Here is a 72,089-nt window from a genome sequence, read left to right as displayed (position 1 = left end):
ATTTGACTTAAGGAAACTCCACATTGTACATTCTACTTCTTCTGCATAAGAAATGGACACCTCTACTGCACTATTTAAGTCATGGGGGACTAACAATTGTGATTAATGGCTGATATTAGAAAATCTTCAACTTTGAAAAGTATTAAGGCAATAGCTTGCCCTCACAGTAAACTGCCTTGGCGTAAGAAGTATCCTGACTTGTTAATATTTACACACTGACAGGAAAATTTGAAATGCTAATAGGTGGTCAGAACCTGAAGAAATGCAAACATTTTAATTAATATATGCTGTAATTCCAGAAAAAAAATTGTGAAGTGCCTTTTGCTAAAACCATTTCCTGTTTTGAGTACGAATCACAGAATATGCTGATTTGGAAGGCACCCACAGGGTCATTAAACTCCTGGCCCTGCATGGGACCCCCCCCACAAGTCACACCTGTGCCTGACAGTGCTAACACCTCTGCCAGGCTGCTGCTGTGACCACTTCCCTGGGGAGCCTGTTCCAGTGCCCAAACACCCTCTGGGTGAAGAACCTTTTCCTGATATCCAACCTAAACCTCCCAAGACACAACTTCAGTCCATTTCCTCAGGTCCTGTCACTACAGAGGAGATGAGTGTCTGCCCCTCCTCTTCCCCTCACAGGGAAGCTGTAACTGGAGTGAGGTCTCCCCTCAGTCTCCTTTTCTCCAGGCTGAACAGACCAAGTGACCTCAGCCACTCCTCATACAGTTTCCTTTCTGGAGCCTTCACCATCTTTGCTACCTTCCTTTGGACCCTCTCTAACAGCTTAATGTCTTTTTTCTATTGTGGCACCCAGAACTGCCCCCAGCCCTTGAGGTGAGGCCACCCCAGCTCCGAGCAGAGCGGGACAATCCCCTCCCTTGGCTGGCTGGCCATGCTGTCCCTGATGTCCCCAGGACAGGGGTGTCCCTCCTGCCAGGCCACTGCTGGCTCCTGTTCAACTTTCCCTTGACCAGGTCCCCCAGGCGCCTTCCTTGGCCCCTTTCTGCTGCCCAGCCTCTCATTCCCCAGTCTGTCTGTACGCCCAGGGCTGCCCCATCCCAGGTGCTGAGCCAGCACTTTCCCTTGTAGAACTTCCTATGGCTGGTGATTGCCCAGCCCTCTCTCTTGCAGGGCCTCCCTTCCTCCAAAGGAGTCAACAGGAACCAATCTTGGGCATAAGGAAAGACTGAACAATTTCTTCCTTTTACACTGACACCAGCTGTAAATATCTTAAAGCAAGAAAATTACCAAAGGAAAGCATCAGGCACTTGGAACTTGTGTTTCTCTTGTGCTTGCACAATGATCATCTTAGTCTCTGTGAATTTTCTGCTGTTTCTTGCTCTGGGTTTTTGTTTAATTTCGAACAATTCTTTCTGGGAACCCCAGATCTATACCACTCCAGTTGATTATTCTTTTCAGATGGTTTCCTTCACTAACATCCTGAGACTTAATTCTTGTTACAGTCCTCTCCCTACCCTGAGGAGCAAATTTCCTATTGACCAATATTCAGCTCAGTTCTGATTATAATTGTAAAGGCACTGCACTGAGATTAAACCTCCTATTTCCACATCTCATGCACAGCAATCTGAGACGGTTATTAAAACAGACTCCCTTCTGATCATCTCTGTAGACGTTTTAATCTTACATTTAGTGTTTTTATATCCAAACCTTGTTCCTTACACACAGGGGGAAGGGAATTAATTGAATTGGGTGGGAGGTTGATTTGGTGGAGTCCATTGGAACTGAGCTAAAGTATCTCTCATCTATTGAAAAGCATTTACCCTGAATTCTAACAAAATAAGCCCATTTTTAAACTGCTCACTTCAAGGGGAAGAGTGGGAATTGTTTGTGCTCTGTCTTTCCCCTCTATTGTTTCTATTATTTTTCTTAAAAGCAACACGGGCACCTGGGAAAAGATGATACAGCTGCAGTATATGAAGTGGAGTGTGGTTGGGGTTTTTTCCCTGCTAATGTTATTTCTAGTACAGAAATGTGAGAGGCTTTTCAGTGGACTCATGGGATGAGAATGGGCTGAAGGAGGCAGTGAGGTAGGCAGTTAACACTACTTCATTTTCTCTCTCTGCCCACTGCATGAAAGCAAACGGCCTGGTGCCTGGGCTCACTTGCTGATTTTTTCACGTCTTCTCATTTATATGTAAAGGGCAGAATAAGTAGCAACAGTAGGAAAAAGCATCTGCCTAAAGCCTCTACTCAAGATGTTAGTGCACAATGCAAACTGGAGCTTACCTGCTAGGACTGTGAAGCTTTCCATAAACCCCAGCACCTCCCAGAACACAAGGTGCTGAAAAGAACAGACTACAAGGTTTGCTTTGGAAGAGATGAGGATCATGAATTCTGAGCACATGGGGTGTGCTGCTAGGTTTACTCTCATGACCTGTCAGCATCTGTGGAAAGATGTGCTTATCAGGAATGAATCAGGATTTGCATGAATCAAGGAAATGAGGATGTGCAGGTGTCCCATATCCTGCACTGACACTGCACATCTTTAGCAAGAAGGCAGAATATTTTGCCATGAAGGTCAGAGACAAGGACCAACATTAATACTAAACACAGGGATACTCATGTGTCTGACCCCTAAGTCTGCAGCCAAGAAACAGATCTGTTAAATCTCAACATCCTTCTACCTCTTTCAGTAACATAAACGTGTCACAAGACACACATGTACTTTAACGTAACATTGACAGCGAGCTCAAAATCTCCTCTTCTTTCCTGGGCCATGTTAGGACTAATTAAATACAAGCCTCTAAAGAAAGTCTGTGTGCTTGCAATCCAACTAGAAATCCTGGGAGACAAGACCTTATTTTCTGCTGTGCTTCAGTGGTTGGTTCAGTGTGAGCAGCATCAAATGCTGAAGCACAAGAGGCCACTGGAATCAAAGTTCTCTCTAGCAAGTAACAAGGAGTCACAAGTTCTCACGTAACTTCAGGAACATCAGCAGTTCTGTAGCCTCTTGTTCTTCCAAATGTTAAAGCTCCCCTTACTTTTATTCAACCTCCTCACTATTTTCAATTAATTGCTTTTATTTACCAGATTTTACATTTGTTAATCTGATCAATATCAAATTAACCTCACCTTCAAGGTCATTAGAGAACATGCTGAAAGAAACTGTTTTAAGAAAACCCTGAGAGCAGCATGTACGTTTTCCCTCCTCAACACTAGCAATCACCCTTTCTCTTGTCAATTGATCCTTTCTCATTACTAGCCCTTCTTTTAGTACAGCAGTAGATTTTGTGATCTAAAAAACCCAAACTATATAACAATTCTGCCACATCCTGTATCTTTCCTGAGAAACAGGCCCATACAGATGGAAAGAGATTGGGTCAGAACCTTAAAAAAACCCTCTCATTTTGCTTTGTGCATCAATAAAATGGAAAGCTCTGGCATGTGTTTAGAAGTGCTGCTACCACCATTATAACTATCCAGCAAGATTTAAAGTCTGATTTCAACCTGTACACACATCCATAGAAAACACATCCTCAACATTCCCACCCCTCATTTCAGCATTAAGACCATCACTGTTACCTGGACATCTTGCTGGTAAATCTTGAGATGTTCTGAACAGTCTTGCTCAAGTTCCCCATTGCACAGTCTCTGATGCACTTGTAGGTGAGGTCTCCTGGGCCAGCGCTCCGTACACAGGATGTGAAGGATGAAGATGGCACGTCACAAGGCAGCGCTCTCTGTGCTCAGGTTTACAACCATCAAGTCCTCCCAAGGTCAGTTGTGGCTGGAGAAGACAAGGAGTTCCTGAAACTGCTCCCAAAGCCAAGAGTTCCCAGCATGCTCACACCTGCAGAGGGCCAACAAGAGCATTTGGGTGCTGGGCTTGCCACAGCACCATTGCACCTCCAACAAGCAAAGGGAGCCCACAGCAAGAGCATGGGGATCATTCACAGGGGAAGGGTGGTGCACAGACAACAAGGAGGCAGCAACATCAGGGGAATAAGGTACAACACGCAATGCTGGATGGAGAACAGATCAGGAGAGCAGATTTCAAAACCAACCATATAAACAATGCAAATGCTCCAAACTTGGGGCAGGTGGTGTGTTGAAAGGCAGGTGTTAAGGCAGAGAAAAGAAAAACATTCCTTTCATTTAAGGTTTGGTGTATCTAGGCTGAGATAAATTGAAAATGGAAAAGGAGACATGATAGAGCAAGGTGGAAGAGACATGCAAAGTTTTAGAAAAGAGTAAACCAAGTCAGAACTTTTTCTAATTCAATTTTCTATCTGCTTTGACTCTGAAGAACAGAGCTATTAATACACATCAGAAATTTAGTACAAGATCTACTGCCACCTTTGCAGCATGTAATCAGCTGTAAGAATGACACTGCTTATCACCTTTATATTGTCATTACATATAAACAGAAATATATCAGTTTATTTCTCAAGAACCTCCCTTATTACAGCTTCTTAAAATAATCCCATAGTACTGAACCAATTTGGTAAAACCTTTATTTTTGGCTCACTTTCTATGACATCCAGATCTGCGTTAATATACATGGCAATTATGTTCTAAGTAGGAATGCCACAATATTTTACTGTATTCATTACTACATAAATATGTATATTTATGTGCATGGCTCGTAAGTAGTAAATATTACCATTATCTGTCACCATAAAGCAGTAAAACCCTGGCTCATGAAGCAGCATTTTTTTGTCTTTCTCTTATACTACAGTGATGAGGCAAAAATCAGAAGTGTTTGTTTGAGAATTCCTATGGCCTTTACAACATATCTGACACCTCAAAGTCAAAGAGAAGCTTTGCTTTAAGAAACTTATGACATCCATCATTTAAAAGCAAACATAATTCTAAGTATGATTAACAAGGAACTAACACATTGTTTCAAAAGAGCATGTCTGGAAACAGAACAGGAAAATCCCACCCAGATAATAACCAGAGACTTCAAAAGAGCTGTGCCTGGTGAATCCTGCTTGGACCTAAAGCAGTAATGATAGAAACACAACAAAAGAGGCATAATAGGTAAAAGGTAGGGGAAAAAAGCACAACCCACCCCACCCCCCCAAAAAAAAAAAAAAAAGCTATGCAAAATAAACAGCATCCAGAGATCATTAATGCATAATTACAAGTATTTTTTCATTTTTCACTGAAGGAAAGTGAAAAAAGAAGTTAAGAAGTTAAATAACGTTACTTGAGCAAAACATTTCACATAGCCCATGAAGCTGATGTAATCCACTTATTTGGCAGTGTGTGTCAGACCATTTCATAAGCGGCTGTTATAAAGTGATGTGTTTATTATGTTAATTGATGTTGCAACTCTGTGTAATATACAGTATTTTAGTAATTATTAATGTCTAGAAATTAAAGAGATTCATATGGGCACTTAGGCCAATAAATATCAAGGTGTTTATTATCTGAAGTCCTAGAGTAACTCAGTATTTCCACCTCTATCTAAAATCTATGACAGTTCCATCCTTTAGGGCTGAACAACTATCTCAGCTGAAACGTTCAAAACACGAGATTTTGTTACATTTTAGGTGATATCTGACTTCTGTTGAAACAGGCAGAGTTGTTTTCCCCCCTCCTCCCAGGAGTATGCTTCATCTCCTTTAGTATTTCTATAACCATTCAGTGACCAGGTTCAGTCCATCAACGGGCAAAAACTAATACCAAAAAGAGGAGAGGGAGAAGACAAGGCAGAAGTTTGACTTTTTTGTTAGGGATGCTGTCAGTTTAGCAGGTTGAATCATGCAGATGAAGGGCAAGAAGACAGGCATCAGAGCTGGCAGAAGACCCCAAGCAAGCATGGCAGGAGCAGAACTAATCCCTTGAACAGCAGCAAGCCTTAATAACAGCCCAGCTGTAAAGTGAAAGCACCTCCTGAACGATTCCTGGCTACTTCTTGCAGCACAAGAGGAGCATTTGGCACCTCCCATCCTTGACAGCCATGTTAACCAAGGGATAGGAGAGAGAAATAGGTTACATTATTAGTACCAATATATTTAAAGTTATGTGTCTGTTGTGTGTAGCTAAATCTTTCATCACATTTTGTACAAGGAATCAGGCAGCTGTACATTAGACTTTAAAGATCCAGTTGCAATTTTACAGGCATTAAGTATCTTAAATCCAAATTTGGAACAAAGCTGACATCCAAAGTATTTGAAACTTGTAACTGTTCCATCTTCCTTACTGCTTGAAATGGTTGCAAAAGAAGGTGCTTAAATGCTAACAAGTGTAAGATATTTTGACACTTTAACACTTCTAAAATTGCCACACACAGAAGAATAAGGAAGTCTGTAACAAACCTGATAACTAATATAAATCAACCAGTTTAAAACATCAGCCCTTTATCAATAGAAAGAGTTGTTAATGTCTCTGAACAATGGAGTGGTGGGAAACAGGTATTATGTTTCCTGATAGAGAAAGGCAACTTGATGTATACATACTTACTCAACGGGAGATTTTGTACTATAGATTAAGGCAGCCCAAAGATCAGAGCAGTATTTGTGACAACTATTAATCTGTAAAAATGAAGTCTCAGCTATGTTCAGTGTCTTATATTATTTCCAGTTTTAAGTGAATCACACCTGGCCTCAGCAACACACAGCTCTTCTGCATAGTGCTGCTTGACAGATTAAAAAAAATCTTAACACTGCAACTGAAAAACTTGCAGATCCATTTGTGAAATTGGAAAAGGAAGAAAAAGCAGTCTTATAAAAAGGAGTGCAAGGATATAGGCTGAAACCAGCTGAGAGAGGGTACAACTTCAGGACACGTGCCCTGTAGTAACCAATTTTCACACGGTGTGTGCAGAGGAAGCTTTCGGCTACTTGTCTTGGCTCTAGGGAGTTGAATTGTGTAGCAATTCAGTATTTACAGGATTTGTCCTCAGTTTCATTTTCTTTGCATACTCAGTCACTACATCTGGATGAACTCTCTCTTCTCCCTGGGAACATGGTTTTGGCAGAGCATATGTCTGCACCAGAGAGGATCTTGGCCTTTGGTGGCAGTTGCCTAGATACCACCTCCTAAGTGCCAGAAGCCTGGACTTGTATTTTCCAGCACAGAAAACTAATGCTTATTGTTCCAAGTGGTAATCCTCCTTTAAATTCCCCAACTTCTACATTGACTACTATTAAATTCTGCTAAAATAAATGTAAGTAACATTTATTACAAAAATACACAATAGGGGACTGAAAAATATAACATTTTAATTACAAAAGCATTACTCAGAGCATAACATTAGGTTCCAAATATAATTTTTAAAAAATTATGCATTTTAAGAGCTTGTCTTGGAGTGTTACAAGGATGTTGGTTACTCAGGATTCAAGCAGGTTGCTAAATCCTAAATGAAGCTGAAATGAATATAACTTTCAATATCTAATGACATCTTATGAGGGAACTTTCTCCAAACAGACTGAAGGGTTCCCAGATTTTTCCAGGGCTACTCAGTCTTAAACCAAGAGCCTGAAGCACAGAGAGCCCTAATCTCACTCTACAGAACTGACCCCGGAAGTTCTGAGATCATGGATGCAACCTGCTGTTGTTACCTAAGGATCTCAGAAGTGCTGATCTGCAAGGCCTGAATTCCTAGGAACCCAACAGCTGCAACAGATAACCCGGCTTTGCTTCAAGTGTGAAGGCTCGCCGAGGCAAGTTTAGGGTTTGTACTGCTGTCCAGGTACACCAAAGCACAATATATTTTCCTTTCCAGTACATCTGTCTGGAAGCTTACCAAGCAGTTATAAGCTCAAAAGGCAGCTGGATAACTGCTCCCAGCATAGAAGAATCTTTGTACCTTTCTTTAGCTATGCAGGAGTATAGAATGTATGTTGTTTGAAATCACCCTGGAAAAAAGCTATGTTTTACAGAATTCCCATCTTCAGAAATTGAGGAAGCTGCTGTGGACTGAAAAATTATGTGTATGTTTCAGATCAGCAAAACTCCTAGTTTTTAACTGGCTCAAAACATGTAAAAGCTGAAATTAGAAATTAAATGAAATGTGGAATCCCTTTCCTTAGGTCAACTTATTCAGAAGATCTGTGTAAAAATGTATAGATCATAGCTTATACAAACCAACAGTCTACATTCCTATGAAAAAAGTTTAGATACTTTACCTGTTTTCTTTGAAAAGCAAACTACTTTTAAAGATTTACAGGTATCCTTAAGAAAATCACAAATAAATGTTAATACTGATCACTTGCACTTTACAGACTTCAGTTTTGCTGAGCAACTCCAGTCACTTGCCAACAATAATGGGTGGTGATGTGGCAATTCTTCCATTGCCACAAATGACAGCACAAGTCTTGGTGGACCAAGACTTGCTGTACATGTGCTCAAGCAAGGTGTAGCACCTGCAGGAAAAAACCTATTTAGAGTTCATCCACAGCAATGCAGAACTGCTTGGTGTTACCACTCTCTAATTAAAAGTAGAATTTTTTCAATTGTAACAGGATGGTGCCACAAACACTTCTGATATTTTGAGTGAAGAGCCACCAACAGGAAAAGGTTATCTACTACTAACCAGGTATTTTAATGTAACTACTCTTGAAAGAAGATGAGGTTGGGCTCCATCTTCCATCTAAGAGGAACTTGAAAATGACTGCTTTCTACAAACAAAAGCAGACTTTTCAATTGCAGCAAAAGATTTAGGTCAAGATTATTTTTTTCTTGAAGTCTAGGAGCAGTGATACAGACTGAGGAGGTTAAGTGACTTCTGCCATCAGAGTTTAAACATGTTAGACACGTTTCTGCACAAAATGGTTGAGGTAAACCAAAATTTGCTTAAGAACTGGGAAATGGCAACCTCTAGTTTATTTTCTGTAATCAATAGGACAATCCCCCTCTCTCTAAAAAGAGGAAAAAGGAGAAAGCTCCCTCATTTTGAAAGATAAACATTCACAAAAAGCTCACTCAAGTTATCTAAGTCAATAGTCGAAGGTTAATGTTTAGACAACAAAGCACAGCATGATGAAAGGAGTACTTTGTTGACAGAGCACCAGGACTCTTTACTAGCAAAGGATTGCCATTGTTTTAGCACAGAAAGTCTGGTACCCACCATATACAATAAATCACTGGTGCTTGTCAGATGTAGCTGCCAAGAAAACTTTCTTGCTTCAGAGAAGAACAACTAGTCCAGCACGATTTCAGCTGAGATCTTCAAAGAGTGTTGATGCTGTCAGAGATAAGCCCCGGGCATTAAGAAACTAGGGGGAATAGGGTTAGCCCAGAGGACTCTGGTGTAACCTGCCATGGAATACAGACAGTCAGAAATTTTACCGTTTCTATTTTTCATCAAAAAATGCCAGTCCTCATGTGTCACTTGATGACTCCTCTAAAAAATCTCTTCCTGGATCCCACTAGCTCACTTTTTCTAGCTCTTTGGCCAGCCATCAATGTCAATCATCCTAAACTACCCTGACATGTAGCCTAACTTAGAGCTAGAGGCTTCAGGCTTTCAGTCTTGCTGGCTTCCAGGGATGGTAAGTACTCATCCTAGGAAAACCAGCTTCCACAGTAGTCTGCAGGCAAGTGCTAAGCTCTGACACTCCTGTACCTGTTGAGCTGAAGTGAAAATACATCACATTCAGTTCATAAGTTGGGCTACTTTTTTTTCAGACTAGTTTGTAAAATACCCCTAGAATTATTCAGCTAACATGTCTCACCTTGTCAATAATTTTTCACATACATTTATGCATGAAACAACTGAAAAATACTCCATGCTCCTCTGTCCAACACTCAGCTTCTCCTGCAAAATATCCCTTCCCTTTCATTGCTCATGTCCTGCACCCAGCTCCCCCATGCTGGCAACCTCACCAGCTCCTGCCCATTAAGAGGGAGAGGCAGCTCGGTGCCTGTTTGAGAAGTCCCAGCAAACGATAAGGCACCTGATCCTCCCCTCGCCTGTAGGACTGAAAGCAAGGACTTGGACCTAGCAAGCCAAATACTCCCAAGGACAGAAACGCCTTACTGCTGGAGACCTTCATCCCCTCTGCCTGCCAGGAAGGTAACCAAAGGGTACAGGCATGACAAGGAAGAGACAGGCTTATCTCAGGAACAGCACATTCACAGAGATAGCACAATTACACACACTGCATTTCCCAATGAAACCAGGCTAAAACTCATAGAACATGCAGAACTCTCCTGTAATAGCAGTGCTAGCTTCAGCTACGTTTTTTGAGACATTTAAGTCAATCTACATTTAATTAACATTTTTCCCAAGGAAAAAAAAGTCCTTCACTTTTCCTTTGCTGTCTGCAAATAGAATAGATTTTAAACATCACATGCTGTGAACTTTGAAAGCGAAAAAACAAAGGAATGTAACCCTCTTCCAAATTTAGTTTGTTGATCAGAGGGAAACTCAATTCAGAAAACAGATATAGCAAGCTGTAAAATTTTAAGGTGAAGCAGAAACTCACCAATCTCATTTTGTTAACAATCCTCAAAGACCAAACACATGCACTGGAGAGAACTTCAAACCTCAAAATACTCGGATTATGTGATACTAAATAAATTATTAAAGGAAAAAATAAGGTAAAGAAATTCTTTAAAGCTGCATTATTGTGGCCTATAATTCCACAAGAAGGCAGGAACTTTGTCACTGTCTGTATCAAGCCAATGCACTAACAGAATAATTATTGGTTTATCATTCCCTATAGTTAAGATTACTGTAGTCTACTGACTAATTTTCCCAAGGCCCATTAAGTAGAAAGCACCATGCCAAATCCTACATATTCTTTCTTCTTATCCTCTGTGTGGCTGGAATCACAGCACCAGATTGCAGCTGCTCAGCTACCCAAGAAACCAGGAAGGTAAGAAATATTGCAGATGTCCACATCTACTTGTGCATGAATGTATGAAGAAATATACAAAAGTATTTACTTATCATTTTTATAAATATATTAATATATAAATTTATGCACATATATATATCCCTTTCTACACACACCAGGACTACAAGACATTGAGTATTCTGCGTAATTATTTAAAATAAAATTTGTTCACCTCAGCAAAACTGAATTTCAGGTTGTCTCAGAGTCTGGAACAGAACAAGGACTTCACCTTCATCCCTACCTAACGTAGTCGAACCTTTTGAGCAGCCTTGCTCACTGTAACACATTTGATATTAGGAAAACCATTTCTTGAGATGGGACTTGAGTGGATTTACATTCCTGTTGGTAAAAAAATCCCACAATTCATTTTCTAATATTTTGACAGAAGTAGATGTTATCTAAGCACAGAATTAGACAAATTATCTGGAGTAAACTAGAGTTTGAAATCACAGTGCCTTAAATCCTGCAGACAGCAGGATCTTATTAATCTTGTCATGCTGCAAGATACTAGAAAACATAAGGAAACTTTCAAAAAATCAAAGAAACTGTTTTTGTAAAATGGCTTATAAAACTAATTCTTAATATAAAACATTAAAAATGGCAAGCTACAAATAGTTGTGTGAACTGTTATTCCTGCAGGGCAAAGGTGCCTTTCATAACACGTTAAATCACAATATACAGAAATACTTCTAAGTGTATTCACTTAGCTTTGAGGTTTTTCCCCAGTGTCTAGCTAGAATGCTATAAGGTTTTGGTTTCTTTCACTTACATACTGTATTTGCCACTCAACATTACCTGATCAAAGATATTTTTTGGACTTCTCCAACCAATTTCATTGCTCCACCAGAGAAAAATGTAACGATTCACGAAGAAATAAAAATCAGCAACTGTTCTCTGATAAAATACCAGAATTATTTTAAAACTATGAAACTAACTTTGAAGAATCACCATGCCTAGGGTAAAGTTTTACTAACAATCTGAGAACTCACATTCCATTGAGTGTAAGAAGTTGTTCATGAATCTTATTTTTAGTAAAATTTTAATAAAAGTGATGCTTTTCACATTCTGAATAGCTAAAAATACAGAAACTTATTTACATTTTATAACAACAAAAATGTACAAATTGCTATACAAAATGCATTACCATCTCATGAAAAACAAGTTTTTGAAAGTTCTAGGAGTTAGGACATTACTAAGCCTGTATTTTCTGAAGAGATACCACTTTAAAGATTAAGTATCCATAACTGAACAGTGATTTTCTTCAGATTAATAAAAAATGCTTTCATGACAATTATGACTGTCATTACTTTTAATTTTAGCTGATACAAATATAGCCTCATAATAAAAGCTGCTGAATTTATAACAAGTCAAAGCCAATATATACTCTTTCCCTTGAGATTTTTGCTACAGAAATTTTCAAAATGAGAAAAGTATAGAAACTTCTTTCTAAGGAAATAAGCCTAGCAAGAAGAATGTAAGCTACCCTTTTATAAACCCCAACTTTTGTACATAATCAGACAGTGCAGATGCTTACAGTTGTTTCAGAATTACACATATAGCAATCATTGTATGCTATCTGATACATGTTTTAGAGTGGAAACCATTCAGCACAAGCTGAACACACAGAATGGCAAATTTCAAGCCACATTTCTAGTTGAAACACACAAGCACATTCTGATACACAAAAGGAAATCTGACACACTTTAATTTTATAAAAATATGGGACATCATATTGTACAGATGAAAAACATAACAGATCAGCTTAGTCAGACCTTTAACTACTGCTCAAATCACTGGAAATAGTCACATCTGTGCATTTGGGTGCTCAAGCTGTAAAAAGATGCTGATTTACAAATTTGAGTATGATGAATAGGAGTCTATCAGCACTTCAGACTGGGTGATCACTGCAGTACCTGGAGTATAACTTAAATAATGTATTGGGTGTAATTCTGATTAAATGCACTTATTTAACATATTAAGATTAATGCAAGCCCCTACATTATACAACGACCTTCAAAAGCTGATAGCTATATACTGATTTGAAAGCCACCCAAAGGAACACATCAGTTCACAAAGTATTCTGGCATCAATGTACCTACAATGGTTGTACTGGAAAGTGACTGAAAAATGCTTTGATTTGAATGCTGACAGCATTTACCAAATGCTTCAGGACCATCCAGCTACTCTTAAAAGGCAACTGTGTAAAATTCTATTTCTAACTGAAAGGGAAAAAAACCCCACAACAATCAAAGTAATAAGTAATAAGCAGAAAAACTGCTGAAGTGCCCAAACTGTTCTAATATTCATTTGAATCCATGACTCTGAAAAGGTGAAGTATCCTGTTCTCAGACATGTATGGTCCACAGATCTCAAGTGAAATCCTTTGTTACTTTCACCCATGAGTGCACTGTATGATTAGTAGAAAATCTTTAGCACACACAAAAAAAATGAAAGATGAAACTTGCAGCAAGAGAGCATGGCAAACCTGAGAGATCTATTAGTGCATAAATCTGCTTAAAAACTAAAAAGATAGAAAGAGAGCTAACAAACTACAATAAAAGTTATGTCTTTAAAGCAGTAAGTTATAACAGGGTGGGAAATTTTTGATTTGCACATATGCCTGCAAAGGGGTCACTAACTGAAAATAAAGAGTTGTTATTTTACACAGCATCAGATTTACGGTAAAAAGCCGTAATAATAATATTATGCTTTTCCCACCCTGGCAGAGAATAACATGAATTTAGAAGCACAGTAGAAGTGAAAAACAAAGAAGAGAAGAGATAGAAAGCAGCAGAGAAAGACAGAAAAGGTGAATACAGAGCTACAGAAGTGTTTATTGAGCATGCTACAGAGGTAAGCAGAGTACACACAAAATGAAATTAAACAACCATCAAACCTCCCAACTTTGTTAGAAAATTAATTTTTAATTGTGCCACTTCCAAACTATACTGAATTTTACAATTCTAAAGATGTAAAAACTCAACTAATAGAAAATATACATGACCTTTTTTTTCTACATAGATAACAGAATCTATGAATCTTGAAACTAAGTACATCAATTTCAAAAAGTATTGGTCATTTAAACAGAATCAAGGTAACAGTTCAGACTGTCAGTGAACTGCTTTCAAATTAACTGGATCTGCAGATTCTGAGCCATGTTTATAGTAAAGTCAGATCAATTTCTAAATACAAAATATTTTGAAGAGATTTATTAAAACTGAATATTACAATGCAAGGTAAATTAAGACTAAAGGCACATAAACTTTGGTCCCACCTGGTTGTCAGTTTTAGAAAACTGCCACAAAATTTCCTGCAAGCATTTGCAGCAAACTTTCTTCATCATTGAAAAATACATGCACCATTTCCTGAACTAGCTTGACCAGTCTGTACATGCTCAGAAATCCACAACCATATTCCATATCTTAATTACAAACTAAAGATGGCAATATATATTGAAATGCACGTAAGTCATGTCAACTTCAAAAACATCTACGAAAAATATTCAGCCACAAACAAGACATTACTTAGTGCTGACATTTATATGATACATCCCACAAGAGTGTGTACAAAAAGGTTAAGATTCCACAATGCTTTTCACATAGGGCTCAAAGTCACAGAAGTCACTTTTTGTCCTTTAAGAAATTAATATTCTGCACCTTGTTAATTTTAACTAATGCCTACATTCATAACTGAATCTAGACCAGAACAATGAAATACAAAAGGCTTTTTTTTTTTAAAAAGAACACATAGCAAAAAGTAGCAAAAATCAAATAAAATAATTTTACTCTTTCAGCATAATGCATCTTGTCCAATTAAAAAGAAAAATAAGAGACAAGCCAGCAGATAAAGAAATCTATCAAGCAGGAGAAAATAAAAACTTAACCTTTTTACACACCCCTGCCTAAACATATTTAAATTATCATGTAACAATGTGCCCCAGACAACCAAATTTGTTTTTTACTAGTTATGCAATTCCAGCAGTACTAATTTTCCTTTTTAAGGCACGTACGTCAACTAAGTTGAAAAAATGTAGTATTAACTTGAAATCTTTTAAACAAAACAATGGTTTATCTAAACAACAGTTGAACAGTTGAAAAGCAGTTAACATCACTGCCTTTTTTTCAATTACTTTTTTTAAAACAAGGAATGGTAACAGCATGAAAAAAAATAAAAAAACAGAAGACAAACTCTGGTCCCCACTTTCCTGAACAGTCAAAAGGTGACAACACCAAACAATGCAATACACCTTCCTTCTCTATCTGCCTTTTTAAATCGTTGACTTAGAGAAAGAAACTCTCAGATGGTGACTTTCTCCCAGATTGTAATTGTGAAGATCAATCAAAGCCTGAATAGCTTCTTCTACTGTTGACATCTGAAGAAGTGCCATCTTGTGATCTCTTCTGAAACAAAATAATGGAATTAGGAACTTGAACACTACAGGGGTTGCTCCTAATGTTTGTTATTTGATATATAATTTTTCTTAAGATGTGCTGCAGAACTCTTTTTTTCGAGCTATGTGCAGAAAAGTTACTTACTGAAAAAATTTAAATGCTTTCACAGTGCCTCCAGTGTTAGCAAACAATGTGCGTAGATCCTCCTCTGCTACTGATGGTCTACAGAGAGGAAGAAAATAAGCATAAGCAGGAAATCATTAGTCAGTTCAGTATGCTGTGATTCACACACCTATTATCAAATTACTGACAGTGAACACTTACGGAATATTGGACAGATGAAGTGTTGCAGAAGGAGGGAATATATTTTGAAAGTTTTTTGAACCAGGTTTCTTGAAGCGGTGCAAAGGTGAATTACCAAAATCTTTAGTCAGCCCTTGGTCATCAAGTCCCTCTCGAGGTAGTTGTACTGACTGATGTTTAGAAAGGGTTACCCGAATAATCTTTCCATACATTTTTTGTCCATTAAGATGGCTCATGGCTGAAAAAGACAGGTTTACTCAGTTGAGTGCTACTTTTCAACAGCTTGTGGTACATCACACATGAAAAGAAGAAAAACACTCAAGCAAATCAAAGGGTCAGTGTGCTAAAGGACTAGAATCAAGAACTAGGCCTGCAGACACTCTTTGTCAATATTTAATTTTATTCAGGGATCATCATATTTGATTCAGCTGTTGAATTCATTTAGGGTATTCATTTAAGTGCAGACCTTCTGGAACACAAGTACATGCAAAAAGATTTTGGATCTGGTGGATAACCAAGATAAGAAACAGACTGACAAATATAAACAAATTTAGTTCACCTGATCTTACACAGCCTAATTTCCAAGTACTTAGATAAATGGGAATATAAACAGAAAACTAATCTTACCCAGCTGTGACTGGTTTCCATCAGCCATCTGTATAAGAGCACTATCTTTCTTATTGTATAAAATCTTCACACGCTGCACATCACCATAAACACCTTTCCAAAGTCAAAAGTAACCCAAAAGAAAAAGTTCATTTTAAAGCCAGCCACCTAAGTAATATATATTGACATATCAATGGAACATTCAGACAGCAACAAGATCACTCGCTCAAACTCAACACACTCACAAATGAATAAAGGAGATAAAGATTTTGAACAGTGAATTTTGAAAAGAATAATTTCTGATAAACCCTCAAAGCTATGTGAATGATACAAAATTAAAGACCATGCAAAATATATTAGCATGCATTAAAAGAAAATCTGTGTCTATGGAGAAACTTAAACAGCAAAAGAAAAATAGCAAAAGATTTACTACTCAATTTTAAGCCAAAGTGCTAGCTACAAATAAGAATTAAGGTGAAACAAAAAAAACCAACCAAACAAAAACCATAAAAACAAAACCAAATCAATAATAAAAGTATAGTGCTAACAATAACATACCGAAGAGGGTAAACAGACTTTGGGGCGTAACCATCTTTAGAAGGAGAGAAGAGCAAGCAGCGTAAGACAAGAAGAGAGAAGAGTCGAGGAAGAGCGGAGATGAACAGATCATCCATAACGAAGGGTGGATCCCGCAGAATGGTGAGGTGGTCATGGATCATGGTTTCAAGGCGGTTAATTGGGGCAAGTTGGTCCGAGGAACATTTTGTTCAAGCACAGAAGCATGAACATAGGGAATGAAGACAGGGAACGTGGACAAAGACGAGGAGAAGGGTAAGACAGGGAAGGGGATGGGAATTTGGGTAAAGACAAGGAAAGGGAGGTTGAACACATAGGGAAAAGGATGAAATGGGGGAGGGAATACAGCAATGCAGAAGAAAAAAAAATAAGGAAATGGGGAACAAAAAAAAATAAAATATAGGTCAGTACATAGGAAATGTAGGAATTTGGTCAGAAAATGGTTGGTTTATGTACTGTACAAGAAAAACTGAGCAAAATGTAGTCACCCAAGACAAATATGGGTAAAGTACATTCATATCAAGAGTAAACTACAGCATTTCATCTCAACATGAAAATAAATTAAAAAAGCATGCAATAGAAATTTTAAAATTTAAAATTTAACTGCGTAAGCATGGCTGGTTATGAAATGCAGGCAAAATAGCTTTCAAAATGGCACTCTGATCTGAAACATTTTAACATGCAAGACTGTGGATGACAAAATAGTACTAGATGATAAAAAAAGCTTAATGATTTACAGTGACAGAGGCCAGTTAAAAATGGACCAGCTAGACTGATACAAACTTCCCACATTTCATACCAGCTTTCACAGCCATCAAAATAAATGTAAAGGACAGTAAAAATGCAAAACTAAATTAATCCCTTTAGCTTTCAGAGTTAGCAAGAAAGATACAGTTAAGGTGAAAATGCTTTGCCACCACTTTTTTTTTTAGACAAATGAGTAACTGCAAAGAAAAAAAATTACTAAGGGAGACTGGAAGAGTGCCTCGTCAAGATCTTTGGGAGAACCTTCAAAGAAAAATGTGTTAGAGTAGTTCACATAAATTAAGACTCAAAAATGTGAGATACAAGCATGAAATGAAACAGCAAACAATTAGAAACAAAACAGAAATTCTAATTTACATGACTACAGCTACAAAGGAAAGAATAGTTGGTATTCAAACATGAAGAAGTTACCAAATTATTCTTAGAAAAAGTAGGTAGCTAACTGTCAAAGGATATTTTAAGTTGTTAGCTACCTAGGAACAAAAATGTATTTAACAATGGCTTTAAAATAAACTTTGGGGATTATTAAAAAAACAGCAAAAATACTTTGAGCTTAAAATCCAAATGTAAGAGGCCAAATGCAAAGAAATTATAAAATACTGACAAATGAAGTGTGACTAAAGAGTGGGGGGAAAAAAACGTAAAATTGTTTCTCACTTACCTCTTCATTTAAATTGCTAACCAGGAGGACTGTATTGCCACCAGCTGAAACTCCAGGCATTCCCACACGACCAGCAGCAGCAGCAGCAGCTGCAGCAGCAGCATTTGGAATAGCCAAGGGACTCAGAGCTCCTGGAACAGCTGCAACAGGAAGCCCTAATTTTAAAATAAAGCATATTTTACGAAACACACACAAGTCATTTTAGATACAAACTTCCTATATCAGTACTAGGGATGTATACACCACTCTACAAAGGAGACAATGCCACTGTAAAGTCACCCAAAGGGTTGTGAAATGGGCTGGTAAATTAATGTAAGAGAAATGTAGAAAATTTTTTTAGATCAAGTTTGCAAAGTTATGAGGTATAAAAAGTATTTTCTATTCAAATAACCATTATTGTGCAGCAAAACTGTTTCCACTGCACTCCAAAATGCTTGAAGTGTCTAGTTTATCAAGATGGTCTGAAGTAAATGTTGATTAAATCAGTAAGAATAAACACTAATTGTGCTCTCTGCATCATTACATCCTTATTTCCCATCATTATTCGAGAGATATTCCTCACTTCAATTTGGTGCTTGACTAAATCCCCAAAAGTGCAGCTGGCCACGTGAAGAGGTTTGCACATCTCTCACAGCCTTAGCATGAGGTGGGGAGGCAACCCTCTAAATTCAACATTCAACATGCTCTGTGGCTTTAGTAATCCAGTTCTCTGAGGAAGCCTCAGCTAAAATTTCTTTGTGCCTTTAATTTTTCTTCTTCAAGGAAACTCGGCCCCCGCAGAGAAAGGCTGGTTTTGTCTGCTCAGGTCACTGGGGTATGAGTTGAATGTGCTGCTCCCAAGATTTAGGAAAGGTTCTTGTGAAACATTTGAACTATACATAGTTTATATAGGAACAGCTTTATTGTATTTAATCAACACTGCCATTTGCACATCATGCAGGATTCAGTAAAAGAGCACTGTTGTATCAAAATATTTTTCCAGGACAGTAAACCCTGACAGATCCCCACCTGGAAGAAATACATTTTATACTAGGTCAATAGCAATCACTTAAGTTTAGAAAATGTCAAGCTACCAGGTCTTACTAGAGCGTATACAGTCTTCTAGTATGTCTAGGTATCTCTCCCTAACTTTAGAAACTTTAAGCCAGTTCAGCATTTTTAGGAGTAAAGGAATCTAAAGAAGACTAGTGAAGTTTTTATGTCTCTTTCCATAGCTGGGCACAGCACAGCCAAGTAATTCATACTTTAAAAGGCAAAATTCTTGACAGCATCAGACTCTCCCAAGGACATTCTTTGGTCCCACAGAAGTTAAAAATCAATGATTAATTAAACACCATTCCTGAAAGTATTTTCAATTATTATCTTTAGAAATTGTCAGCAAGAATCTCAAAAAGGGGCACTAGTGGAAAGTGCTAAAAAAGAATGCCAGCAATGATAGCAAGGGATAAAGCTGTGTGACCCCTAAGCACAATAGTGTATTTGCAACTGTAATATTAAACAAGTATCTAAATTGCAAGTACCGTATATCAGTATTTGCTGTTTTAAGTAGTTCTTAGATAAAATATTTTGTTTGTTGTGGTTCAGTATAATACAGCTGCTGTTTATCCAAAGCTTTTTTCCGTGACATCTGTAACTTTTTTTTTTGGGACGGTGAAGAGGAGGGAGACTATATCTATTGTTTCATTATGTGAGGTAAAAAACAGAAGAAAAAATATTGCCTCTGATCATTCATTTGAAAACAACTAATTTTGTCCACTAGTAGATCTCCTTCTTTCAAAAAAACATTAACACACATTGAATATTGCCCAGTTTACAGAATCGAAGACTTCTGAAACCTTATTTTATCACAGGTGAGGATATAGCAGATGAATGAGTGATAATACATGCAGTCTAGACCATCTATTTGATCAATATGTTTTTAACTGATTACTTAGCACACATGGGTCTCATTTTTTGAAAAGGTCAGACAAATTATAAAGACACAGCAAATAGCTGTGGAACACAATTATTGGTCTGCAGTCTCCATTGCACTTTGATTTGCCATTCTGATTTAAGCAATTAAAAGCTTTTAAAAAAACAAAAATAAGAAGAATTTATATTATGAATAAACTACCAAGTAACACTGTTTAGGATTTATACTAAACTATTTAGAAATGTTACCTACGTTGTCAATATGATCAACTTGTATTAAAAATCTTTGTCACTAGCTTTATTTTAGCTTCCAACAACTACAGATAACAGGTGTTTGTTTTCTTGAAGATATTAATGAAAACATACAAATATTATATACCTTCATTCTAGCCTTTTGAGGCCTTTTCCTCAATGAAGTTAAAATACAACATATCACATTATTTATTCCCTCTCAGCTTATCCTTTTGTGTGACTTCCGAAATGCAAATTGCTAATGCTATTTTCATAGTAGGCAAATTGAAGCTATACTAAAAATATAACATCAAGTTCTGTGAAAACCACAGGCATTAGTAATCATCTCAATGCAGGTAAGCAAAACCAACCAAGAACTGGGCTTATGGACCTGTTATGAACCCTTTTCGTGCCTCTATCAAGTAATCACCATCTACTTGTACTGAATGTTCCTGTCCTGCTTCCTCTGGCTTTGGGGAGACAGCAGAAAACATCTCTGCTTAACAGCTTATGAAGCTACAAGAGTTACATCATAAAGTTACATTTATTGAAGTGGAGCATTGACTTCACCCAGGAGGAAACCAAAATATGTTTGGTTTAGAGTTAGTGCAGATTTAAGCACCAAACTAACAAGATTTACATCCTGACAATAAAACTCAAGCCAAAAATTGTGTTGAACCTAAATCTACTTTTGACATATGGATTTGATATATGGATTATGGTTCTTAGAAAGCCAACAACAAAAAGTCGCACACAAGTTTTGTGCAAATTTGCAATATATAAAAGTGTAACATAGGCAAAAGGAAGAAGTGAGTTTTTACTGCATTTTCTGTTGGCAATCTCATGTTATACATATAAAAGATGGGCTACAGTAAGAATTTTTACAGCAATGCCACAAGTCCATCTCATAGTATTCTTTTTGAGCATGCAAAAGAACCTGAAGAACAGCACACTAAACTCAAAATGGAGCTCCACTGTTTCATGGGGAAATATGCCCTCTGAGAATCACATGTGAATAATGCACAGCAGAAACTCAGCATATGCTGAAGACATCTTTATCAACATTACAGAAAATTACTGAATCAAACAGAAAGAAATAAACATTAAGATTAAAAAATCAGGAGAAAGGTTCCTATTATCATTCTACCACACTTAACACATCAGAGTTTGCCAACCTCCATGACTCTCTGAACTTCTAAGTCTTCCCATCCTACTTCTTTTGAGTATCTGAATAAATACACCTATAAATTGTATGCACAAGCATCCATTCTTCTGGTTTTTGGTATTTTTCCATCCTTTGTCCTCTTATTTATTACATCATTTATATTTTGTGCCTTTTGACACAGTAAGCAGCCCAGAATGAGAATTCTGTTCTTCCACATTCAAACAAGCACCATTCCCATTTTGACAAGTATCCTAATGACTAAGGCACCAACAGTACGATGGAGTCTTTTTGTAATATTTTCAGCTGTAGAACCCAAGTTCTGTAAAAACAGCAAAAAAGTCAACTAGAAAAAGACTAACAACAACAAAATCCCTGTACTGACCATCCCCATTTGACAGAGGATGAAGAGTTAACAATGTATCAAGCTCACCCAGCTGGCCAGGAGCAGAGTAAGAAAATGTACCCAACTCCCTTATGTCTCTTTTGAAACAGTGAATCTTTTTACACAAGAAAAAGCCAGTATGATATAAAATATCCACTATTTACAAAATAAACATGACTGACTTCACCATGCTTTAAATGTTTCACAGCTGCAATGAAAGTCACTCAGGTTATGTACCTTTTATTTTTCTACTACTTAGGAAAACAATGCATGTATGGAAGTCTACCCAAGAAGAACAAACCAAAATATTTAATTAGTTATTGTGACTGTCATCTTCATAATTTTTTAGAAATTATTTTCAACATACATGAAAGAATGATTAAAAATGTTAGAAAACTGTATTTTTGCAGACAAAAATCTAAAGTATTTAAGTGACTTTTAGGTCTAAAGCAGTAGATCATAAAGTCCACTTAAGTCACTTGGATAACTGTAGAAGGTACAGTAACCCCAATTAAATACATCCACAGTAATGCAATAATGCAAGCATCCACAGAGTGTGATTTCACCATGCCAAGCAAATTAAACCTGTTAATTTGATGCATGCTGTTAGTATTACATATCCAAGGAAATAGATTAGTAAGCCTGAGACTAGAAATCAACTTCTCAGGATTCAGGAATATGTCAAAACTAGACTTACATAAGAAAATGCATTTGGAATTTTATAGCTCATGAATTTTTACTCTCTCACCTCCTAAATCCCTAATATTGTGGGTCTCATTAATAAGCAGCTTTATTTTGCCTTTGTCTACTTAATACTCATACTGCAGTCCCATGTCTATGCTAGTCATTACAGGCTGACAAAAGAATTACTGCCTCAGGGGTGTTCCTAGAGCACTCATCTCTATGGAGCCAAACTTCCACACGAACATTCATCCACCTTCCCAACTGAAGCATGAAATGAGAGACTGCAATTTTTAAATTATGGGTAGTTAAAGGAGATAAAAGAATATTAACTTTAGCTATTTTTTTTTTTCTGAGACATTAGATCCTTACCATATTTTTTTACTTCCCAAAATTTTGCTGTAGCTGCAAGAGATACCGGAAATGTAAAGTCAAGCACTCTGGAATTTGGTGGCATTGATTTTGTGTGTACTTGACAACTAGATATGAAATGTATCCTTCAAGTAACCCGATTTCAGAAAATTGGCAAATGCAGGGCAACATTTCAGCAGCCCGAGCTACAATATTTACCTCTTCCTGCGTTCACATCATTCACCAACTGTGTTACTTCTATCTTTCCTAACAGAGAGCAGAGGCCCCTCTTTCCTAGAGTAACTCAAACTTATTTCAGTTGGGCCCAGACTGTACAAAAAAACATGAAATTTATATTGTTCTTATGTTTTCTTCAGAACAAAAATGGGAAATTATCCATGAAAGAAAACAGAAAAAGACTAAGTGGAAAGAACAATGATCACAACATAATAAATCAGCTTGTATAAAAATAATGATTCTGTATCTGAGTGCTATTACATTTTAAAGAGTGAAAGGTGCTCTCCCCAAAAACCAATTTGACAGGAGTAGGAGTATGCATTGATTATTTTGGTAATAGTCTGAAGATATATCTATCTGTACCTTTTTCAGAGCAGTTCACCAACTTCTGATGAACGCAAAGGATCACAAGATGTACAGAACTCTTATATCACTAGATATCAACTACAGATTTTTTTCTTTTATGCATGGAAACTATAGGTAGCACCATAGAGTTTGGGTATGTTAAGAAAAGAGCATAATCTTTCCCCTTTGAAGGAAACCAGCAAAATGTTAGTTTCACAACCCGATATTATAAATAACCATTATTATGAAAAAATCATGTGAATCATATTAAGTCTGTCTTACAAATCAGATGTGAAGGTGGGCACAGTGGCCAGACAGGAACATATGAAAGAGGGAAGGACAGATTTTGGGATATGAGCTGAACTAACTAGACTTTTTCTAGCACTCTGTGCATCTGTCATTTTGTCATGTGAGTTTTCATTCATTTTTTGCAGTAATTCTAAAGACAATATAATTATGTTACTACAATTCAGACCACAAGATAAGACTGAATCATGAATGGGCCTTTGGACACTATTGTAATTTAAGTTGTTAGAAGAATTAATGAATATTTTCATGAAGTGGCTTTGCAATACAGAAGAATGTCAACATCATACCTAAAAGAGAGGTCTCCTTGGCAAATGCTGCAGCAATAGCTGGGTCCAGAGTTGGCTGTCCATCTCCAGATGGAAGGTCAGGACGAGTGTAGTCCCTGCTTTTATCATTGTTGTACTTGACATTCAAATTCACCAATTTGGAAAAATCAATCCGTAGGGTACAGCAAGCATTATAAATATTTTGACCGTCTAAGGCCTGAAAAAAAGATCAGAGTTTATTTAAAAGACACACAATACCAGCTGGTTGCACAAGGCTAGGGTTTTTGGTCATTTTACTTTAAACAAGGACAGCATACAAATATTTATCTGTCTTAATGTGTAGCTTAAAACCAATTAAAACACATTAACATCTCAACATGATGCCAGGAAGCTCAATGTTCCCTTCTTACCTAGAAACTGTTTTTAAGCACCAAAGTGGCAAGGACATTTTAACACTGTCAAACTTAAATTTTGTCTGTCGAATACAGCTAATTAACCTGCATTCCATAGCACAGCTTAAAATCAGACATAATGCCAAATAGATTGCTCAAACAAAAAAAATGTAAAAACCAAGCAGAATCTTACATGGAAAATCAACAGAGAAAAAAAATCTAGACTTAACTACCATGTTAGAGAGCCATCTGTCAAAGCATAATACATATATTATTCCTGCATGCTTTCCTTCTCCCCTTAAAGGTAGTTAGTGCCAAAAATGAGAGAAAACCAACTTAACTGCTAACTGATGTTACTAATGCTCTTTTTTAGAAATCCCATTTTTACAATTAATTGGTACTTCTGAAAGAATGTGTATTAACATGACAACTATTAACTATGAAAACACTTAAAAAAATATATATATATGTATGTATATGTATGTTTCCTCCATCTCCCTTATCCACTAGGCAAGTACCTGGATTTGAGTCCATTTACATTTTGGGCATATCTTCCTTTCACTCAAAGCACTACCAGTTAAATATGGGAGATTTAAAAATACAGAAACTTTTGTAATAAAGGCAGCTTAGTTGGTAGGGAATGCTAGGAAGTGACGATGCAGCTCGTCTTAAAAACTGGCATTCAATCAAGTAATTATGTTATATATATATATATGGTAGTGTTCTATTTATACACACACACACACATATATATATATATATATATATATATATATACACACACACTAAAAAAAAACAAATAAAGCAAATTTTCAAATACACACATCAGATCTTTTATTTCAGTGTTTGGACTGAAATGTTAGACTGAAATATACCACTTCTGGACCTGAGCTAGCTCTTGCAGTTAGCAGGGTTACATCTGCAGTATATTTGCCAACACATCCAGGTTCTGGTAGTATTGACTATTTTGAGCTAAGCACTGCACAAACCTTGTGCCTGCTATTTTCATACAGTGATGCATCTGGAAGCTGAACATCTTGCAGACACCCCTTTGCTAGGCCTGGGCCAGCAAGGCTGTTCCCATAAAGCATTATCACACCTGACATCTCCAGGGCTCACAAAACCACTTAAAAGAATTACCACCATTAGCAGTCAATGTAAAAGAATGTGTAAGTCAATGTAATTATTCTGCCATAGCCTGGAAGTTCTAAAAAGATGTAGAACAAAAAACTTAACTGGAAAATATAAGCACTGTATCAACAAATAGCAAACAAAAAGAAACTCCTATGTTTGAAATTCAGCATAAAAATGCTTTATACAGTATTTCAAAAGCAAAATTTACTGTTATTCATAGAACACAAGCTTAATTAATTCTGTATTGTTGGGATGGTGCTGGTCACCACCATTACAGCAGACACCACTTGCTAGCACAATCCAAGACTTCTGTTGCTATTTGGGAAAAGAGTATCACTTAACACACCTCAAAAAGTTTACATTGAGAATCTACCATCACTTTTAGAAGACTTCTTACCTTCTAAAATCCACTAAGACATGGACTAGAGGAAGCTCCAAATTATCCAGCCAGAGTTTACTTACTGTTAAATAAAATGCCACTGCCCAGCAAGGGAACACTCAATTCCATGATGAAGAAAACAGGTATAAACAAGACTCAAAGGCTGCATTGCTTAGCTTTGTCTGAACCATGGGACCAAACAAGATTCATATTTTACCTCTGTGTGGAGTCTGCAGAAATACTGACTTGTGGCTTGCACAAGTAGTAAATCAAAATATATCTGTGTTTGTAGTTGAAGAGTAGTCAGTGTTTTAAGGGAGCCATATACGTAAGTAAAACTTCTACTGAAACAGCAAAAACTCCTCTTTCTACCAAAATCAAAGTGACCAAAATACATATAAAACGTATTGCACAAGAGAAATCCCTTGTAGCGGGGAGATAGATGGGCTGAAAGAACATCCTGAACCAGAAAGGAAGGAGATGCACTCTTAATAAGCGCTGTAGTCAAACTCTAGGAAAGTATTCAAGCGCCAGAATAAAAAAAATCCCTTCACCCCAACCATCTCTACCAGCAGCATCATGCACCTCTAACAATGCAAAAACAATTCTCACCAACCAGCATTTTTATCAGGATTAATTGTTCATATCTAAAGTCACAAATGTGAATGTGTGTCCTGAACTCTTACTTATATAGTAAAAGAATGTGCAACAACCCTCAAACACTGTTCCTCTCAGACAACCTGGAAAACATGACACTAGCTATTCACTGCTAGTGAATGTACATACAAACATCATCTCTGAGAACTCTAGTTACTGCTAATAAACTTTTCTTTCTAGTATTTATTTCACATCTGATACCATACCACACCACACATGGGCCAAACCAAGGAGATCAAGAATCACGAGACCTTCTACAAATGTGAGTACCATTCTTCATCTTGCCTGTATCAGCAAACCCAAAAAAAGAAACCCAATCTTTTAGAAGGGCATAAGAGTTAAAGGCACAAACCCAAGGAAGCACACTTACAAAACCTACTCCAGCTCCAATAAGTACCTCAAAGTAACTGAAGGTCATATGGTAAGTAACTCTTGGGAGAGATATGTCCCAAGTGCATCCTACAGATCTGTGCATCTAAATGAAAGTAATTTCTTTTGAGACAAGTATCTTAGATACAAGTTTCTGTGGCTAAAAAGCATATGTAAATGCATTCTGTCCTCAAAAATTAACATATTTTATGTGTAAAGCACCTGTTATTGCACTTTCTGGGCTTTCTGACACAATGCAATTCAGCACTCTCCTCTTTACCTGAACACTACTTATAATTTCTGAGTCTAAATTGTGCTCCTCAGAACTAAAGATGTCCAAAATAGCCCTGCAGCTCAGTATCCTATCTGAAGATATCCTTTCTTCCATTCTGCAGTAATTACCTGAAGTTCTTATTACATATTTGAGAGCAATGCAGATTGGCAGAGATCTTTTGCAGACTCCCAGCAGCACAGAGCTACCCTGAAGTTGTGAGTTAAAACAACTGGAAAGATGACATGTGGAGTCAAACCTCACTGGAATCTTTTTGAATCATGTGCAGGCCCAGGAAGGATCAGTTGGCCAACTGTAACAGACCCGCTAGTGATATTTTTAACCTTTGCTGGGTCAAAATGACCAGCATGCACTATATATGAGCCTCAGTTGATTGCCTATAGATGAATCATTAATAACTGTTAATATCCATTATTTGGCAAGAATACTTTCAGTACATTTGCACGAAAGCAAATGCTCTGAATTAGCTATCTTCTCAGAAAGAAGTACCAGCACTCTCATCTCATGGTATACAAAACTACTGGTGTTCAAATATTTAAGTGTGCTGCTTGTGCTAAGAGTATTCACCATTTACAATGAAAATGGGCTATTTTTAACATTGAGATACCTCCATATGCATACAGACATCTCCAGACAAAACTTTCATTAGCAGAAGCACAGCAGTTCACTGTGCTCTGCTCTTGCCCATCCTCAGTTATGTTCTCCATCCCTGGCTAGACTGCTCCATCATACAGAACCTGAAGCTCCCAGTCTTCACCCAAGGAACCCTTAATGATCCAACCTGAGCATGGTGATGAAACAAGCAGAGCCACTATCTACTTTCACAGGAAATGAGTTTCTTACAAAACAAGTGGAGCAGGAATGAAGTTTTTCACTAGCTGCTCATTCAAATTGCAGGAGAGATCCCACAGGGCTAGAGGCTTCATAGTGCACATTCTTGTCAGTGTCATTGTTTTCTCACAACCTTCAAATGCATAGCATCTCTCCTTGGTACTTACATCACTTAAGTTTTTCAATTGTTCTTTAACTTCCTTAATAAGTCTTCAATTTCTATTAAGGCCATATATTATGATTTCCTGTGAAGAGGGCCACCATAAAATTGAATTTCCCCATTATCTTCTACAGTAACTTGGATGGAAAACAAATTGAAAACTTTACTCTTTTACCACGTGTTTGATCTTGAACTCCGTGGAGGTTAATTGCAGGCACCATATCATCTTGCTTCTACATCCGGATGTGCTCAAGCTGAAGGGGTGTTTTTCCTATCACCTGACTGCTTTTTTCTTTTAGGTATTTTTGTTCTGGTGGCACTTCATGTTTTATCAGAGTGGCTGAACCATAAGAACTCTATTTTACTCTAGTTTGTGAGCGTAGTGGGGAAATCAAACCTTCCTTCGAATTCAGCATCCTTTAGTAATTGCAGTTGGTACTACTATTAACATTTTGTATATTTATTCATAGATTGGTTAAAAAAAATGAAACTATAAACTTAAGACCATTTCAATTTGACAATAAGGCCCCAACATTACCCTGACAATGACTGTACATAGAGGAGTCACTTATTTAATGAAGTTTAGTCATTCACACATACAGTACAAGTGAACAGGTACCGTAATCAAAACATGCAAAACTGGAAGAACAAATACATGCTGGGCTTTCTTTTAACAGCAATAGTCACATAAGCTAGTATCAGTTTGTCTGAAGTCAACAACAGCAAGAGATTCTTACATTAATTTCACACTTTTACATACTTCATCCTTTCATTTGTAACTTCTTTATAATATAGTCCTAGAAATACACTGATCATTTTCATATCACTACAGTCCATTTTGCAGACGTCATTTTTCCATTGAATTTCCTGATAATATACATGACTCAGAAAACAAGGTCAAAAGATTTAACATTTGATGTCACACTTTGCATCAGAAAAGCACTTTAAAAGCAGCAGTAACATCTACTACTGAAAAATGGCTTTCCAAACACAAGCCAGAATTACAACCTTCTGTAACTAATACACTTAGCATTTATCAAATATAAATCTAAATGTCTACAATTGATTTCTGCAGAACTTGTAAGTTATGATGTAATTTCTGTATCACTATTTTAAACCTGCAAGGTCCATCCTATCCATACAAATTCTTATGTAGTACAGTGATATATTTGCATATCTCTCTACTCTGAGGCATAATCTAATATTTGATATTGTTTCAACTATGAAAAGGACATCCCTAATTTAAATTGTGTTCCAGATCTACAAAGTATTTCCAGACTGCTTTTCTGAAGTAGATCATCTTAAAGTGGACCACTATAAATCAAGCTACAAATTGTCTCTTCTCTCTTGTTTTCCTCAATAGCATGAACATTTACACTCTGCTTTTTGAAAACATGTTCAATTCTTTGTGATTCCCTGTCTTGACCATCTCACAGGTCTTAACTCAATGCCCAGTCTTTCATTTGGTGGTAGGGACAAAAATGAACACCCTCCACCACTTAAAGTCTTTATTTCAATACAGCCATCATTCTCTACAACAGAAAATTAAGTCCATTTACTGTCTTTTCTCTACCAAGAGAAAAATTTGCCAACTTAGCCTGAGGTGTGAGCTTTTCAATTTTGTGAAGTTCTCAGCTAGTCTGTCATCTACAGGCAATAAGCACTTTCCATGCTGCCAAGCAACACTTAACCAGCACATCCATTTTAATCAGCCTTCCTCAAAGTCAGACTGCATGTGAAAATACAAATTAATTCCATTTATCTCTTGAAAATGATAATAATAATAATAAAAATCTCACCTTCCCCTTTGGTTCACCTTTTCTACTGCCACAAATGTGAACATATGCCATTCAATTAATTCAAACCATCTGGTCTAGATGACATGCTGTTGATCTTTGCCATAATTTATCCATAGGCTCTCTCCTGCTATAATGAATAAAACCAACTACCTGTTCTTGCCTCTCCTACCCAGGATAGGAGAGTTTCCTATAAAACAAAAGCAAGATCCTGCTCACCCATCACTGCTGCAAAGCTTCTTCACAGTCTGGTCACATGAGGAAACTGCACTCTCTCTTCTGGGCATTTATGGTTACAAGTAAGTTTAGATTTATTTTATTTTTAGAATACTATAACTTAATACTTTCACAGATCTGTAACTAATCCACAAATCACACCTTTGTATGGATGCTTAAAAGTACCTGCGAACAACAATCCAATAGGGTTACTAAATTTGCTGCTTACAGTGAATTAATTATGCATCACCATGACATCCTACATTCTTACTTCCGGTTGACATTTTTTAGTATGGCAGTCTTGCGCATTATTTCATCTCTGTTCAGTCTTACTATAGTATTTGTTCATACAAATGTCTAAAATATTTTAGACAGTATCCATAAACATACTATCATTAAACACAGATTTCATGAGGTATAACAACTAACTTCCAAATTTTTTTTTAATATCAAAAAATTCACACACATGGTAGAGGAGTATGACACATTATTATGGCAGCACTCCGTTACATCAACATTTTACAAATACTGAGAGTACAGGAAGCTCTTGAGCCTTAAAAGAGATCTATACTTACTTGCTTTGCTTGCTGTGCGTTTACTGGATCACCAAACTGCAGTAAAGCTTGAAACTGGTTATTCTTTGTGAATGTGATTATCTTCAATACAGCACCAAATTTAGAGAATATCTGCCAAAAACATTGTACAGTTTTACACATCTGTTTCTCCCAATCACAGCTCAAGCTAAAGTGAAATTTGACTTACCTGATGAAGAACATCCAGGGTTACTGGATAGTACATGTTGTCAATAATTATTCTAAGTACTGGACTCTGAGCTGGAGTCACTGCACTCTCACTAACAGTGGTCCCACTAATGGGAGCGTTTGATGCCTGCACAGCCGTCACTGCCTGAAGAACAGCTTGGGCCCGCTTAAAAAAAAATATGACAGAAGAAAGATTTTCTTAATATTTCAAGAGAATAGCTTGAAATTAATTAGAAATATTAATACAGTTAACTCCAGAAACAGAAAATAGTCCACTTATTTAAAACTCAGAGCTACAGACATAACACAGCATTCAGTGCAATGCAGTCTGACTCTGTGAGAAGAGCCAACAAAAATGCAAACAGCAATGAATCCTTATGTCACGTTAAGGAGGGGCTTCAAGTGGCACCATTATCAATCCTTCTACTAGAAAGCTTATTGTTCTACTAGTAAGGATAAAGAAAGTGAGGATTTTGTAGGTTTCAAGATTCTTTCCTTTACAGGAAGTTAGTTACTAAACTAACCCACAAACCAACCAAGGAAAAACCCCAACCCTACAGAAAGCAGAGGTACTCATCTTCCATTCAAAAGATTGTATCTCAGATAACATTTCACTGCCATTTTAATTATGTAGAAAGTTCTAAAAGGAAGGGCTACACTAACATGTCCAAACTTCTCAGTTTTAACACAATGAAATAATACACAAGACTAACAAATATCAGAAAGTAGAATCCAGAGAGGTAAACAAACTGGTGTCTATTATCCACCCTCTTTTGTAAAAGGAAAAACAAAATCCTCTCCATATATGCTTTTTTGTTGTTTTTAAACACAAGGATTTTAGAAATTCAAAGGTAACTACATGATACCACAAAAACACAAATCTATGTAACTACTGCTACTGCCAAAACTGACAGTATCAGAAAGATTAGATTTCTTTTTCTGAGAAGGAAAAAAGTGCAGAAAAGAGGGGTTCCATTTAATACTTTCATTACGTTATGAAGCAAAACAATGCAAAACAAGAGAGACTAGTGCGCATGCCAGATAAAAATAATAACCATCATATGAATGCATACTGCGTATTTTAAAGGCATTAGAGATATTACACAATTTCATGTGTCACAACTTACATGATACTCCTCATACTGAAACAAATCAATGAATAAGGAAAGTGGAGGGGGAAAAGACCTGGTGAAAACCAGCTGGGAAAACAAAATTTACCTCTACATTTAACATCAATTACTGTAACTGTAAAAATGTCTTTTGATGACACTTTTTTCCCCAAATGCATGAAACATAACTTTCAAGATAGCTAGATACTTGGCTGAGTTGCATAATTATTTCCTACTCTTTCTATAAGCACACATCAATTAAATATCAGTCCTTACAGGGACTGGAAAAATTTAAACTGTATAACACAATGAACTACAACTTGTGAAGTCAATTTTAACTTGTCAGCACTATCTATATATACTTATACATCATATTTCATTTCATTAAAATTCATGTGAATACATGAAGGAATACAGGACTAAAAAATGATAAATATTAAAATTCTTGTGGGTATTTTGTCAAACAAGCTCAAAATAACAATTAGTATTATACTTAAGTAGCCAATTTGAAGACATTTAAGTAGTATGCAACACTTTTTTCTTACTTTTGAAAAATTGAGACTAACTTCAAAAAATCAGATACAGTACCCAAAGTACATTTATTTCCAAATGTTGCAGTGTCTGTGCAGAAGGACTAAACCCATGCATTTATAACATGCTAATGATTAAAAAGAAGCACAGTTAGAGGCCATTTATTCTCAATTCTCCTTCATCTAGATAATACACTAAAAGTAAGATATACTTGTTGTATATCAGAGTTTAAATGCTCTTCTGTGTTCCGATGCCTCACAGGAAAAGAATTTTCATAGAATTACAAAACTGAAATGAAAACTAAAAATAGTCCCTTTCCAAACTGTTTATTCAGAACCAGCTCATTCTGAGTATATAAGTAAAAATAATCTCTGAAACTACTACTACTGAGCAGTTCAGAATGACACAGCTTAATAGAATTTTCCAGCCAAGGCCTGGCTGTTTAAAGTACCCCATGGATAAATAATTTTTCCTGTCTTCTTTTTAACTAAGATACTTGCACATTTCTCCAATTTTTTTATTCTTTCTGATTATACATACTAACATTCCAACATCTTCACATCTTCCTGCCTGCACATCCAGAAAAAGACAATTTCAAATGAATCTGGGTTGATGAGAAAAATTTTTAATCTGATTTGAAAGCTTAGTATTTTGTATCCACATTATGTATCCATAAAAATGCCAGACTACAAGCAATATCTGTATTTTACTAATACTTATTTTGCTACCAATATTTCTTACAGAAAACAGAATGTCCAACCATCTTTGTTTTATAGAATGTTTCATGAGATAGTCACAGAATGCTTATTGCCAAGTAACTATTTCTATTATTCAGTTATAAATTAAACTTTAATTAAAATTAAGTATTAAGTTCTGGAAGACTTGGAATATAGGTTAAGATGGGGTAGTAATATGCACGGTGGCATAAAAGCTGCTGAAAAGTCAGCACATCCTACAGGTTGAAAAGGTGAACATGTGAAGCATCACATGAATATCAGCAGAGAAACCAGAGGACTACATAAGACAACACTTCTTCAGGCAGTATGTCCATCCACTATAAGTGAAGAGAGAATTCACCCCCTACTCTATCCAAGGGAAATTAAGGTGTTTATTTTTCTTTGCAACTGACATTTGAGAGGGTGAGTAATCTCTATAAAAATACATCAAAGTATTCTAAGGAACAAGACTAGAAAGACCAACAGGAAAATCAACACTATACTTGATCTGAACTAAAAAGTCTTTCAATAGATTACCCTGAAATTGCTTTCAAAGGCAACAGCTATAACTTTACTATTTACATGTCCTAATAGAGGACACAATTAATAGAAACTAATTCAGCACTTTCACCATTTTCTGTATCATCAAAAATGCAACATAGAAATTAATCTTAAAATAACCATCAGACTTCTGGTAGGTCTGAGTCAATTATCTCTCTATAGTTTGTATGAATTGGTCACCACATTACTTTTGTTAATTCTTCAATTCTACTAAAACAGACATATGTATCTGTATTTGTTGTGAAATAGGTCCTGGAGAGGCAAGAGCAAAATTGAGAGCAAAATGGTGTTTTGTTATTAAGTACACTTATCTCTGGAGTGATCAATATGGTATTATTTTCCAGAAAAAGCAGATCACAAGCTGAGGTTACCTGTCCTACTGGAGTGATCATCCAAAGCACTGAAACTTAAGCATTGGTATTAGCTATTACCACTAGGGGCATTCAAACTGGAATTGCAATCTCAGGTGTCAGAACAAGAAAGTTAATTCTACCATCCTACAGTCTATAAACTAAGACAAAAACTTTAAAGTTATTTAGAACTTTAAAATAACTATTAAAAACACACTGCAGAACCTTTATCTTCTGACATTAAGGACACATTAAGAAAATTTATTGTAATGGAAAGATCACAGGGAAAGCAAATCCCTTTCAGTGTCACAAAATGAAACGATCATAGGCAAGATTACAGGAGTGTTAGAATGGACAAAACCAAACGATTCAAACATACGGCACATGAGCCAAGAACACGTGCCATGCTTCATCTTCTACTGTCTGCATTTGTAATACTACTGAACAGTAAATATACCTGGTTAAGTGTGTTATCAGTCTTCAGTTCTTTATGATTGGAATACTGGATATAAATGGGTTGGTTCCGAAGATGGGGTGTCACAGCAGAGTAGTAATTAACCATAGTGATAGCTGCTTCTTCTGTGGCAAGTTCTAAAAATGCCTGTAATTAAAAGAGGTAATTTTCAGTATTTACAAAGCAGGCGATGTTCACATTAGCCATGCATAAAAAAACAAAGGGTTTGATAACACATTTTAACAAAGTGATCTCAGTCTTCAGAAAATGCCATTCTACACATACCAACTTTATTTGCTAAGCTACTTAGCTCCAAAAATTCATCTATGAAGATGCAATAATATTTATCTTCCAACTAATGTTTTGCTTTATGTAGCTGCCAACCATCCCGTTTCCTCCCAAAATTTACTAAACGATGGTGTAAATTCATTTAAAAAATAAAGGAACAAAAGCTCTTTTTTTCTAGAATACTTACTGCTTTTATGACTTACTTCAATAGCATTTTAACAATATATTTTGAAACCAGACAGTAAGCATATAAAAAAATGGAAAGCAACAAATTACCTGGTTTTTCCCTTTCAGCATCAGGATGTTGGTTACTTTACCAAAAGGTAAACCTAAAGCAATAACTTCTGTTTCTGTCACTTCCCCAGGCAATTTCCTGATATGAAGAACACGAGAAGGAGCCCCATCCATTTTATCATCACCTTTGAATTTCTTGTTGTCATTACCATTGGCTGAAAGACATATTCAGACTCTATTTGAAAAGTTTACTGATATTATTAATGCTTTATTAAAAATGCTTTTAATAATACACATGAAATTAATTTTAACTGAGCCATCTCATTTGGTTTAAGTCAAATTCAAGACTTCAGAACGAATTCTGCAGAGACAAATGCTAGTTTCATGAAAGGTGGACTGTTCAAGACTTAGTAATCTGACAGAGACCTCAGCAAATCCTTTACAACTCACTTTCAGTGAAGCATCTCATATAATAACATGGAATAGTATGTTAATAATGTTTAACAAGGGCTCACATAAGAACTCCAACATACATTAAAGTAAAAACAGTTAGCAACTACACAGAGATTTTTTGAAAGAAATGAAATGGTGGTGAACCATTAATAGAGCCTAAAGTTTTTTTAAGAATGGCTTGCACTAAGGAACTGGACACAAAAAGTAGAAAAGTAACAAAAGAAGACAGGAAGCATCATTAATGCTGAGAAAGATCAGAGCAGAGAAAGGGGATGACCCAGAGGACTGACATCACAAAAGGCTGATGAAACCAACAATTTAAGGTAGAAAAATGCCCATTCTGAACTATGAGCTCACTCATAAAAAAAGGAAAAACCAACTAATAACACAATGCAGCCAACACAGATGGGGATGAGGGAAGATCCAGATAAATTTCCCTAAAAGAATCAGGGGAGCATTAGCATCAATGTACAAAACACCAGAAAAACTATTTAGAATACTCTCCAGAATTCTTGGAAAGAATTACAGCAAAATTCCAGCTGGAGTTCCTTTTGTTTGATACGCAGCTAACCAGTTGGATGGAAGAAATCTTGCATTTGAAAGAAGGCCAGAAAAAAAGTTATTTACTTTGGTTAAAAATAAGTCAGTGAGTAAACATCAGCGTCAAGAGCTAAAGAACAACACTGTCATAAGATATAATAATAATTAACTAATCAGTGTTGGAAATCGGCATGCACTTAGATATTAGAGGTAAGTGACAAGACTTCCCTTTCTTCTACCAAAAAAGATATTTAGATATGCCTTAGAGGCACATCATGCAGTAACTCCATACCCACACCCTGTACCACTACCATCAACCCTCCTCCAAAAAAAATTTTCATGACTAAACTTTTAAAAAGTTCTTGCACTGAAGACACAAAGTGTTTTCCATCTTGCTACACCAGACAAAACAACAAAAAACTAACAACATTCAAGACTGGTCAAAATTCAGCTAGCAGTATCTCCAACTGACAATCCATGCAATAGCAGGACTTCTGCAGAGAAAGACAAATTTTGGTGGAACACAGAAAAGTAAAATTTGAAAAATACACACTGACCTAGGATCTGAAGTCTTACTCTAACCATTTTGGCAAACAGGGTGAGATTGAGCTTCCAGGTAGCCATATTCCACTTGTTGAACATTACACATTATAACACTATCTCAAAGAGGCAGACAGCCAAAGTTTGTGAAAAAGTACTTTTACTTTTCACCTGAAGCTCACCACACAATAGTCTTCCCTAGTTCTCAATTTACATCTCTACAAAAATAAAAAAACTCCGAACAGGAGAAACAAGACAAAGTGTGATAGGCTGGACAATGCATTACAAACACATTAAAAACAAACTTGCAAAGGATAAAAGAATTACAGTGATACTGAAGCTACGTGTCCAATGCCCTTCATAATTCAGCTTTCTGAATAATTTCAATCAAAGTTTCAAAAAATATGAAACATTACCAATCAGAAATGAAAATAAGAAGTTTTCAAACTAAAGGATTTTCTGAAATTAAGAAATCTCTTTTTTTCATTGCCAGAAAAATATTCACCATGATGGCTCAGATCAGTACTGACAGAACTATTTTGGTTTTTGTGTGATTTTCAATAGACAATTTTAACATATTAACCTTTCCACAGCATAATGTCCAGGAATTTACTTTTTGTTACACTAAAGCTCTTATTTAAATTAGGCTTCAGGTAATCCCTGAAGCCTAATTTAAATAAAGGTATCACAGGCCAGTATACAATCACTCATATATATGTATATTAAATGTTCCTTTAATAAACATTTAACACAATAATTTATTAATATATTAGCCAATTGATTTTACATCTATTATCATTGCTACCTAATACTGGCATTTTACATAGTTTTTCATCTTTTGCTGCAGTAAGTTTGAAGAATAAGCCTAAAAGAAGCATTTTGCTGTATTAAACGTGTATCTTTTCCTAAACAGCAACTAAGTGCTTTAACTTAATTCACATATACAAGCCTCTCACACAATTTTATTTTTACATGGTCTTAAACCTCAACTACACTATACTTTTAACTTTTTTTACTCACTGTAAAAAAAGCTATGTAGACAAGTGCCTGGGCAAAAACATTTATGTAAAAATAGCAGATAAATATATATAAAATATATATTCAGCAATATATAAAAAAATACAGAATTAGGCACAAAAGAACATATGGCAATGAGAAAACGGGGGATGGGAGGGACAGCATGGGGGAACTGTCAACAAGCATTCTCAGTGCTGTGGAATTGCCCAGAAAAAAGTTTTCAGCAGTAGGGCAAGTAAACATGACAAAAGCTCTTTATTACTTATTGGCAAAAGCATCTCTTGTACAATGAAAGCTGAATCAGTGTCATTCATTAAAAAATGAAGCTCACCTTCTTAAAGTAAAATTTCTGCTGAAAGATTTAACAGTGGATTTTGGAAGACAGAAGAGATTAACATATCAGCTGCTGAATGCAAAGAGACTATGTACTTTTTCTACTTTGGCTTATCCATTCAGTAATTTCCTGTTCCAGTAATGAAGTGTTTCATACACTAAATATGCATGCACACAGACAAGTGAACTTTTCAAGACATTCATGAAACAAATTAAATTTAGCTTTTAGGAGAGTTATTGAGAGATTCTGGCACTGTATGAAACCTCTCTTAACTGTAGTCTCTTATTTGTCATTTTAAATGGTACTTCTCAGCTGAAGACACATCATTAAATGGCCCTTGGGAATAGAAAACCATATTTACAACATGGGAACACAACTTGTTCAGTCATTGAAAGGTGAACTTAACTCTTAAAACAACAATCTCATCCTCTAACAAATTTTATTAGCAGAATCAGTGTCCATAAAGGTCAAAAGCCAAGTCAAGGGGAGCCAGGTACAAGAGGAGTAACACGGTCTTTTGGTAGAAATAGAGTCTATGCCTAAGCAGCAACAACCTGAGAGATCCTTCCCCATACAGCACTTTAAAACAAAATTGCTGAAACCTAGGGGACAGGCCAAGGAGGAGACCTCACAAGCTAACTAATAACTATTGCTGAAACTGCTCTTAAACTGGAGACTTACTGGCAAGTAACTATTTCATGAGGTAGTTTGGCTTTCACTGGACTTGAAAATCCTGATCCAATTCAAACATTTTGCTGTTAACATTTTAACAAATATAAATATGCACTGAAAAAAGCAGGCTACAATATTTACATTGGGAGAAAAAGTTTTAAGCACTGGAAGAATGACTAAAACACGGTGTTAGTTCATTTACAATTCAAATTATAGCTGCAAACACATAGCTTAAAAAAATAAACTCAAAAATTTAGAAACCTAGCCCTGAATCACAGAAACATTTAGGATGGAGAAGACCTTTAAGATTGAGCCCAACCATTAACCCTGCACTGCCAAGTTCCACTGAGTACAGGAATGGTTCTATTCAATTCAGACTACCATAAAAACCCACATTCTGTAACAACCATAGCACTTATCTAAGTCCTGTGCACCTCTCCACCAAGGAGATGAAGAATTCAGTTTCCATGTGACATCAGGCAACTGTATCTAAACAAGATGTCATCTTTACAAATGATATTCAAAGCATTATTCTCACATCCAACTAGGATTCTACAATTTAAATATAATTTAATAATTAATAATAATCCCTGCTGCACAGAGTTCCTTCAATTCAACATAAGTCAACTCATTGAAATTGATTGGTTACAGGTTGATAAAGCCCTTAAATGGTCATAATCTGAGCAACTAGGGTCCTGGCATTTTCAGTTAGAAACTCCTATTTTATTAAACAAAGAAATAGGGACTTATATCAAAAAGCAACAAAATGAACTGCAGTATACACAAGGCATGTTGTAAGTCCAAGTCATTCAAGCTATGAATATTCAATGCAACCAAGCAGTTTTTGCAGAAAAACTGTTCAAGTTCAGCATAACTCCTAGCAAAGAATGAATAGCTTGTATCTGATAATAACTGTTTTTGAAAACATACTTTACAAAAATTTCCTCCTAGAGAAGCTTTTCTCTGCATTAAAAAAAAAAAAAACATAAATATGACCTAAGAGTTCTGAGACCTTTATTTTAGATGCATAATTTTTCTGTATAATAAACTTCTTTCATAAGCACGCAATCTCCCAATACAGAAATGTAACTATGTGGGTACAGGCAAAACAAATTGGATACAATATAAAGTTGCTTTCACCCATTAGTTCCTGAAAAGAAGGGGGAAAAAAAAGTAAAAATTACCACAAAACACTGCCTATAAACTCCTGCGTATCTGCAGTAGTGAAATAATATACAAACATACTTCCTGCAGAAATCACACTGCATCACAACTGCCAGTACATACCAACAACCAAGGAAAAAAAAAAAAAAAAAAAGATTGTTCAGTTTGTACATACTAAAGACAAGAAGCTTAATAGCAGTAGTATTCAGTGCTGTTCATGTAGAAACCACTTCTTGTTTTCCCTTGGCTAAATACATGTAATTTAATGTTATCAGCTAGTAGAACAGAGGACACATATCCAGATAGGAAATAAGTGACTAAGAGAAAGGCAATGCAATTGCAGATACCTAATTTACAGTTGTGGATTATGACCAGACAGAAATATTAAAATGTTGCACTGGCTACTGAATACAATCATCTGCCTCAATCAACAGCAACAAACTGCAGACATTCACAAATTGCACAGTAGAGACCCCTGTGGTTTCATTTCTGGAAACTTATTTTCTTAAAAAAAGTTTTCCTGGATGTACCCTACCCTGATGTAAGTGATAGAATGCAGAAAGAGAGATGTTGTCTGATCCAGTGACCTCTACCAGGCTCCCAAAAGCAAATATACAGGACCTTTGCTTTAGCATGTAAAACTCCAGAAATTCAACTTTTGAAGTTTTAAACTTTTGAACTTTTAAAATCTGGAATTCAAAATGTTTGAAGAACAAGAAAAGGAGATTCTGCACTCAAAAATACAATAAAAACACATAGAATATGAAGTTGTCTGAAGTCCACATTTGTTAACTTTGAAGGTTAGGTTATATGGTCAGTGTTAATTACGCTTTTGTTAATAGGGTATTTTATCACAGACATGAGTCATGTACATATGAAAATCCTGACCAACCAATATTACAACTATTTTACACTACAAAAACTATTGCTTAAGAGTAATTTGAGCTTAAATACATAAACATAGCAAAACAAAGAATACTTTAATACAGCTTTTAATTGGCACATCTGCACAAAGGCTGTGCCTGTTTCAAAATGCACTGAGCACTGAGTTTTGTAAGCAACTATGATAACATATTTACAGTATGGTATAGTGGCTGTTCAATGTTGCAGTCTAACATGAATGCACTTAATTTAGTCCTTAAAAATACACAAAAATACCACAAGCAAGAGTGAAATCTAACTGAAGTAGAACAGTGAGTTACCACAGCACAGCAATGCAGACAGAAGTTACCCAAATTAATAATAATAGCCACATTTTATTTCTCGCATCCTGAGATTTTTTATTTTTGTAAGTTTCTAAATCTGCATATCTGCATAAATATGTAAAGTATACAGTATTATTAAATTACAATACTTTCCAATCACATGTAAATGCACTTCTTAAAATCTTTCCAATTATTATTAATTGTAATTAATTTGCAAACTTCAGAAGTAAATTACCTAAGTTTAAGCATCATTAATTTTAACTAATAACCAATTTTACTTAATATGCTAGCAAAAATGTCACATCTATGACACATCTATGCTTACTGCCCAAGGTAAATACAGCACTTGAAATATTATTAGTTCATATGCCTCAGTGCTAAGTATTCTATTAATACAAAGAATTACCTACTGAAGTCACTCCTAACATTCCCTGCTAATTAAGTAAAAACAAGATCAACAGTATCATTCAAAGCTCCAGGAGTCTGGTGAGCTCAGCTGCAAAATGATTTTGGAATGTTTCTACTGATCTATCTTAAACACACAAATGTGAACAATGAAATTGATGGCAGCTGTAACAAGAAAACCTGCCAATTCTTCTTGTCTTTGACAAGCCAATTTTCATAAAACTTTCATCAACATCTTTCACTTTTTATCTACATCCTTTAAATTTTTTACCTTTTTTGGATTTCAGCAATGAGTTCATGGCATGAGCCTCGCCATACACATAACTCTTCCTACAACTTCCATTAAGCAATCCTCCATCTTGAACAGCCTAAGCCTTACAAAGTTCAGCAAAAAAGTAACTCCTTTACAAAGGAAACAACTTTTCCAGTTTTTAAAGAGAAGGGATTATTTTCCCTTGCATTTAAATTCTGCAGAATAAACAACTCAGCTATATATTTACTGAATATACAGCACTGAAAGGTAAAATAATTATTTATGTACAATCATTTGCAATCTGTCTTCCTAGTGTCTTCAAAACCATTAGCAATGTCAGAATCAGCAATATTTATTTAAAGATCCTGGTTTCAGCTCTAGTTTCTCATAATCCAGTTACCAAATTGCATTTCAGCTTACTTAGAGCCTTTCTAGTCAACACAAGAAAAATTAACTTATGGATCTTTATGAGAAGATTATGCTCTCCAAAGAAATCAGAATCAAGCAAGAGTATGGCAGAAAATAAGAATAGACTTTGACCATATTTTCAAAAAAAAGCTAAAAAAACTAGCAGTAATTTAAGCAGTAGTAAAAGGCCTGTGGTTCTGAGAACACAACTTTAATATACTCATGTCAGCTGGTGTTAAAAACGTCAAACTTACACACGTAACATAAAAAAAGAACTTCTTAAGCTTAGATATTTGCTGATCTTGTACTTTACAAACTGTTCACTCTTGCTACAAATTATAATCTAGTGGATGGGATCCTTCCCTTAATGTTTACAGAATAATATTCTCCCATACTATCCAACCTAGTTCAGGAACAGAACTAAATTTTGTATATTTAAATATAAACACTTAACACTTAAATAAAATTCCTCAACAATGACAGTAATCAAATTTGTCCAAAACAGGGTTCAGAATTAAGAGGTAAGAGTCATCTTAATCAAGTCTAGATTTCTGCTCTTTTACAGTCTTAAGACTGCTCTTCTACAAAAGACACAGAAAGTACCTAAAACAGTAACTTCACCTGAAGTGACTGCTAATGTAACACGCTGTCACCTACACAGTCTGGAGGAAGACAAAACTGTTTAGAAAATGCCCAAGGATCAGGCCTTGTATTTTGAGCCATGTCCAAGATGCTAGCCTTTTTAAGAGAATTACCAGTGGTTTAAATTATCAGTAAGAATGCAAATCAAACATTTGTTCACCAATTTCACAAGTTTCTTTCACAAAAAATAGGAGAGATTATCTGCAAGACTGTATAGGGCATTCATGCTTTTCACTAGTAGAGAAGATTAGAGCAAGAGTATTCATAAAAGCATTAAAGTACTACAGTATTCTCACTGAACTGCAGTTGAATACAAAAAAAAAAAAAATCACCACTAAAAGAACTGTTCCCGTGATTAAAAGGCAGGACGTTCATTTTTAAAAAAACATCTTCAGTCTCACCCATGACGACACAGCCCTCAGTTCCACCAAAACACCTCCCTTCCAAGAAAAGGTAGTTTTTTTTACAGCTTAGGCATTTTGGTTTAGGATAATATTTCTGTAGCAGAGAAATAAACAAGACTGTGATTGACAAGATTTTGTTCAAAGTTTAGTCCTGCCAAGGCACTGCTATTGATAACAGGTTTTTTGACTGTGTACACTTTCACCAAAGAAAGGCTCAGAGGATTACAAAGACAAACCATCTCTTTCTTCTGTTCTCCTAGCTATCTACTTAGAAAAGTATCACAGAATCAGATATTGAAAATATCACAGTCAAAACCAGAATAGGTTTCTATATTCTCCAGAAAACAATGGCCAAATATCATCGTACCACGACACTTCCCAACCCTAAGAATGAAAGGGCAAGAACAAGTATTTGTTTTACACAGGCAGATATCTACATGTCTCATTTACAAGGGACTTAATAAATGATCACAGGGTCCCTGAAGCCCTAGAAACTTTGGGAAAGCTTCATCACCTTGGTTACAGCAAAAAAATTGTTTAATTGACTAAAGTTTTAAATTTTTCTGAAGATAAAAAGTAATAGCAGAACTGAAGCAAAAGAAGGTTCTTTCTGTCAATTCAGATAGAAAGAATACATGAACTCATTTGGCTTCAGGAGATGGTTACAGAAAAATTAACACACAGGTTTCAATTTCACATCTAACTACTTCTGAGTTTACAATCTGAACTTGTAAACTGTGCAAGCTTGGAAAAGTACTTCCTGGTTCACAGTGAACAAGACAGCTATGGGAGGATATATCAGAAGCTGAACAGAGGATTTACGCTACTCTACAGGGGTTTTTTGTGCTACTTCAAAAAGGCAGGCAGAATGAAATTTGAATACAATACCAAGAAAGTGTTTAAAAAATAGGACATCCAAACAAACTAGCCCCCTTTTTACAGACTGCTATAGAGAACGACTTGAATTACAGCACTGCATTCAGATTGTGGGTTTTGTTTGTTTGGATTATTTTTCTACCAACCTTCTTTACATATTACAGAATTTATGTGAAACTTTTAATAACAGGTATCTGATACTACAGGAGCCAGACCACTACTTTGACCACTACTGCTAATAGGATTGTTTCTTGAGTAGTCATTTATGGTTATTGATGCTAAAAAAACCCGAACAGAAAATCCCACCCACACACACCAAAAAAACTCCCACATACAACAAATAAACTCTCAAGAGTAAAACCCAAACCCAAAATCACCTCAAATTGGGTAGAAATAAAAACAAAATGGAAAGCAACATATCTGTTAAATACATCAAATTTCTATCCCAAAACACGCTTTTCCATTCTCAGAATTTTTAAGGAAGAAGTTCTGTGTAGGGGCTGCTTAGACAAGCTTTCATATTTATTCTTCTGAAACCTCAAAATTATAATTCTTATTTAATTTATTTTTTTCTTTACCTCTTTTTTCCTTTGATAAAATAATTTTGCATTTAATTTCCTGGAACTAAACGTTTATCTAAAAATCTATGGAAAATTTGGTAATATTTAGGACTTGGTCCTGTCTTAATGTCCACTGCTGACACCCAAACCCTCCTGCACACAACTCCCTTCCATATTAGTTTCTTGCTTAAGTAAAACAAACTGATGAAGCACTAATTAATATCCAAGACTGAAAAGGACAGCAAGAAAATGAAAACAAGGACCTCTTTCAGAACCAGAAGGAAGTAAGAACAGGGAAGAGAGACAAATGTTCTGGGGTTCCAAAATGGCTATGGCTACACTGCATTTCTAACTTACTCTAAACGCAGACCCTCTTCACTTTTGGTTACAGAACTGCCAGTGGAAGTGGTTTTCTTCTTCTGCCACTCCTCCACTCAATACCACACTGTGTCTACAACTGTGCAATCACATGACTGATCAGTAAACTGCTCCAAGGAAAAACTATTGTGTCAGAATAGTTTAATGCTGCATTAACTGCAAGTGTATGAGCACTCCAACAGAAGAGTGTAGCAGAAACATGTGGATTTGGAGGTTTTTCTGCTTGTACTAAAGATGTAGGATGATATACAGAGCTACCCATTCTGGCAAGAGCTGTTACCACAGCACCCTAATAGTAACATGAAATTGCACCCTGAATCCCAATCTCTTACTAATAAATTAAAATGGAAAGAGTCTGCTATTAATATCAGTGATTATACTGCTAACACCATGAATACAGAAAATCAGGCACAGCAGAACAGTGAGCCAGGCAACTGACTTGAGAGTGCAGCAATCCTCTGATACCATGAATTAATTCCTACACATCTCTAAGACAAGAAAAAAAAAAAAAAAAAAAGGAAAAAAAAAGAGAAAAAAGCCACCAAAAAATTAACAGTACAGAAGAAATAGAAAAAAGAAAAAGCAAGATCTCTGAAATGAGCTTTCCAAGGGAACTCAATGTATATTCAACTTACAGAAGCATCAACTGCAATAGAAGGTATTTTAGTGTGTGCCAATTAATGAATAAACCTTTCTATCTAGCATCACCAGAACAATGATTCAGGAACAGCCACAATGACTTTGTTCTGATATTCTACCACTGTGATCTCAAAATGAAGGAGCAAAGTGAAGCTTCCTGCTTTTACAGTGAACCAGAACTCTCTTTTCCTGGATCCACACTGTATTATGAAACTGGCACAGTGGTGTTCCCTGTAATGTCCACACTTGCAGATGACCACGTGTAAAGAAGTTGATGTCACACAGGAACCGGGCTTTTTACCTTTGCCTGGCAGCTGAGATTCCTTACTTTAAGGGTAGCTGTACAAGACAACTGTGATTTTTCATCCCATCACCCACCAACAATTTTATGTGCAGACATCTGAGAGTTGCCTGTTGATTGAGGGATTATTCTTCTCAGACACCCAAGGTTTGTAGGAAATACAAAGTCACTATATTTCTAATACAAGCCAACAGTTTATCCCTCTGTAGCATAATGGATTCTTGTTTTGGTGTGGTCCCCTTGTAAACAGGAAATGAGTCCAAGTATAAATTATAGATTTCTCCTTTGAAAGGGCATCACTTACCAGTAACTACCATGCTGCTCATGTTAGAGTTCGGGCTACTGAGTACACTGCCTGAAAGAAGTTCGTCAGATCCTCTCTAAAAAGAAAGAGACAGTAAGAGATTTTTTTCCTCTATTTTGTGATTTTTAAAGATGATACTTCCTCTTTTCAGATAAGTGCAACAATTTCAAATCTAAGTAAAGCGGAATATTAACATGGCAATCTGAAATGAGAGCAGCTTAAACACAGTTGTTTAACCCAACACTGAAATAAAGCCATCTCTGGATACAATGAGAACTGCTGAACAATAACTTTGCCCAGTATTTCAAATTAAAATATAATTAAATAAATTTATTCAGCTTCAATAACATTTAAATTAATTTAAGTTTCAATATTTTAATACACATATATATTAAACTATTATATCTAGCTGAAACTACAAGGGAAATCTACGCAAAGAGAAATATGGCGTTTAGGTCAATTTTAACACCCCTATTTAAAAACAAAGATTTAATGATCATAGGAAATAAAATCAGTTTTCACTTTGGGGTCATTCATTTTTTCTGCAAAACACAACTTAGGGCAGGGAATTACATCTTCACTGTAGTTCTTAAAACATGACACATATCAGTTAATGAATGACTTAAGAGTGGGCTGCAAAAATCAGAAGAGGGCTTATATGAAAACCATACAAGATAACCCTTTCCACAAATGGTAAGATGGGCACTTGGTGCAGCTGAATAGGCACTTCTTTTCACACCTTGTCATTTCTTTTTTTCTTTTATGCCCCAGTCCTCTTCACCCTCAAGACTTCATCTCTCAAAAAGCCTACAAAATCTTTATACGATCTTTCAATAAACAAAATATTTAAACCATCCTTTGAATGTTATCTTTAATTTCTTCTGAGTTCTTTCCCACTTCAGAAGTATTTCTCCAGCACCCGTAAGACTAATCCAGGTCACTGCTAAAATGGTAATGAGGAAAAAAACCCCAGTTTATACCATCCTTATTAAAATAAATGGGTTTAATTCTGTCGTGGACACTACAAGAGAACCAAGAATTGTTAATGAGTATGTTTTACAGGGCACTTCAATACTTCATAATAAATTAATCTGAGACTATTACCTTCATAGACAGCATAGTTGAAAGACTTATAAAAACCCTTACAATTTTCTCATACTGCACTATATTTGTGTCCACACATGTAAAATACACGTCCACACCTATAGAGCCGATAAAGTTTCCTTGGTTTTCAACATCAGCTCTGAAGAATCTCTATACAGTTTATTGAATGCTCTAAGCTTGTAATGGGAACATAGCAAGCAACAAAGCCATGCCTATCAAATCAGCAAGAGTTCCCTGAAGATTGCATCATGCCTAATATCAAGATGAGACAGAACCATGAGAAGGACTATGTCTTGTCCTTTTCAATGTAAGGATGCATTTCTAATCAGATATAATTAAGAAAAAATTAGCTAGATAGAACTGAGAAACAACTTATAGGTAAGATATAGAAATTCTCTCTTTTTCTAACTACACACTACTACTGATGCAATATGCAGGTATACTCGGTGTAAGATGAAACATAAACATTCTTTCCTTTCATGATCTACTTTTTCTAACATAATATTGACAGGGGTAGAATGCTGCAAAGTTGAAGATTACTAGCAGCATTAAGTTACTCAGTGGTAAGTGCAGTTTTTTCTGCTTGCAATACCCATCTAGCTTTTCTTGGGAGCCCCTGTCTGTAGCCTGGCCAGCTCAGCTGAATAGCTGAGCTATTCAGAAGTAGCAGCAGACACTGAATCTGTTCATAGTTCAGCTGATTGAGATCATTCAGCATCATTTGTTCCCCCTTTAGGCATGAATTTGCAACAGTACAGCAATTACTACATAAATAGCTGAAGTAACCCCAGTACCAAATGAATGCTCTTCCCAAAACCTGCAGGAACTTTGCAAGTCTGAAATACCTCAAATCTGAGTAGCCTTCAGCTTCAGAAAGTTACTTGCAACAGCAACTGCTGAATGATAGAGTGCAAGAATGATTATATAAACTTCTGGTCCCTAGTAAATCAGGCTTTCAAAAACCCTGTTAATTTCTTAATCCACAGCACAAAAATCGAAAAAGAGCACAAATTACTCAACAGAGTAGATATTCAGTTCCTGTATTTCTGTTTCGTGAACAGTTTTCTCTTCATTTACAAACATATAATTTTACATTTCATTAATACCTTTTCGGTCAATCATAAGATTTTGTCATTACCCTTGAAAGATTTAACATTTTTGCTTCAGAAGAACAATGAAATGTGAATTTCTTGCACTGGCCTGCATCAAAGTCTACACTTATCTTAACTGCATAAATTAGTGTTCAAAAGTCTGATTCGCATATGTACAGGTTCGTACATGAAATGTTCCTCCAACTCTCCCATGAAATCACAAATATATAGCAAACCTATTAACTCACTCCCATACATATTTCCCAAGTTTCTGGTCAAAGACAATGATGTCTCTTACCATGTGAGTAATGATCATATAGATATATAAATGGTTATTCTTCCTAATTGATTCTTAAGCAGCCTAGACCCTTTTGTACTTCAGTTCCATACGTAACTTTAAAACCAGCTCTGCAGCATGATGGACTTGGATACACTTGTAATTTACCACTTGGAAGTGGTAAATTCTAAAATCAAAAGCAGTACCTGCCTGGTTATTATGATTTACTTCCAAAGGGTTATCTGAAGGTCTTGGTTGTCTAATAAAGAAATTTCATATAAGCATCTCAAGTAAGCCAATGTGTGCTATTAGACTGGCACTACTGCATAACACAGTCCCTCCCAAATTACATAGACATAAATACTTATTTTACTTCCATTTATTCAGTAGAGATAAGTCTTTATTTGACTTGTGGCTTGGGGTGCTTGGTTTTGGTTTTGTGTGCATATTCTTTTAGAGGGTGCTAAGCCAAAAAGGACAGACACCATGCTCCATGAGAAAAGGTTTTCATCACTCTGCTAGGTCACACATGAATTTCAAAATCGTAACCAATTTTCCAAGCATCTCAAATATTTAATTAGTCTCAAGCACAGAAATTCTGCTAGCTGAACGTTACAAGCCTTTAAACTAAATTAGGTAATTGTATTGAGTGTTTCAGAGCTAAGGAAACCAAACTCAGATCTTTGAAAAGCACACAGAATCAGACTCAAGGAAGGAAGATCCAACAGCAACGTTCACGTTTCCCCGTCTGTGCAAACCATTGTGTTCTAAAGAATCAATGCAAGTTTGAGACTGTATAATAGTGAAGATCACAAATACAGAGATGGCAAAAACATTCTCATCTAAGTTAAAATAACAAACAAACAAAAAAACACCACAATGATTATATTTCACCATAAACTGCAAAGGAAAGTTACTGTAATAGCAACACAGTAGAGACTAACTGAATATCCGTTTCAGCATGAGGCAAGGAGATTATTAAGCAAAACAGAAGAAGTACAAACTGCTATTATACTATTAATACCTCATCTTCTGACATTTAGGCCTCAACAGTACAAGTCTTCGATGCCGTATTTTTATTCCTACCAATGCCAAGAAGATTAATCTACATACATCTTCCACAAAAACTATCAACTAACTGCTCAGATCAGAGCCGTCTTGATAATTTCTTTATGAAACCACCATCTACCAAAATATGAGTATACAAAATAAACAAGGCAATTTCCAGGCTAACATCTTGCAGTGAGTGAACCCTGAATTTGTCACAGTCAATACTGCCCTTCCACTTCAGCCCATGTTATCATCCCCATGACCCCATGAGATCATTTCCATGCATGGTGGGAAAACACGATGTTTAATGCATGGCTTCAATCAATGAATTTATGTAAAACTGACATGTAGGAGTACTTTGAAAAAGGTAATATACCAAATCAGACTTTTAGTGCATATTTAAGTGAAAATTCAAAATTATATATACAAAAATTATTCTACATACTGTAAATAAAAGACACCATTTTGATATTTCAGCTGATTTCCCTAAGTGAATACTTATGTCTTACACAGTCATTTCTACAATTTACAAAATCAATTAAAGAGAAAGAAGAAACCCCTAGTTCAGCAAATGAATGCCCTAGGTCCTTGCTTTAAGCTATAGCTAACTCAAAATCCTTTACTACACAAGCTGGATTTACATTGCAGAATTTCAGGTTTTTCCCCCCCACCATAAAAGACTACTATAAAGCTTCATGCTATCATGGGTTTTATTATGTAGCTATATAATTTCAGGAAGTCATTACAGTCATACTATGCTTCCAAGCTGATAAAAAAATATACTGTTTAGAAGTCTTTGCAAACTATTTTCCTCATATTCCAGACCAGGCTATAAATACTTAACACATTCCCCAGATTTTATTACATCCAAGGGTTTAGTCTTTGATGCACCAAAATACTCTTTAACAACTGTTTACATCAGAGACACACTGGCCTTTTTCCCAATAATTCAGGGCTATGAAGACTCTGATCAGAAGTTATGGCTAAACCTAACCTACCAGTGTATTACAGAGAGCTTATTAGAAGCATGTGTAGAAGCACTACAATACTCCTGGAAACAGTAAACAATTGACTCCTAGAAACTGTTAACTTTTGTTAAAAAGTCAGCAGTATCATTGAAAAAAAAATTCTTAAACTCACACTAGAAAATATAAAGATGGCACTCAAAGACATATAAATGAAAAATAAATTTTTTACAAATACTCTCATTTGCGGTATTTATATTTGCTGGTATTACAAACCTCTCTCGAAACCAGGATGATTCTGCCCTTCCCATTTATCTCCCTCTCTGTGCCCTTCCCCCAAAACAAAAGACAAGTTAGAGAACTTCAGCTGCACTGCACATTTACCACAGTCATTCTCAGCCTACAGGCGTGAATCTCCCAAGGGATATGACAAGCCAGGAGACAGATCTCATGGTTTAAGGAAATTCAACAGCATTGTAAAACACTTTATTTCTAACAACATCTGGGAACAATTGAAAAGAAAGAGCCGGAAACCTCATGGTATGGGAGAGGAATAAGCACATGACAGTTTCAACCCAGACATTAAAACATTCTCTAATAGTTACACGTTGTAAACACTCTGCTCCAATATCTGAAGTAACTTTGGGGACTGGCTGTTCAAAACACATTTTAAACCCCCAAACACAGCATTTATAAGCTTTGTTCAGTTTACATGTGATGGATTAGAATTCAAAGGAATCTTCATTTTTAACATGATAAATTTTTATATGAAACACTGCATAAATATACCCTCACATAATCTTTCGTCAAGAAAAAAGACTTGGTCTGCCTTATGCTCTGATTACACACAACTGTCAAAACACATAATCCAAACTATCCTAAGAAATTTGTTACATCTCTCATATGTACAGGATCACAGAAGGCCCATGCGGGACAGGATATATATTAAAAGGAAACTCCATGCAGATTCATAAGTATTTTACAAAACATACAGCTTAACAATAAACTTGCTATTACTTCACCAGAAGTACATGCATGGAGTACACCTACTTGAATAATTTTAAAGAATGCACCATTTAACTATATTGGCATGAAATAAGTTAAGGTCATGAACTCCATGGGTGCTTAGTAATTCATTTATAACATGACTTGCTTTTCATGCAGTATTAACTGTATACAATAGGACCACTATTACATACTTACTCTCTCTATATGTTCTTTTTTACCCTATTTCCATCACTTTCAGATTCTCCTCAGCCAAGCATATATTGTTTATATAGCCTAACAACTATGCCGTTTTAACACTCTCAATTTTTCAATAAGAAAGGAGCTAAGAGAAAACTAATAAAACATTACTAAAACCACATAAATTTTGTGGAAATTGAGAGAGAGCTATAAAGGGAATGTGAAATGTCCTTATGATTGACAGGAGACAAAACTGAATTTCCTTAAAAAAATTCCAGCTTCCCAAAACACAATGATGAAAAAAACCAAATTTCTCAAAGCACCAGAAGATCAAGATGGACTATTAAACCAAAAAGCCAAAGAACAAAGAATCAAATCTCAACTTGCACCACGTCACATAGCCTCATTTGGAAACTTCCAAACTTTCAATTGTAATGAAAGACTGTAGGCAAAAATCTCTTTTAATAACAGTCAACGCTTCAAACACTCAAGAGAAGTACACCAACAAAATAATTTATTCCAGCATTTCAGATTTTCAATTCTGCTTTTACCAGAAAAGAAAGTACTACTCTGAAACATTACTGGTAGTAAATCAGAATAGGTGAGAACAACTCACTAGCACTACCACTTGGATGTTTCCTTTGCCTTCCAGACCGAGAACCATGGTACCTGAATGTATAGATTTGCTCCTTCAGTAGCAGTTCCTACACTCAAAATGCAATCCACATGAAAGGTATTTTCTACTCAATTATCTGCTATTTTTCACTAATGAATCAAAAGTGCTAGTGCTATTTTGTCTGTAACTCAATACTTGTGTTATGCATTTACAGAAAAACTGATTTTATGAAAAGCTAAACATGGCTACATGCACTTGTAGCTGTAAAAAATAACCAACCCCCTAAATCCAACATGACAGTCCCATTAACAGCTTGTGAAACCACAACCTCATTTGAATCAACTACTACCAAAAGCAAGAATCCTACCTTCTCCCTGACCCCAGCAACTTGTTCCTACTCAGTCATCCTAATTCTGTATTGCTACAAGCACTTATGCAACCACGTGCTTTGGTACAAATCTGAGTAAAGACTGTTGTGCCACGCTAGCTTCATTCTGGTTAAGTTCCCAGGAAAAGTTTGTAAATTGGCTACCTAAACATCTGTTGCACAAGTATTACAGTGACAGAAAAATGGAATGCAGCTTGATTTGCTTGTGAAAAAGAAAACAAGGCCCGAAGCTCTAGGAAATGGGAAGGGTATTTACACATGGTATTAGTGCAGGTTTTCAGAGATGGTGCAGGTGATTATGTTTCTCTTTGTGCAAACCTAAGTCTTCTGCTACAAATGAAAACTACAAGATTTTAAATTAGTGAAAGATATTAAAACTTATCAAACAGGTATACTAAAACTTCCTTACATACAGTGAGAATACTACAGAGAATAAACTAAGTTTCAACATGTTTCCTTTCCATTTTCCACTTTCCTTACTTCTATACATATATTACAGTGGCAGAATGGGCATTACAAAAAAAAGTACAAAGAAAAAAAACTGGAGTCAGCTGTTCCAAGAATAAATATGAAAGCCATTTCAAACAAGGTCAATTTATAGAAGTTACTGTTATCAGATATCTTTACTGTTAACAGATATCTTTCATTGTAAGAAGTTATTTTTTGTCACTATGGACATGTTCCCCATACCATTGCTGGAAGGCAAATCCAGATGCCAGTTCTAAACTTTTGAACATGGTCAGACTTCAGCCTTACTTCACTGCTATAATGCTCCACACATCTTTTTTGCTGTTTACTGCTGCTAGCATAACTAAGTATTATTGAAAACAAAGGATGTCTTAAAACATTATCACAGCTAACACAAGATTAAAATACCTCTAATTCACAAACAGCCAATTTTTCTCATATCACTGTGTCTTTGTCTAGTCTACCAGCAATTATATTAGACACACAAGGTTAGCCCAAAACTCCAATCCTAACATTTTAAATACAACAGACTATCACATGGCATTTGTCTGTATGAATAAACAATTTTTTTATCCTACCACTCCCTTTTTTAAGTAGCCAAAATTACAACAGTGAAGCCAAAAACTTGAGAGTATAAAACTGAAAGGAACAGGCTTGTGAAATAAGTTTAGACTAAATTTTAGAAGTAGGAGTTTATCTTCTGACAACTTGCTAGAATCTGACTTTCAATTCTATTTTCATGATACCATGTACAGTTGAAACAAAACATCACAGCACATCTACAGTATCTACTTGTCTCCACCATGAAAAACTTCTCAGTTATTACCAGCAAAAAAGGTTCAGAGTATAGCTTTGTAAGGGAAAGCTGTACCTCAGAACATGAGTTAAAAAACCAAAGTGGGCAACAATTCAAGAATACTTACAGGCTGCTACTTTGTGCTCTCTCCCCCTTCTCCATCAGTTGCTTTCTCTGTCAGTTTTTAGCTACTGTACTACTATATTCCTCCATGTTAACTTTCAGCAACCAGGAAAAAGGAGAACTAGGTGATACTTCCTGATTGGAAAACTTAGTAGAATGACATGTTTCTTAGCATCTTCTACCCATCCCAAACATAACCGACTAAATACACACCACCAATTCCCTCATCTCTTAAGTGCACTGCAACAGCTAAAGCCCTCACCTTGAGGGTAAAAATGCCATCCTCACATCTTTAAACATTGCAAAACTCTGTTTACAGTTCTAGCTCTCCTAGCTATATGGGCTATATGGGGCTGTCCATGCTTGGCAGCTGAAGCTTTGTTTTTGGCCAGTATCCATAGCACCGTCAAGAAGGGCAAAAATTTCCCAAATGCTGTGTACCAAATAATGCATCCAGGAAGAAATGACTGGTTCTGTTCTCCTGTCAGATGGAAGAACACCTCAGCCACTGTGAAACACACAATACACATACACAAAATGAGTCACACAATTGCTCAAGCCCTGTTTACTGCACAGCTACCCATCCCATCCTGGAGAAATATCATCCATTACACTGAAGTGGCACACACTGAAACACAGTAGGAGACATCACCCTCAATATGCACCCAAAGTTCACCTAAGTTATTCCCTACACCTGCGTAACATATATTCCTTATACCATGTTTTCATATCCCTCCAAAGATTATTTTAATTACTCCATAGGAAAGATACATTATATACTTCATACATCCAATGGCTGAAAAAGGCTCTCTCACACCAAGTGCCAAATCAGTTATCAAGATTAAAGCACTGTAACATGAAGAGAACACAAGAGAACAATTCAAAGTACAGTTATTAGATGCTGATGCTCAAAACTGTATAACCAGAGAGTAACTAAGGACCTGATGTAATAAGAACAGGGCAACTCCAATATGTTTTTTTAAAAAGAAAAAGCAAACATTTTATATAATATGATAATATTTTTGAAACTATGCACTATAAATGTGTAGAATTTCTCCAGGGAACTGATTTTTTTTTAAACTGAAGAACTGTGTAAATATTACCATTAAGTATACTTTGCACAAACTGCTTATATACAATGCAAGTTCACAAATCAGCATCAGTGAGCTACAGCTCACTCCTTCTTGCATTATTTTGCAAAATGTAATGTAAGGGGTGAACTGTGTGCAGTGACATTTCCCTGCTTCCATGAATTCTAGGAAAGCAAAACAAGACATTACAGACCAAATCAAGTATGAGTTATTTTATTTGTGTTTATAAGATGACTGGGCTGTGGCATGTTCTAATACTTTCAGAAATTAAAGCACATTGCTCCTCTCACAGATTTGAGCTAGGAAGCGTGTTCCCACTGCACATTTTGAGTTGCACAAATCCCCACATTTACTCTTTGTAAACCAAGTTCTCAAGTTGCATTCTTCATTTTTTCCACCTCCATTTTAAGTTTTATGTTTTGTATTGGTTTCTGGTGACTCAACGTGTAAATCAAATGAAGACTGAACCTCAGAGAAACAAAAATGTTTTAAATCAAATCAAGTATATAATACAAATAAATGGTAACAGTTTCAAATGTATCCCTCATTTGTAGATAACTCTGATTATAAAACTGTTAATAAAGCATTATAAGGAAGCACTGCTTTTACTTTATACTTGCCTTGACCACATGCAGTCTCCTAAGGTACAAAGCCCTCCTTTAATTTAAAGACAACATCCAGACTGCAGTAATCAACTTCTTTTACTCTTTCATGAAGGGGATTAAAAATATAACATGTGCGCTTTGCTGTTTAAGAGAACACCCAGCCATAACAGCTAATATAACTTTTAAATTTGTATTGACATGACTGATGTAGATAAAGCACATTTTCCAAGCAGAAGACTCACATGTCACCATCCATTTCTCCAAGTATAACTGAATATATCACAAACATATTTTGCAAGTGATCAGCATATACACTCTAAGTGAAAAATCTCAGAAAGCATCAAGTTAAAAAATATCCTGGATAAGGTAACTTCTCACATGTAAATTCCTGCCCACATCCAATGACTATCCAGTCACAATAAAAGCAGTGTTGGAAGAACATTAAAACTGCTAACGCAACTCCTTGGATTCAAAACTTACTTCTTACACATTCCCACAGCACCCCATGAAAAAGACAACTTCCAAGGGAAGACCAGATGACTGATCCTAGTTGTTTATATACATTTGACAGGCAAAGCATTCCTCAACTTGAAAACATCAGTCCATCAAGAGCAATGAATAGTCACCATAACGACAAATGTTTCACACGTCCTTCTACAAAACATGACTGAAACTGACATTACATCACTATGCACACTGTATACTTCAATTACACAGAAATCCCATTTTCCATTCTTAGCAGTATCTTGAGATAATTAAAGAAGCTCCAGAATACAATCCAGTTTATTCCTCCCATATTTAACAGCTTTCTTCAGGAAATCATCATGCTTATTTATTTGTACTACTTCCATGCACAGACTGTTTTCTTCTAGAAACCAGACAGAAAGTCCATTTTTACAAGCAAAGAACATGACTTCTTGATACTTCTAAGCCTCTCCTTGTATTTTTTAATCACTACCTCCAATACACCTGTCTTGCCTTCTTTCTTATATTCATAATATAACTTCTAAATCAACAGAAGAAAGCAGTTATGTAATCTGAAGCATCTTTATTTCATTGTCTGGCTAGTATCTTAAAATCTGGTTCCAAAATGGCACGACCCACTTAGAACACAGTTTGTAACACTCAAATTCTCATAGACTGAAGTTGCTCACAGTAAAGTGCAAAAAGGATACTGAATCAATTTACTTCTCCTGAAGTGAGAAGTGTCAGAATTTGAGATCCAAGTAATACATGGTCTACATGAAACTACTACTTCACTAGAAAGAAGAAAAATTACTAAGGGCAATTTAAGACTTTATATTTTTTTGCCTGGAAGCCACATACATGGAGCGCGGTTTGCTGCTGAAAGACCTGGAACATCCTCAGGTGTTCCTCCAAACTACTAAATACATTTCTAAGTATTAATTAGTTAATACTTTGTCATCCTAGGCATCAGAGAAATAATCATGTCAGTTCGTATTTCTATTGTGATTAGCTCCCACAGATGTACCTTAATAACTACACCTTACTCACGATTCAGAGAATGAGTTTAAGCTTGTCTCCATGACTGCATGAATATATGGAGCTGGATGGGTCCAGAATCCATGTAACTGACTTTTCACAGCACTTCCTAGAAGCAAGCTCACCCAGAAACATTATACAGGTAGATCCAACAGAGCAGCTGCTGTATGTATAGGCTGACTGTATTATATAAGAACTAGTCTAAATCCAGCAGGACCAATACTGAATCTGAGCAGCTGGGCCTTACTAGACAAAGCTGGGCTTAGCAAGCAGTTAGCACTGATCAGTTTCAGGTGAAAAGGGAGGTACATAACACAAGCCACGAAGTCCCTGAACAAATGAGTCAACTGTAGGCACTAGAAAACTTCTGCTTCTGCCACTGAAATAGAATTGCTGTTATGCATTCATTAAAGTTCTCTTGTCCCATGTCGCTTTGTATAAACATTATTTCTCATTCTGCTAGTATGGAGTACTGATCTAATTCCTGGGATAGATTTGAATAAAAAAAGCAAAATAAACAGTAAATTATCAGCTATTTGCAAGCCCTTCCCTTGTTATAAAAATATAATAAATTCATAACTGAACCTGAGAAATAAAAAGTACAGCAAAAAAACCCACCCACTTCTGTGTCTACATAACAAATTCTAGTTCCCATTTTTCTGTCCTATTACAGATAGTCGCTTCTTTCTTAACTTCAGTCGAAACTGTTTTAAAAAAGGAGGGGGAAGGACAGAAGAAAGTATGACTTTTACAGGCCCCATGCAACAATGCAGGAGTGTTCCTTTGAGAAAAAGTATGATAAATCAAGTTTTAAAGTAAGAAGCTGACACCACTACATTAATCCAGAACCACTGTTTACAGTTCAGTGCCTAGGAAAGTCCTTTGTGTAAAGGCTCCAATTTAACTCTAGGGATTCTTGTTTAATAAAGCACATACTGCTGACTAGGTATCAACTCACAACAACCAGTTAAAATCTTCCAACATGCAATTACTCATGCTCAAAGTAGTTCATTTTGTACCAGCACTCTACCCCCTTATTTATTAGGTGCACATCCTACCTTCACACCAACTGCAACATCAGTGACAATGCTGTAAAAAAAGTAAAAAACAAGAATGTAAGTCAACAAATTTATTCTCATAAACCCAACTTCTCAATGTATTGCAGTGACAAAATAATGAGGAAACAAACAGGCAACAACTTCTCTGAGCAAGACACTACGTTCAAAGGACTGAAATACAGAAGAAACTTTAAAAAGCCACTCAACTCTCACAGCTTACAGGCCTTCCAAACAGTACAAAGTTTCAAGTAAATGTTACTCCAATGCAGCACTGCCAGGAAATTTATTTTGGAAACTCGGGTTTCTGGACTGCATGAGATTACAGGGTGGAAACAGAGTAATTTAAAAGTAAGTATAAAACTTCTCACATACCTCTATTAACTAAACAGCTAATTCAGCAACATAGCTGAACCTTTATTTGACCTACTTTTTGAACAGTAAAAAGTAATATTTTTTTAAAATTTTTTTATTTAAATGTATTTTATTTTTTTAAATGTGTTTTGAAAAAACACACTGACAGCTATAACTATATGAAATTTAATGAGGTACACCTATGAAAAACACTGCAACAGGCATGTCAAGGTACATCTTTTCCTTAGAGGTTGTAACATCACCACTCACAGTGTACACCACAGTTCTAAAAGAAACCTCAGTCCACAAACACACACACACACATAAAAAAGAATATGGAAGAGCATTCCACAATACAGTACTTATTAGTGACAGCAGTTCTCAGACAGGATTTGTAACTCCTACCATTATAATTACAACCATAAAAAGCCTTCGGAACTCTCACAGTTCAAAGGTTATATGCTTAAAGCATACCAAAGAAATGGCTTCTCCCTTTGAAGCAGAGCAAACAACCTAATAGGAGATTTGGGAGCTGAAAGCTGTTGTGTTTATACTGACGAAGGCTACAGCCAGCAGCCCCGCTTTCCAGAAGCAACAAAAAGCAGGCCTGGCTGCCCATCCCAGCCCTACTGTCCCATAGTGCCGACTCCTTCCAACCTTCCCTTCTTTGGTTTTTGCAGCCAGTCCGCCGTGTATACAAAGGCATCTTTCCACCTGGGGAGGGGGGGAAGCCGAAGGGCTTATTAAGCACTTTCTGAAAACAAAAGAGCTCGACATCTGGCTCCTGCTGGCATCGCTCCTCCCCTCCAGCCAGCTCCAAAACAAACCCGAGCCCTGCAGCGCGCCCCTCCTCACCCCCTGGCCAGAGGAGAAATGCCAAAACGGGGGACAAGGAGGGGGCGAGAGGCTCTGGGGGCGAGGATGAGGGTAGATCCCGCTCCTTCTTTACATCGAGACGCGGCGTCTCGGGCACTACACTTAAGTAGGGGGCAGCCCAAGGCCCTCAGCGAACTGAACGGGGGATCCTACAGAGGGGCCCGCGTTGCGGAGAGGCTGAGCCCCCTCCTGCCCCGCTCCCAGCCCGGGTGGGGCCTCAGGGTTCAGCCGTCCCGCGGCGGGAAGCTCATCGCTCCCCACACCCTCGGAGGCGCCCGCCTTCAGCCGGCGAGCGCCCGGCACCGGGACGGGTCCCACCACCGACAGGCAGCACGCAGCGCGGCAGCGCGCTGGCTGCCAGCGCCCCGGTGCCCACTCACCCGTCCATCGCCGAGCAGGACAGAGCGCGGGCAGCGGGACGGGAGCCGCGCACGGGGAGGCTGAGAGAAAATGGCGGCCTGGCCTGCACGGAAACCGCCGAGCGTTGCCGAGTGCCGGGCTCCGCTCCGCGTCCCCCGTCGCTACCGCGCACGCGCCGCCGGAACGCGCATGCGCCCCGCGCGCCGGTGAAGCTTCTGCCCTCAGCTGCCCGGCCCGAGCCGGCCCTTGAGGCGGCGCGAGCCTGCCCCGCCTGGGGCGGGGGGCGGGAGCGGCGGCGCCTTCCCCTCACGGCGCCTTCCCCTCACGGCCCCGGCGCTGCTTCGGGAGGGCGCGGGGGTGGGCCACGGGACAGCGCCGAGGTAGCTGGGGGCGGCGGGACCTCAGCCCGTCGACATCCCCTGCCGCCCCCCGTGGGCTGCCGCCGGACCCCCTTGTTGAAGGGAGAGTTTCCGGGCTCGGTCCCGGCCCTTCTCAGGGAAACGTTCGGAGGGACCCGCGCGCCCAGCCCTGTCCCCATCGCTCGCTGCCCTCGGCTACGCTGCCACTTCCCAGAAAACAACCTGTTGACTGTATAACTGTATACTAACACTACATTAAAATAATAAAGAGGAACATACGAAAGAACTACTGCAGTGAATTGGGTCGTTTCTTCACAGAAAAAAAGTATCTCCGTGATTCTCTGAAAACTGTCACGTCAGGGTGTAAAATACGTGTACCCATTTTCTCATAATTTTTTGCCACATCTCAGTATTTCGTCACAAATCTTAAAATATTTGATACATTTCTAGGTTTTCTAGAAAAGCTGTTCATGAGAAGACCCTGGATTGCATTCAAACAAAAAATCAAACTAAAGATTTGATACCTTTGAAAGAAAATTTCAAATTGTGAGCGAAATGTTCCTGTATTATCCCAAGCCCAGAAAAATGTTTAAAAATATTCAAAAAGTCTTCTGTGTTTTCTATGTTTTGATCTAGCAACAATATGTTTAGAGAAGGTAGCCCATTACTTGATTGCACTTTATTTTTTTCAGGTTAGTGTAAATTCCTTGGAGTCTGTCATCAAAACTATTGCAATGATAAAGAATTTAGGAATCAAAACTATAAACTGATATATACATCCATAAATGGAAAATTTTCAGTATGGTTTAATACTCCAGTATCCTCCTCTAACTGAGGCCACAAATAGCTCAGTAACTGGATTAACAATTATGAATGTGTACAAATTCTCATTCTACTCTGCAACTTTTTGTTGTTCTGTTCTGGAAAAGCCACTCTGATTCTCTCCATCAGTTTACTGATAATGCTTCTCCTAAATGCCGTTACCACTTGGATATCTGTAACTAATTCCTCTTTCAGAAATTGTCTTCAGCACCCATCACTGACCACTAGACTAAATTACTTATTATTCACTTTCTTAGAAAATCCCTCTTAAATATTTGATTTGCTGAGATTGTATCTAAAGGTCATCATGCCACATGCTATGCTTTAAGCGTTTTGCCTTCTACATTGTTACGATTTGTTTGGGTGGTTTTTTTTGGTTTTTTTTTTTTTTTTAATCTGTGGTTGTAGCATTCTTTCCTGATTACACATGATAAAGTACTCTGATCATGATTGAAAGTAACATTGAAGACATCAGAGACATGGGAGTGCATGTAACAATCTACATAAATTCAGGACATATTTATATATTTACTTTATGTATAATCCCTGTATATTCTAGCATACTTATTAGGCTTTGCAGCACTGGAGGTTGGGTTTATAGTTGATTTCTCTTGTTTTTCATTGCCTTCAGTCCTGTTTGATGCCACATTGTACTGGGAATGTTTCTGTCTTTTTCCCCTCTTATAAATCTAAATACATTGCGGTGGTGTGTTTTTCTTTCATTTGATATTTGTTTAATATCTGTTTCCCCCCCCCCAACCCCCCTTTCCCTGCCCCTTTCCCTAGAACCTTCCCTGTCATTCATTCTAGCCCCCTCCTCAGCTTCCAGATGTTAGTTCTGCCCTAAACTCCTCCCCTGCTATTCCCTCATTGGTTGCTGTTCCTACACCCGTCCTCCTGAGTTCTGTATAAAACCTTTGCCCCCCCGCCCGCCGGGGTCTTGGGGCTCATGGAATAAAACCATCTCGTTCCCCCCCCAAGTCCCGTGTCGCCTTCGTCTGTCCCTGCGCGCCACGAACTGAAACTGCAGAGCTTGCGGGGGAAAGCGGCCGCCCGTTCTCTTCCCTCACCGCCCAGCACGCCTCGGAGTGCAGCGGCGAGGAGCGCATGCCGCGCCTCAACATATGGTAGCGAGAGGATGGTTCCCTCCTTCGTCTTGTAAAAAAAAACGGGCAAATTTGTGGGGGCGCCCGCCTCACAGAAGAAGAAGGAGGGAAGAGGAACATCTACGGCCGTAAAAGCTCTGCCGGATGCTAAGAGGAGCTGAGCGCCGAGCGAAAAAGATTGAGGCTCCGGGACCTCTTTGTTCTCGCCATCTTCCCGCCCGGGAGCAGCCGCGCTGCACGGGCAGCCGGGCTGCAGAGCTTTTTGGCGGGCAGACTTACCCGAGAACACAGAGGGCGGTTTTGGCAGCGGCTCGGGGGAGCCTGAAGAGGGGCTGACCGAGAAGAGGTTCATTCCTCGGTCAGCATCTGCAGCGAGACCACCGGAGGCTGATAGTGGCCGAAACCAAGGCTTCGGGGACGAGTCTTGGTTTAACGGGAACACCCAGGCTTCCGGAAGGGCCAAACCGAAAGAGAAGGAACATCCCCAGTTTTCAGCGCGACTTTTCCATCGAGTCGAGGAGAAGATTCAAGCCATCTCCGTCCGAGCCTGCAAGGTAAGGTGGGCTACACGGGGTGGGGGTCGCCCCGACGGACGGCTGAGTCTGCCACCTTTTTTTTTCTCGCGTTTTAACCCCCGTCTGCGCCCAGACTGGGGCTGTAGCCGTGCATGTCCCTGGCAAGCGGGTGGGTTTTCTTTTTCTGGGAGAAGCTAGCACTGAGTGCTATCCTTCGCCTAGTCTTCTGTGGGGACCTAGATTAGATCGCTTTTTCTTCTCCTCGAAAAAGTTGTCTTCTCTATCCTCCCCTCCCCATTCTGGGCTGGACGGAGGGGGTAGAAAAGACACCAGTAGGGATCAGCTAAGAAGACGACACGTTAGCTATAGGAGAGTTGTTAAAAGGGGCCCTTTACACCCACGCATTGCGCCGACATCCAGCTGCGTCGGGCGGCCCCCCCCCCCTCCTATAAATTTCCCCTTTTTGCTTCTGTGAAGCTCCCTATGCCCCCATCCCCTCGGACTTTCCTAAAACCCTTTCCTATCCTCCCTTGGGGATTGCTGTGGCCGAGCCGCCCCAAGTGCCCTGCCGGACACTGCTCAGGCCAAGTGCAGTGTGCCCGGCACCCCTCTCAAGATGGCGCTGGCCACGCCGCTCGGGACCCATTTCCCGCCTTGACCCTTCTTTTCCGCCCCTGGTTTCCCGCCAGTCCCATCTCTCCCCCAATAGCCCTGCACCGTCCCTGCACGAGGCTAGTCCCTGTTGGGGGAGGCGGGGTTGGATATTCCCCATCCTTCTTCGGGCTCGTCCTCCGGGGGGAGGGTCGGGAGGGATCTTCTCCCGAGGAAATGGAGCCGAAACCCGGGACTGAGGATCCGTCATTTTGTCTTCCCCCTGAAATGGCGGCGCCCCGGTCCACCCCTTACCGATACCCCCTGTTAATCATGGCAATCACTAATTAAGTGATTGTCTGATTCCCCTATCCTATTCCTTAATGTACCCTACCCAATACTCCTTTTTATTTAACTACGAATTCCTCTTTTTGCTTTTGATTATTTTTGAATAATCTGTTTGTTGAGTTATATTTTATAGAAAAAAAAAAAAATCATCCCAGTTAATTATTACTCAAGATATTATGCCCACCTCTCAAACGGACATTCAAATTGAACAAACCACATCGCTATCCGCTGACTCTGCTTTAAAACAAGCGCCGTTATCCGCTGACTCTGCTTTAAGAATTTAAGAAGCTGAACATCGCAAACGCCGCGACGCAGCAAATTCTAAATCAGATGAAGTCACAAATCCTGCTGTGCTTTGTACCCTTAATTTGGACTCTCATTTAAGACAATTTTATATACTCCAGATGAAGTTTTTATATGTTTCATATGTTATAATCACAATTAGTTTATCATTTTTTAATGTCTTTCAATTTATGTTTTTTTAATAATATGTAATGTTACAATTTGATTTTATATTAAGTTGTTTTGTTGTAATTATAATTAATTCAGTCTTTTCTGATATTTTTTAACTTAAAGGCTGTGTTTAACCATTATTGCTACAGGAATCACTCAGCTACTATATCGCTTCAGGCTTGCTGCATTGCTGCGAAATTTAAAAAATTTATTAGTTATATTTAGTTGATCTTTTATTATATTTAATTCCAATAATTCCATTTAATTATTTTATTCAAATTAGATAGTTATAATTTTAATCATTCTAATTAAATTTTTTAGTTTAATTTCTGTCAATTATTTCATTCTATTTCAATTATTTACATTATTTACATTATTTTAGATTGTTACTCAGAGCAGCAAAACAGCAAGTTTTGTGCAGTCTTGTGTCTAATTTAGGCTGTTACTACTCTTCCTACCCTATAAATGCAATAATGTGTCTTTCATGTCCTTTAAGTAATTTACAATGTTATCATATGATTTTATATTATTTGCATGTTTTATTAATTTGCTTAAACCACAAAATTCTCCTTCTTTTTGTAAAGAAAAAGAGGGAGATGCGGTGGTGTGTTTTTCTTTCATTTGATATTTGTTTAATATCTGTTTCCCCCCCCCCAACCCCCCTTTCCCTGCCCCTTTCCCTAGAACCTTCCCTGTCATTCATTCTAGCCCCCTCCTCAGCTTCCAGATGTTAGTTCTGCCCTAAACTCCTCCCCTGCTATTCCCTCATTGGTTGCTGTTCCTACACCCGTCCTCCTGAGTTCTGTATAAAACCTTTGCCCCCCCGCCCGCCGGGGTCTTGGGGCTCATGGAATAAAACCATCTCGTTCCCCCCCAAGTCCCGTGTCGCCTTCGTCTGTCCCTGCGCGCCACGAACTGAAACTGCAGAGCTTGCGGGGGAAAGCGGCCGCCCGTTCTCTTCCCTCACCGCCCAGCACGGCTCGGAGTGCCGCGGCGAGGAGCGCATGCCGCGCCTCAACAATACATCTTATGCATTTTTGTATTTGTAGAAGTACTAATTCTTCCACTTCTTAGCAATTAATGGAAAATCTAATTTCCATCTCATTTCTCCAACTGTCTCATTTGCTTACCTTCTTTGCCTTTATAGTAATGCCATCTTCAAACCTGTTTTTCTCTTCTGTAATATTTCTCTTTTTCTCCTCCTTTCATGACACCTACCAAAATCTAAGTGAGGTAATAGTCATTCAGTTTATCCTCTTAGAAGTTCTTCCATATAAAGGAGGCTAAGGAGCACCTGTTGAGCAGAAAAGACACTGGAACTGAGTCTGAAAATCTGATTGAAATAATGGATGTGGCTTTATACAGCAAAACTCTGGTCCCCCACAAAGCATCAATAAAAGTGATAATCAATCGTAATTTTACATAGAACATTTAATTTTAAAAGGGATAAAAAAGATATGAGTATTCAATGCATTTCTAATAAAATGCCATGGCATCCTCTTGATCAGTTTTTTATGCAGTGTGGTATTCCACTTTCCTGTTCATGTAGTTATGCCTTTTTATACTATTAGATCATTTTTAGTACATTCCTGAATGCCTTGTGAAATGTCTGCCACATTTGGAACATTGTGATAGCATCATCTGTTTATCTGGTCGTCTGTTTTCTCTGTTGCTAGAGTGTGTTTTTGCTTTGTCTTTCTCGTGTTTCAGAAAGTCAGAAAAAAAATTGCCAAAAAACACCTGTGTGTCCTTAAGAACTGTCAACTTTCTGCCAATGTCCTGTATCAGATGTTTCAGAAGGCAGCTGAAATGTCCAGTAAGAGATAGCCATTAAGTAAAATAGCTCAAGCAAAGCCCTCCACATTCAGTTGTTACATTACAAAGCACATGGGCTTATATACTCTATCCATTTTATTCTAAGTTTAAGTGCAGATACTATTATCAGCTGTTCAAAAGTTCCATACTCTTAAGATCACAGTAATCTTACTGCTGCAGCAATATTTTGTTTTCCGAAATAATTTCCTTTGATCATTCATACACTTAGTTGTTTCTCTTTGATTGGTTGTTTCCATTTTATTTCAAGAACAGTTAATAAATAATCATCTGTGTAGTTCAGTAGCAGAGTGAGTAGTTAATGATGTTTGCTTCATGGAAGATTGTAGGAATTAGAAAGCACACAAAGATCTTTTCTACTGTACATTGTCCCAGACTGACTCCCTGGAGCTGCTGGAGTTAAAACAGCATCCACATTCTCAGGGAACAGCTTGTCCAAGAGTTTGCCTGAGCACTTTTTGACATCTGCAGCATTCTAGGGCTGAAAGTTCTGTGATTTAGGAAATCAGTTTAGGTCTGAAAAATATTTTCTTTTGGTTGTGTCAAGCTCACTGCCTGATAATTTCCTTTGATGGCCACTAGTTCTTTTTTTTTTTTTTTAATAAATGGATCATTTTTTCTGTGTACTTATTCTTGCTGTTCTTGAATGCATATACCTCCACCATACTGTCTTCAGTTATTTTTCAGGAGTTCTAGTAAATTTCATGTTTCTTCTATTAGGAGTCATGCCCTGTTTTCAATTATTTGTTTTGTTTTTTTAAATACCTTTCATAATCCTATTCTACAAGACCATAATGGTTTTCATTATTCAAGTTACATACTCAGTGGCTTTATATAGGTGCATAATAAATGCTTTCTGGTTTTATACTATTTTTCTTTCTTATATCACCAATCTCATTTACATGTTTGACTCCTACTGAGCCATGATCTGGTGTTTTCACAGAAACCCCCACAACTCAAGCACTCTTTCCTGTGTGAAAGCCATTTATTTAGATTCCAGGATTTTGCGCTTATATTTTGGCTTGTTTTCTCTCTCACATATTACTTCCATTTTTCAGCACAGAATTTAACTTGCCATTTTATCATTCAGTCACACAGTATCATGAGAGCTTTCCACAATTCTTCACGGTCAGCTTTTGTTTTTATTACCATGAATAATTCAGCATCATCAGCAAACTTGGTTGTCTCGATAATCACTCTTTTTTCCAGATCATTTAAGAATATGCTGAACAACACAGGTCCCTGTGGTACACTACCAATGACCTCCCTGTACTGTAACAAAATAGAACATTTTTCTTGTCCTTCATTTAATATATTTTATTAATCTAGTATTAATAACTAATAATTATCAATTTATTAATATATCAAATAATGTACCTGTTTATCTTGCGTCAGCTTAGTTTCTCTCAAGAGCTTTGGACAGAGAATTTCAACAAATTCTTTTTTTAAGAAAACGTTATCATGTTGTTTCAATCAGACTATGCTAAAACTCAGTGGGTCCTTCAAAGAACATGATGTTTCTTGCTATTAGAGGCACTTACATAGTAGCAACTCTTCATTTGTCCTTATCTCCAAATAGCCCCGTCCTTCAATTTCCCCAAATTGTTAATGGTAGTGTCATTAAATGGTGTTGCTTAGAACAACAGGTCCTCAGGATATTATGGGAAAGGTTGATCATTTGCTTTACCAGTCTTTGTTATATTAAACCACATCATTCTATCTTAAGCCAGTCCTTATCATCTTCATAAATTCCCCAGATGCCTTTGAGCAAAGTCCCAACATTTATTAGCAGCTATTCATCTTTTTGTGCTCCTGTAAACAATGTCCTTAATCAACATTTCTTCCCAGCAGCCTATGTTGATTTACTATTTTTTCTTGAACTAAGTTTTGAAGCTATTGTGTAGCTCTTACAAGCACAGTGCCCTAAATAAATGTCTCTTTTTCAAGTTCAGGTCAGAACTTGTCTTGTTGGCCTGAATCCCACAGGCTGCTCTCCAGCATTTTGTTTCTAGCATTCTTGCTAGAAAGACAGCTTATCTTGGGCAGGCTGGGAATGTTACTGCTCTCTACCATTTCAAGCACTGAAATATGTGGCATAGCTCATCCTGTACTTAACTGAACATTCATATGTGTCCAAAGGTCTCATGACAACCAGACTATTATCTGTCTGTCCACTCTCTCGCTTCTAGGACATCCACCTGGAAAATTATTTTCCACAGCAAATTCACCTTTTTCTATCACTCTGATTAAAAACATGTGCATTTACTTTCTTCAGGACTGGAGATCTGTTTTACTTTTTATTACAAGCAACATGTGCCAGCAGTGCTTGCAAGTATCTTTAATTCCATAAGGCTTCCTTGGTTTTGTCTTGGAGAGGTTGTGGAGTAAAGATCATGTTGTGGGTCGTGTACAGCCATGGCTGCAGCTGTTTTCTGTCAGGGGCAAGAAGTGAAATTAATATTTTATTTTTCTTTTTTCTTCCTTTTTTTTTTTTTTTTTCTTTCCTGAATGCAAATGTGTCTGTTGATGTTATAAAACAAAGGGCAGAACTTCTCTGCTTCTTAATCTAAAAAAAATGTAACAATCTTTCTATTGTCACAAGCAGCTATCTAAGTGCTGGTTTGGCCCTCTACAAGACACAAGTGAAATATTCTGACATCAAAACTATGATTGCTCTCCAAGTACATTAGTAAAGTAATTTAGTCAATGGGCAGTGAAACCTAGTTTTTCCCTGACTGCAATGTGGCTGGCCAGTTCTGATGAGGACTGCTCCCTTAATGGTAGTGCTTTTACCAGCCTAGATCTTTGCATTGCAGACAGCAGAGCTGTCCCACCTGCCAGGCAGTCACCAAAACTAGGGAAAAATCTCTAAGAACTGTACTTTCAAAATCAATATTTAATGCTCATTTTCATGAGTGGGTTACATGAAAGACCTACAATCAACAAAAACCTGGCTTTAGTTCTTAGCAAGTCCTTCATTACTACAGCAGCTTTTGCCAATCAGTGTTCCGCTAACAAAGGTTCTTCATTTGAGGATCAGACAAAGAATAAATTTAGGGACTTCAAGATGATTTTTATTTTTGTTCTGAAGTGAAGCTGCCTAAATTTTGGCTATTGATACATATATAAGAGTATGACTGACTTAATGGAGCTGAAGCATTTAGCCCAGTGTTGCCCTGGCAGTCGGCAGCTTGGTGCAAATGGGAGCCCAGTCTGTCCCAGTACGTATGTGGTGACCGACCAGTGTCTGAGCAGTGCCAAACATTAACCCCTCATCCCATAAGCCTGCTTTGCTCAGGGGGACTTTCCTCTGTTCCTCTGCCAAATCAAGCAGATCCACTGCTGCAGGTGATCTCAACTCTTCTGGTCTGACTTTACACTGAAGTGATCTAGACAGACACAAAGTCATTTTTTGTCAGAGGAAACCCCCTGGGACCTCAGCCCTCCTGCCTCCAGCTGCTCATTTACAGTCCAGGATACTTTCCTGCCCTATGCCCTGCAGACAGGAGCAAGGACAGGCCAGAGGTTTCAGCCACAGTCTGAGTAAATATCCCCAACCCAGGCTAAGATGTTAACTTAAGGGTATGTTAAGGTGAATTTTGACTTGCCCTCTAACTCCCAGACCGACATCAGACAGAAGACTTTATGTAATATACACAATGAGCCCAGTCTTGTACAAGCTCAGAGGTTGCCTAGTTTTGCACATATGATAATTATGATTATTAAAATGGTGACCGAAAAAGTAATGGAGAACATATTTTTTAAAAAATAAACACCACCAAGGAAAAGATTCAAAATCTCCAATAATATAGAAGTAAATTAAAGCAATACATTCTCAAACAAAGAAAGAAAACTCATAGCAATTTCAAAGAATATTCTTTGCACAGCTAGAATGAAATGGGACTTTACTATTGATTTCAGGAATACCAGAACTTGAACTCTGAACTCAAATAATTTAAAAGGAGTAAGAAGTGTCTCACAGTAATTTTTAAAAGGCCATATAAGTGACAGATGAGCTCACCTTTCCACTTTACCCTTTGATGTTAGAAAATGGAATTATTTTTGTACAATTTTTCCAAAACTGTGCTCTCATAACATCCTGTCCTAAGTTCTTCCTCATGCTTTTGCGCCTTAGGTAGGAACAGCATTATGTTCCTGGACTTTTTTGATAGGGATTATTTTATGAACTCCTACAAGACTGTATAAATTATCAAAAAGAATATCACAGAGGAAAAATATTTCAAGTGGATGCTGTCCATGGTGGCAAAAGATATTTAAAATGGAAACCTTTTAAGTGATACAGAAAATGTCTTCAAAGAGGACACCCCAGAAATGTGACTATTTTTTAAGGAATGAAAATCTTCAAAGCGGACACCTCTTCCTGTGAGGAAATCCTCAAAGGGGCATTTCTCCAGAGTGAGAATCTTTGAAAATAAAATCTCTTAAATGATCTGAAAACTTTGAAAGCAATAAACCATTCCTAAAACTGAAAGCAGTATTTCCTTGGGAGAGTATAGGGTGTTCTTAAAGAGAGAAATAACTGCTCCATCATTAACTATAGAGGTGAACAATGCTTCTTCTCTTACAAGAGGAATATGTATTAGTTAAAATCCTTATCATCTTCACAAAATTATTAAAATACATTATTACAATATTTTAATCAATAAATAATATTGGTGGCAGCATACTCTTTCTCACTAGGCAGTCAGTTGCTGACTTAAAAAGAAATTCTTCATTTTTGAAGAGGTAAGAAAGAAAGTCCATGAAATGGAGCTTGTTGGAAGTATTTATCTGAATTATATTCCCATGGAATTCCCTTTTTTTTCTTAAAAGACAGGAAATGGCAGCTTTGCAGTATGTTTTTCCAGTTAAAAATTGTATGATTTTTGGAATCAGAATGATTTCTACAGGATGCAAATGCATATTCAGATGTTTTCCAACCAGCACATTCCATGGAGAGCTTGCTGGTCAAAAGCTTTACAGGGATGTGCTATAGAAGCGAAGCTGGGACAAGCAAAGTAAATAGCCTCTATATAGCTTAGAAAGGAAACAATGAAAAGACAATTTGTTCATTTTGCCACACTGAAACATCATGGCCTTGAAGATGATTGCTGTTAAAGTGTTTCCTTGAGCAATGCAGGGAGGTTGGTCTATAGCATCTGCTGGACTGTGAGTGAGCTGCAGCTGACCCAAAGCCAACAGCAAGCCACAATTATTTGCAGGGTAAAGCACTGAAGTTTAAAGTATCCTGAGGAGACACAGTCTTTTTTAAATTAAGAAATTTAGAAATCAGCAGATAAAATACATAATTGCTTTCCTGAGTGGCCACTTTGTCTCTTACTCACAAGACTCTGGAAGCAACGTTTTAGTCATCTACTCCTGGTTGAGTGAACCTACAATAGTGCAATGACCTTCATACTGTTCCTACGTCAAAAACACTCAACAAGGGAGAGTGTCTCCTCCCCTCTCCCTTGTTATCTTTTCATGCTGTCCTCACACACTCCTCACATCAGGATGTGGGTATCATAAGTACCCCTAGGAAAATGTAGCTAAGGGGATGCATTGTGACACACTGGTTTTTAATTGCTTACTGTACATACTTTTCCCACTAGTCTGTTTGTCTAGCAGCAAATTTAACTGAGATCACTTAAGCATCTTTCTATATTAAATATTATAGATAACATCACTCTTTCAGATCTACTCAGCTGAAATAGTTTTTAGCATATCAATTTCACAGACCTGTGATTTTTGTGGTGTGCAGTACTGGGAAATTCAATATGTATACACAGGCGGCAAATTTGACCCAGCTGACACAACCTATACAACAAAGTTCT

General features: G+C 37.2%; 1 protein-coding gene across 4 annotated transcripts; it reads right to left on the bottom strand.

The window, feature by feature from the left end:
- Positions 1–13,630: 13,630 nt before the first annotated feature.
- Positions 13,631–60,397, bottom strand: PTBP2 (polypyrimidine tract binding protein 2). Of its 4 annotated transcripts, none has more exons than XM_021525518.3 (14): positions 60,249–60,397; positions 58,642–58,672; positions 46,322–46,397; positions 35,269–35,441; positions 34,708–34,851; positions 30,985–31,149; positions 30,798–30,908; positions 24,018–24,213; positions 18,119–18,273; positions 16,675–16,708; positions 16,138–16,230; positions 15,532–15,748; positions 15,352–15,429; positions 13,631–15,216 (listed from the first exon to the last, which is right to left on the bottom strand). In XM_021525518.3, exons 1-14 carry the CDS (start codon positions 60,254–60,256, stop codon positions 15,084–15,086), a joined length of 1,614 nt encoding a protein of 537 aa, XP_021381193.1. In that variant the 5' UTR covers positions 60,257–60,397; the 3' UTR covers positions 13,631–15,083. The 4 variants fall into 4 exon arrangements, with proteins under 4 accessions (XP_021381193.1, XP_077641583.1, XP_021381207.1 ...); XM_077785457.1 differs by having other exon boundaries at positions 13,631–15,213; XM_021525532.3 differs by having other exon boundaries at positions 18,119–18,258.
- Between the last annotated feature and the right edge of the window lie 11,692 nt (positions 60,398–72,089).

Source organism: Lonchura striata, chromosome 9 (assembly GCF_046129695.1).
Source record: "Lonchura striata isolate bLonStr1 chromosome 9, bLonStr1.mat, whole genome shotgun sequence".
Lineage (NCBI taxonomy): Eukaryota > Metazoa > Chordata > Aves > Passeriformes > Estrildidae > Lonchura > Lonchura striata.
The sequence above is the reverse complement of the archived record's forward strand: the minus strand, read 5'-3'. Positions and strand labels throughout refer to the sequence as shown.

What these genes read in the sequence shown, in the direction of transcription:
- PTBP2 (XM_021525518.3), bottom strand. An exon ending in ACGCACAGCAAGCAAAGCAA is followed by an intron (nt 24,214 to 30,797) that starts GTAAGTATAGAT and finishes TCTTTTTTTCAG; the next exon opens with GCCTTAGACGGTCAAAATAT. An exon ending in CAAGGAGACCTCTCTTTTAG is followed by an intron (nt 18,274 to 24,017) that starts GTATGATGTTGA and finishes TTTTAAAATTAG; the next exon opens with GGCTTCCTGTTGCAGCTGTT.